We start from the raw sequence: 63,592 nt of genomic DNA, 5'->3' as shown, positions 1-63,592 counted from the left end.
AAGTGGTGTCCAAGATAGCGAGGGCTACACTGAGAAATTCCATCTCAAAAAACCGTAGAGAGAGAGAGAGAGAGAGAGAGAGAGAGAGAGAGAGAGAGAGAGAGAGAGGAGAGAGGAGAGAGAGTAGAGAAGAGCGAGAGGAGAGGAGGGAGAGAGAGAGAGAGAGAAAGAAAGAAAGAAAGAAAGAAAGAAAGAAAGAAAAAAGAAATAGTTTGTGTTAGGATGCTGGCTATATTTACTAACAGATTATCTACAGCTTTAGTGCTGTTTGGCTAATGAAATGAGTCTTTGCTGTTTTGCTAACACTACAGCTAACATAATTTTTCAAAATGACACATTTGGTAAGAGGAGATCCTAATTGAGGAATTGTCTCCATCAGTTGGGTTGTATATGGTTGTGAAACATTTTATAAATTTCTAATTGATGTAGACACTCATCCCACTATGGGATGAATCACATATATTGCTCTGTACTATTCTTCTAATTCTTGTCCTCCTCAACCATTAGTTATTTATTGTTTACATATATATATATATATATATATATATATGTACATCATTGAATATAACTTGATTAGTCCATATAATGTTAATTGTTTGTATGTTTTCAGGGCTAAACATTTGGCATTGGACAAATAATTTATTTACTCTCCTCAGGGGAAGACCACATATTTAGTTTTAATGAACTTTTTATTATGTGGTATGATGGTGGTCAATCCAAGAGCAAATGACCACTAGATAAATATCCCAGTGCCAGATATAAGAACTATGATACTTCTTTTAAAAAATGACTTAGTTTGTATTCAGTTGAAAATATTAATATAGAGATAATGTTTTTAGAGCATAGGCTTTCATGCTTGTTAAATGTTGGTGCATTTAAATACATCAGTGGGAGTCATATGTTCTTTAGTATATTCTGAGGGCTTGAGCTTATCTCTTGTGCCAAGTGAAAAAAGTAACACTGTACAACAAATTAAAAAATCTCCTGTTTCTCAGAAACCATGAACATCTAATATTCTAGACAAAAGAGTATCAAATGTTTCCATTTGTGAAATCTCCAGCCTAAATTACCATAGCATACCAAATACACAATATGAGTCTATATGTGGTATTAATTTGGGGATAAGAAAAGTCATGTCATGAATACACATGGAAAATGAAAACAATATTCTTCTTTTGATTTGATACTAAAAACTAAGTAATATTAACTGGTCAAAACCTTCAAACTAGTAGCTTATTACTCACTACTTTCAATGGTCATAAGAAAAGTAGGCTTGCCAATGTGCTACTTTCGGTGGTGGGGCAAAAAAAAAATGATAGAAAACCACTGAATTTGAGCTGATGCCACATTGCATTTCTTGTCAGATGTGGATCAATGTTTGAAGTGTTCAAATTATCACTATGTCAACTCAGAGTGAACGTACTGTATCCAAAAAGCTGTGACATTTCTGGCTTATGAAAATCCCTTGGGGATAATACTGGCTACTATGGCCATGTGCTTTTATTCACTCAAGACTCCTGTTGTGAAGGCTAATAACAGTACACTCAGCTATATGCTGCTCATCTCCCTCACCTTGTGCTTTCTTTGCTCCTTGCTCTTCATTGGTAAACCCAACACAGCAACCTGCATCCTGCAACAGACCATGTTTGGAGTTGTTTTCACAGTGGCAGTATCTACTGTACTTGCCAAAACCATTACAGTGGTAACAGCCTTCAAGGCCACAGTTCCAGGAAGAAGGATGAGGTGGCTGCTTATATCAAGAGGACTCAAATTTATCATTCCCTTCTGTATGCTTATACAAGTTATCATCTGTGGAATCTGGCTGGGACTATCTCCTCCCTTTGTGGACACAGATGCACACTCTGAACATGGTAAGATCATCATTGTGTGCAATAAGGGTTCAGTCACAGCCTTCTACTGTGTCATAGGTTTCCTGGGGGCTCTGTCCATAGGGAGATTCAATGTTGCATTTTTGGTCAGGACCCTGTGTGACACCTTTGATGAAGCCCAGTTTCTGACATTCAGCTTGCTTGTGTTCTGTAGTGTCTGGATCATTTTCCTCTCTGTCTATCACAGTAGTAAAGAGATGGTCATGGTGACTGTGGAGGTTTTACCCATCTTAGCATGCACTACAGGACTTCTAAGCTGTATCTTTATTCCCAAGTGTATTACATTATTCTCATGAGACCTGATAAGAACTCATTTAAAGTCGAGAGAGAGACAGAGACAGAGATAGAGATAGAGAGACAGAGAGACAGAGACAGACAGAGAATTAAGTGGAAACAAGCAGTTTTTATAATACCTCATGTTACATATTTTAGGGTTTTGAGTATATAAACAGAAGTTTTCAGGTACAGCTACTGCACAACATAATATAATTCTACTAGGCTGATTGACTGGTTAGATATTAAGTGTTTGTGCCACTTTGGAATGTTATATGTCTAGAACAAAGTTATCTAGGACCATCTTAGCCTTCTAATCAATGAGCTCTAACTTATCTCTGGAAGGATGTGACTTCCAGATATAAATACTTTCACAATGCACAAAAGTATCTTAGATTTCATCAAACCAAAGATCAAGATAACATAAAAAAAAAAAATCAGATGCTAGTCATAGCATAGATTCCCCAAGTTTGCTGTAACTTGACCACATGATTTTTCCAGAAATGTATTTTGAAAACATCTTGACTTATGGATTAATTCATTCTTAACTATGAAAACTACAAGAAAGTATCATCATATTGAAAAATATTACTTGATGGAACCTAGGCTCTCAGGTAATGGTCACTCATATTTAGACCCAGCATAAAATCTTTAAGATAAAAGCTATTTCTTTGTTTACTTCTTTATAATATCAGAAACTGAGAAAAATATAAGTGGATGTTTCCTTCCAATCCCAACAAGTAACTATAATCATGGGAGCTGACTACTCCAGATTGTAAATTGGCTAGAATTCAGTATCACTATGAAAATACAACTCTAATGTGTTTGTGATGGTATGGCGGACAACTTTAATTAAATTATAAGACTTCAACTTACAGTTGTTAAATACATCTCCTGGGCAATAGTCCTGAGGTAAATACAAAAAGAAAGTCACCTAAGCAACAATATTCAGGTAATCTGTTATCTAACATAGTTGCTCCATCTCCAGGTGACGCAGAATTTTGATGTTATTATATCACCACTGTAATGTCCTCCTCCCTTGAATGTAACTCAAAATAAACCTACTTCAACAAATGTTTTTGAGATTTTTTACTATAACCTTGTTAGATGTCAAGTCCTCATTATATTTTACAGTTTTGGTCTCCAGTTTTTATTACTTGATGTAACATACAAATTTATGTATAAATAAAAATATATATTTCTTAATACATAAACACAACATGATCATTCTATGTAATGTTACTTATATGTGTGTCATTACTGAAAAACACAACCATTCAAAATGTCCCTTTTTTGAGCCAAGTCCCAATAGATACATCTACAAAACAATTTGAAAACTTAAGATTCAGGGTTTGAAATTGTATCAAGATTTGAGTGAACTTTCAGGACAAAAATATGTGGCAGGATCAGATTATATGCAAGAGAACAATTAAGTTACTAATGTCAATTAGTGAAAAGAAATGTTTGGTTGCAAGAGGAATACTGACATGTGGGAGGTGCAAAACCCTCGGCAATCAACCAGGAAAAATTGTATACATAGAATTCTCTGGGCCAGAAAGAAATAGCTTGTCAGAAACAACAAAGCTATAGGGACAGAACACAGAAAATACCATCAAAAGCCTCAGACATCACAGAGATGCAACATTTATTGTTTTTCCTGTTGGTTTTAAATATTTCTTTAGTCCTATCTTTCTTTTTCTGTGGTCCAGTTTCCACCTTCTTGAGTGATGATGTTTATTTCCTTTTGGGGTAAGGGAGTAAGATTACACCTAGGGCATCGTACATGCTAGTTTTGTTGTCTATGGCTGTGGTACATCCACAGGTGGGATTAGTTATTCTATACTGGAAATGAAGATATACTTTTAAATTTTCCATGGCGTCACAGCTACGACAATACTTTGAATTTAAAAGAATTTGGACTTTAGATTTTGGAGATTTTTAAAAATATTAAAGAATGTAAGAATTTTTCCAGGTGGTGAGTGAATTTCGCATTATTATAACAAGTTTAAATTTCAGGATTTTAGAGTAGAATGTTATGATCTAAAGCTGATAGGTTTGGATGTTGCATCAATATGGAATTAAGTCGTGGCTGCTAATTTTAATTTCTAGCATTATTGTATTTAGAATACTATTAAAGTGTGGGGTTCAAGGTGCAATTTAAACTTTAGTAATGTTTCTTTTATGAGTGTGGGTGCTACTGTATTTGGGGCATATATGTTCAGAATGGAGACATAATTTGGGTTCATTTTTTCTTTGATGAGTATGATGTGTCCTTCCCCATCTCTTTTGATTAGTTTTTGTTGGAAGTCTATTTTATTAAATACTAGAATGGATAATCCAGGTTGTTTCTTTGGTCCATTTGCTTGGAATACCATTTCCTAGGCCTGTACTCTAAGGTAATGTTACCTAAGGTGTGTTTCTTGTATGTAGCAGAGTGATGGGTCCTGTTTTCATAACCATTCTGTTAGCCTGTGTCTCTTTATTGGGGAGTTGAGACTATTGATTTTGAGAAGTGTTAATGATCAGTGGTTATTGGTTTCTGTTTTTATGATGTTCCTGGTAGTAGTGTGTGTTTTTTTCTTTTTGTTTTGTTTTGTTTTTGTTTTTGCAGATGTGAAGTTATTTATTTCCTTTGTTTTCATGTGAAAACTTCCCTCCTTGGGCTGTAGTTTTCTTTCTGGTATCTTCTGTAGTGCGATATTTGTGGTTAGGTACTGTTTGAACTTGGTTTTGTCATGGAATATCTTGTTTTTTCCATCTATGGCATAGTAGTCTGGGTTGGCATCTGTGGTCTCTTTGTGTCTGCATGACTTCTCTCTGAGCTCTTCTGGCTTTCATAGTCTCTGTTGAGAAGTCAGGTGTAATTCTTATAGGTTTGCCTTTATATGTGTCTTGACCTTTTTCTCTTGCAGTTTTTAATATTCTTTCTTTGTTCTGTACATTTGGTGTTTTGATTATTATGTGGTGGGAGAATTTTCTCTTCTGGTCCAATCTATTTGGAGTTCTGTAGGCTTCTTATATATGTATAGACATTATTTCTGTAGGTTGTAGAAGTTTACTTCCATGATTTGGTTGAAAATATTTTCTGGGCTTTGCATTTGGGAGTCTTCTTTTTCTTCGATCCCTATGATTCTTAGGTTTGATGTTCTCATAGTGTCCCAGATTTCTTGGCTATTCTGTGTCAGGAGCTTTTGAGATTTAAGATTTTCTTTGTCTTCTGTATCCATTTCTTCAGTCATATCTTCTGTCCCTGATATTCTTTGTTCCATCTCTTGAATTCTGTTGCTAATTCTTGTGTCTGTAGATCCTGTTCTCCTCTCTCATGTTTCCATTTTCTGGATTATCTCAGTTTGAGTTTTCTTCATAGGTTGTATCTCCATGTTTAGGTCTTGAAACCTTTTATTCATTTCCTTCTCCTGTTTGATTGTAGTTTATTCAAGTGATTTGCTCAATTCTTTCATCTCTTTCTTTGTGTATTTCAGATCTAGTTTGAGGGATTTATGTTCTTCCTTTAAGGCCTCTAATATTTTCAAAACCTCAGATTTTAAATCCATCTCTTATGTGTTGGCTGAGATAGTATCTCCCAGGCTTGTGGTGGTGGTGGGACTGCTGGTTTCTGGTGGTATTAAATGGTCATGGGGATTGTTGCTTATGTTCTTACACTGACCCACTGTGATGTCTCTGGTTGGAGAGTATGTATGTCCAGTGCCTGCTTGGACCTCAGAACTATCTGTGGATTTGCTGCCTGACCTGAGGTCAGACCCACTAATGTTTCCAATTGTGGAATTTTGTAGGTGCCAGAACCACAGACACTGGTGAGTTTTCAGTCCCCATCTAGTTCTGTGTCCCAGGGAGATCACATCTGCCCACCAGATATGCATGTGGTGCTAGCATTAAGAGGCTCTGCACTTGTTTCTGTGGGGACCAGGGACTTTGTGGTTTTTCTGGGTGGCCAGAGGCTGGACCCAACATTGCTCTACAAAATTTTGACCCCTCTCACCTGTGTGTCACCATTGCTGGTGTTTTGTAGTTCTCAGATAAGTCCCTAGGTTAATGAAAAGTGACTGCTCTCCTACTGACCAAACAAGGTGTTTGTTAGGTGCTGCCATCTTGGATCCTCCAACAAACCATTTTTAAGGGCAGGCCCCATGATCTGCTATGGATGCTGAACAAGAGGCAAATTCAGCATCATGTTGGAAGGTTCTTTGCCTCATAATGCAGTGTCAGACATTTATTCATTCATTTATTTTATTTTCAAAATACTTTAATTGATTTATTTCTTTTATTGAAAATAAGTTTTCCATACAATATATTCTGATTATGGTTTCCTGTTCCTTTTCTGTCTTTCACAAAAAAAAACCAGACATCTATAAAATCATAATAAAGTAAAATATAGCAAACAAATTGTAATATTACAAAAAAAATAGAACAAAAAGAGTCAAAGAACACACAGACATACATCTTCATAAATCGCAGTCACAGAAATTACAAAACAGAAGCCATAATACAAGAACAAATGATTGATAAGTTAGAGAAAGAGAATGCCTTGACTCAACATTATGAGACAAAGTACCTCCAGTGATGCCATTGCGTTCATTTTGTGTTGACTATCTACTGGTAGCATGAGACCTACCATAAACAGTGGTTTGTTTCCCCAGTGAAACTCTCTTGAAAAAAATTTTTTCATCTTCAAATGGCTATCAGTTTTATCTAGTTTCTCTTAGAAATAAGGCAAGTATCCAGTTCTCCTTTCCACTCTAGGACCTATCTGATATCGACATGTGTAGGCCCTGTGCATGCTGCTGTGGTATCTGTGAGTTCATATGTGTTCCAATCTTGTGCCTAGAAGGACCTGATTTCTTCATGTCTTCCATCTCCTCTGGATCCTAGACTTTTTCTGCCTCCTTTTTCTCAGAGTTCTCTGAGCCTTGTAGGGACAGATTGTAACAAAAACAGTAGCATTTGGTTTTATCCTAGGGCCATGAGTTATCTAATCTCAGGTTCTTGGCTACCTATGCAACATTGGTATGGGGTCTATCTCACAGAGTGGGCCATAATTCAACTTGGATATTTATTGTTTACTCTCATAAACATTGTGATACCATTGCCCTAGTATATTTTTCAGGCAGGTCACCATTGTAAACCAAAAGTATTGTTTCTGGCTTGGTGTTTATTTTTTGTTTGTTTGTTTGGAAGCATGCAAGTAACCTTCTGCTTCAAAGATGCCACCAGTATGTAAATATGAAAGCTCTATGTGTGCACCAGCTCAACTTCTTCATTTTCAGTTTTTTAAAATACATTTATTTTGTTACACATCTATAAAACAAACTACATACAGCAGGGAGAATGGTGTGACAATCATGAGTTCTATAAATGTTATGTTCATGGTGATTTGACTCTTTGTATTTGTCCAGCTTGAAGTAAATGTCTTTCCTGTCTTGTTGGGTCTAAATTTCTGAATGAAATTCAATATCTATCTTATCTCAACTCTAGTAACTTAACTTCTTTATCTTGATCTAAAAAGATCTTATCCCCTAAACAACTAAACTTGATTGCAAAACTATACTATCTCTCCTTCAATGCCCCTCAGAGACTTAAGAAGGAATAAAACTTAAATTCCTGAGTGAACCAGCAGTGCACTTCCAAAATGTGCAAATTGATTTAGATGGTTTACTGCCTAAACAGTCATCCAAATTTCTCTATAACATTGAAGCCTCATCTTTGGCTTTATGGCCCAATATCTCTACCAGACTTATTCACAAGACAGGAAATATTGAGGACTTGCTTCCCCTGTCTTGTCAGAGTGCAGCCATCAACTCTGCATGCATCTAAGCTGCCCATTTTTAGGCAGAATTCTGTTTGTGGCAGGAACGAAGACATTTTACCCAGTGGCTTGTTTGCTGGCACGGACCACCGAGGGGGCTTCTAGCCGTGGAGAACAAAGGTCCGAGGATATCAGGTGGGGATGGATTCAGTGCGACAGACACGAACACAAGGGAGGTTCAATGCTGCTGCCAAAATCTTTACTTGAGCACGGTGGTTTATACAGTCATGACAGGAACTTCTGCTAGCTACAAACCACAGTTTAAGAGATACAGATCAGGTTCCAAAGTGTAAAGTACAGCAATAATCAGAAACTAAAAGTACAACAAGGTCCTCTGGCTATGCACAAGGGCCAGAGACAGACTGCGGTTAATTACCTCAGAAGGTGGCATGAGCTTTTCTTAGAATTCCCAGTCAGCCAGGCTAAGCTGGCTCCTTTCTCAGGCATGTTATTATTAACAGCTTTTACCCATGAGAGAAGTACAAGTCTGCATGTCTGCAGCCCATACTTAGATAAAGTTGTTATATTCCTTTACACATCTTAATATTTCTGATAGTCCCATACATTGTAAACCAAACAATCCCACGGGGTGCCATACTTTACTACCACCTTGGTGAGTTGTGCAATTACGTCTTTTTTCTCTGCTGCAGTTAAAGTGCACCATGGAGGTCTGGCCCTCAAGATTCTTTCCCAGGGACTCAGGTCCTAATATCTTATCTTTTTATCATCCTTAGTAACCCATCGTGTTAAATCCTCATCATACACTCCTATATATGGTAATAGAGGGTAGGGAGTGGTTCTTAGAGCATATGGTCCTCTGTATTTGGGTCTCTGCCACCATTTCCCTTCAATCTAGTCCTAAATTGTCCCATTTTCTGTTTTACTGGGAACTCCCAGGACTGCTTCATTCTCCTCGCTATCCTCACATTCCTGGATATTCCTTCTTTTCCTAGAATTCTTTAGCCTATACTCCAGCTGATGCCATTTGTCAAGTGCCTCCTGTACAGTCGCATTTTTTTTTTCTGTGTCAACTGCACAAACACCTTCACCCCAAGGTGTAGTTCCATTTACAGTCATGTTTCTGGTACTGTTTAATATGAGACGTTCAGCTTTCTGTGGAACTACTTCATCCACGGCCACCATTGGTTCATTTCCCGATGGGCTCACATCAGGTTTCTCAGTTACTGAGATGTTCAGAGGGTAAGAACAGCCTTGCCCTGGAGGTGGACTTAATAAGAATGCGTGAGTGATTATAGAGCAAGGAAGGAGGAAAAGCAGAAGTAGGCCAATAACTAGGCTCTGTATACCCAATACTCAGGATGCTCGTCTCAACAAATACCTGGGCTTCTGCCAGGGACCCTCGCGAATCTGGTTGCCCATCACCTGATCGATGTTCAAGCATCCTCCAAGCCAATAAGGTTGCATGTCACACAGACTCTAGCGGAGTGGGTGTGGCAGTTTGCCACATTTGAAGTCATCTCCCTAGGGAGGCTCTTTGATGCTTATCATCTTCTTCAAGGTAAGTTGGGTGTTGGCAGGAGTTAACTTGTTTTGTTGTCAAAGAAATTTAAGATTACAAAAACGTCTTTAAATGCCACATTCTGTGTGTTTCTGGGGGTTTTGAAGACCTTATTTAACTATTTTACCTAATATATTGATAGAGTCATATCTATCTGTTAGACCTAGATATATTCTTGTGATAAAATCTGACAAGCATTTGACATGTCCATGTTTTGTATCAATATACTAAATTCTATAGAAATGACTTAGACATAACCTTCATTATGAGTAACAATTAAGGCCTTGAGTAAAAGAATTGATTCAATCATCTAGCTTTCGTTCTATCCTCCCTCTATGTTCTTATGTCTCCCTTTCTTTCTTTTCAGAACCTATCTCCTTACCTACATAGGCAAGATAAAGGAAAAGAGAGACATCCTTGAGTTTCACCTAGTTTTTATCTGTATAAGATCAATAATGACTTATGACCACCTGCCGATGAGAATAAGCATTTGTAGACCAAGATAGCAAACAGAAACCAATACAACCCTCCTTAACGGGAATGGAGCATCATTCTCTTAAGGTTTCTTCATGGCGCCAAGTGGTGTAGACCTTGTCTAGAAGCCAGGGTAATCGAGTCAGGGAATTGAGCTGACTTCTTAACCAGAAACACGAAGATTCCCACCTGCCCCCTGCAGCTGGAGAACCCCACAGTTCAAAAGGAACAAACTACGGTAACCTGCACACCATTTTCAGTTTTCTGTCCAGATTCCTTAAACAACGGGGTCTGTCTGTCAGTTTTTGTGTTTTTTTAGAACAAAAAAAATACATTTGGAAATAGTCTGAATGTTTGTGGGTTCCAATGGGACCTCTTTGACCAAGAACTCAATTAGATGTAACTAATTCATAGTCCTGGAAGCTTCATTTGATCATGAGAGGTGTCCAATTTGGGCTCAGTCTCCCCTGTTGCTTGGCAATTTCACCTAGCTTACCTTTATATGTGTATATAACTTAGTAATCTTCTACTGTATTATGTTACCATAATGACCTCTCTAATGACCCTGAATTTTAGCTGTGCTCTTCACTATTCCCTATGTTACCCACTCTTCTTTCTCTTCTGTTTTTGACCCTCCTTTTACAGTCCCCTACCTACACCTACAGCCATCCTTGACTATTTATCCTATTCTCCTTTTATAGGAGAACTATTCATCTTCCCTGCACCTCCATTGTCATTGATTCCATACCTAACCTCTGTGGTTACATATATTGTAGCTTGCTTATCAGTGACCTAACAACTAAAATCCACATATGAGGAAATCCATAAAATATTTGTCTGGGTTTCCTCACTCTTCTAGATTTCACATAGAAATAGTAGATAAAGTTTGTTCATCTTTCCAGCTTTCCTGGTTCCAGCTTTCCACCATTTCCAACAATTCTTTATGTAGGGCCAAGGCCTTATGGGATGTCTCAAATTCACTTTAATATACCTACTGTTGTCATTCTATTTTAGCTCATATTTGGGTAGTCATGTTGGTGAGAATTTATGAGTGCAGTTCCTGATATTACCAGGAGACATATGTCAAAGCAAACATCTTGGTCCTCTGTCTTCTATGATCTTTCTTCCTTCTTTTCTAAAATGTGCCCTAAGCCTTAGGTATGGGAATGTTTTGTAGATATATCTATCATTGGAATTTGGGCTCCATAACTCTGCATTTTGATTGGCTGTGTTTTTTTTTATAGTGGAATCTATCTATTTGCAAGAGGTTTTTTTTTTTTTTATGAAGGGTGAAACATACAATTTTCTGTGGGCATCAGCACATTTTTAATATATTGTTTTTAAGGATTATATTGGTTTATTAAATTATCAGTTGTAGGTTCTCATCCATAGCCATAATTTCACTAGCACTGAGTTGTTAGCTAGATTTCAAATACCAGGCATAGTATGTGGCTTTTTATGCATGTAACCATCACCCTAAGATAAATACTTTTTTAGAAGTTTAAAAAAGGGATTGTGCTTCTGAGATTTTCTTGGACTTCATAAAATGGCTTTTGAAGACGTTCCTTCCATTCCACTACTCAGCACAGATACTCCCAAACTTCCTTATCTTACTTACCCAACATTTTCCTCTTCCTCACTCCCTCTCTTTCTCCCTTACACCATCTCTCCATTCCCCTGTTCTTACAAAGTTCAATTTATGTCAACTACTTATGGCTATAAAGCTTTGTTTTGAATGTGTTAGATAAGCAAAAAGTCACACGATTAAAGAAAACTGACTGTACTTTTCCCAATAGAGTCATTACCAATAACGTCTCAGATGAGGGTGGGCCTATATATCCATTTCCTTTACCATATCCAAGCTGAGATTTTGCCTGGTTTGAGTTTAAAGTCGTATGTGTACTGGCCCTGTGATTTTTCAGAAAACATTGTTTCCTTGAAGTCCACCACCATCTTACAATCTTCCCACCTCCTCTTTCATGAATAATCCAGAACCTTCAAGGAAGATATGTGAATAGACATTCCATTTAGGGTAAAGCACCTCTCAGTTTCTCCCTTCCATACACAACGGCCAAATGTGCGTTTCACTTGCTTTTCTTGTGGTGCAAAAAAAGAAGCTTCTCAGAGGTATGCTGAGTGAATCTCTAATCATGAATATTTCAATAAGTCACTAAGAATTATTTTAATGCTGTATCTATTAAAAAGAATAAGAATTTTAGGCTCTTCCTAGTGTTTGTAGCCAATATGGACACAGGATCTTGACGTGTTTAACAGTTCCAAGTATCAGTACTATTTCATTTAGGTGGTCTTAAACCTCATCAGAAATTGACTGCTTATCCTGTAATATTAATGCAACTCCCAAACCAGCGTGCACATCCTCCTAGGCAGATTGCTTCTTGTAGCTCGCAAGGTTCACAGCTGGATGAGAGCGATGGTTGCACATCGTCTCCACCTTTAAAGTCCACTTATAAGTCTACTTAATGTTCCCTAAATGTACCTCGTCATAGCATCATCCATTAGAGCATTGATGGCTTCTCAGAAGCTACATGTTCAAAGAAAACTGACTCCCTGTTTAGTTTAATTCCAATTGCTATTCCTGAAGGGATCAGCCTTCACGATCTTATAGCTCATCCATAACGGGAGTTGGATGGGATTGAACTTTTGTGTGTCCTGTGCGTGAAGGCACATCTTTGAGTGTATGTACACAACACCACTATCACATCTGGAAACTAGGAGTTTTTTTGCCATGATAAAGGAATCAAACATAAATTCCCCCTTTGTGCTATAGGCTTTCAATATCATGAGAAAATGGTTAGTTACTCCCATAACTACTGTATACAAATAAGCATATATTTCTAAGACAGCCATTATTCTACAGCCAATGAGTCAAATATAGGTAAGTGTTTATAACAATATCATGATATACATGGTCTGTGTGAGAGACCCAAAATTTTGGGTTAACCAGCTAGCAAATAGCCATAAAAGGCTTTATTGTCAAGAAAAAAGAAGTCAACATGTTCATTGTAAATGTTTCTTTGAGCACAAATGAAAAATGCTAAAATGTCAATGTCACAGCTGCAGTAGTTAAATGAGTGAGGTTTTCTGTGGGTTTATAAGTGTTGAAGACAGAGGATTCCACTACCTATTCATTCCAAGTCAGCTTCCTCAAATCCCCTCAAGAAACCTTCAAAAATATTTTACCCTCAAGCTTCAGAGATGAGGGTCTCTGTACAAATGACAAATATATGCTAGATAAATATGTTTGAATGATGACCATCCTCTATGCCTTTTCTTCTATTATGTCATCCAAGTCCAAAAATAGGAAAGTCATAGGGACCAACAGAAATGGGTATTATTGTCAATAAGTCATTGGCACAGGAACCATTTGATATGATGCAAGTGGGTTGTTTCTGAGGGTCAAACATAACTCTGAATGGCCTCATTGTGAAAGGTTTCCTGTCTGTACATAGAGAACAATACCCCCAGTGTCCAACATAGTGAGGGTCAGAGCATATATACAGTGTCCATTGGAGTCATGTGGCATTCACTGTTATGCTAATTGGTATCTGTACATACCTCATTGATGAATATTTGCATTGTCTGGTGATTCAAAAATGCAATAATGTCATGAATCATATGAGCATAAGCAACCAATTTTTTTTTTAAGCAACCAATTTTTGATTGAAGCTGATCCTACCACACATTAAGACTGCGATTCCTAGGACTGTGTGCCTGGTCAAAGGCTTGTGGCTATGGAGGTTGCAGGTGCTGGTGGTAGAATCCAGTAATGAGTTTTTTTTTAAACAGGTACGCACTGGACCAATATTATTATAATTAGGTACTGAAAATGCAAACCCTTACCTAACCCTTCAAAGGTATGGTTAAAAAAAAAAAGCAATATTTTAAATTAATTACTATCATAAGCAGTGACTTAAGTTAATACAAAATGTAAAGGAATTACAGGTTATATACGAACCGTTGGTTGAATTGCTTTATTCAGCACTCTTCAATATGTTAACCTTCCTCATTTTTCTGTTTTTTAACAACAAACACAGGGGAATTCCATGGGCTGGTAGATTCTTCTGTATGTTGCACTTGGAGCTGTTCTTGTACCAGCTGCTCAAATGCCTGTAATTTTTCTTTTCATAATCAGGGAATATTTCTCTACCTATATAGGCTTGTTAGTCAACCATTTTAAGGGTAGGGCAATTATATTTTAGCAGTGGTCTCTCATCAGTTTGGAAACCTAATCCTTGTGATGTCTTATGTTTGGACAATGGGCACAGCCTATAGTAGTTTTTTTTTATGATACATTATTGTTTTTAATTTACGGGTATTGTTAGTATTATTAGTATGCTGGGCTAGCAATCAATTAAGACACTGACACTTGTTATATTTTAAAACAGCCTTAGTTAACTTGGGGCAGGGGAAACACTAATCCCCTAAACTACATCCCATAGTGGGGCAGGTATGTGATACCTGCCTCAATCCCATGCTATCAGCTTCCAATAACTTTTCTCAATCTACCTTCCATCCATAACACCAAATACTAATGTTCTTCAGTTGTGCCGGATTCTCCATCCACACCTGCCATGTGTTTCTCTTCCATCTAAACCATAGCATCCTTCCTCTCTTTGAGTATTTCTCCTTCCTCCTTATGGCAATCTTTTTTCTTCTTCCCGGGATTCCTCTCTCTCCCAAGCCCCACTTATCTCCTTTGCCATGCCCAGGTGGGATGGCTTTTTATTAACCAAAAGGTGGGTTACAGAGACAGCAAGCAATAATGAACATCAAAATACATCAGACCATCCTCTAACATTACATGTTAATACCTTCCACAGGATCATTTATCCTATCCCACCTAATTTCATCATGAGCTGTCTCTAGGATTTCAGGAATATTGTGAGTACCCCATTGTAAGAAATCCCTCCCCATAAATTCATGGGTATGTCAGCTACATAAGGTCTTAATTTGTCTCTTTGAGAGTCTTGTCCCACAGATTTTTTATTTGAGATAATTTGCAATATCTATAAACTATCTATAAACCCTCTAAATTGTTCATTAACACTTCCAAGATTGTTTGGAAATGATGTTCATGTCACCTCCTGTATCCCCAAAACCTTCGATTTCTCCACAGTTCACCTGAAATTTGAATTTTGGTCTCTGTTTACCACTGTTTGCCAGAACACACATTTTCTATTACTTGTTAACCCTCCAGTTCTTTCTACTTGTGTGGCTTTGCTCTTATTGTAGGGAAACAATAGCAACTGAACAAGTCTATCCTGTGCAGTAATTTGCATTTCTTTTTTTTTTTTACATAGCCCATAGTTTCAATTTCCTCTTTTAAATACCCATTTTACACTACCTGGATGTGCAACGAATCCTTGAAAAATCAATCCACTTCTTCCCAAGATTATCTCTACTCCCCATGAAGGCAAAGGACCATAAATACCAGTGGTAAATTTGTAACATGGAATAATTGATGATAGAACAAGAGTTTTATCTGTGGCTCAACCTAGGGCAGTGCTCACTTCAGTAGCATACATAAGATCAGCAATACTCACTTGCAGTTTTTAATATTCTTATTACCTCTTGAATGACCATATAAAAATGAAGAGTATTTTTTTTCTGCAGGACTTTGACCTAACAGCCACCTCCACCTCATTTCCTGACAGCAAAAAAAAAAAAAAAAAAAAAAAAAGAAACGCCTTGATCACTTGTACTTTGTTTTGTGGCAGGAAGTACCATATTTCTCACAGTTAATACATTGGATGTTTTGAGATCTGAGACATTTAGTGGCTTGGTCACATTTTTTTTAATGGCTGAAACTGCCAAAAGTAAAGCACGAATGTCTTTTGATATCTGAAGCCTCTACCTCTAGTTTGTACTATAATATTGGCATAATATTTGTGAGAGACAATATCAGGTGTGTCTCTTATCTACTCCTCCATTGGAAATGCCTATGCCTTTAATAATCCAATAACTCTTTTACATCCAGCGTTTATATCTGAAATTTAAAATCTCTATCAACAACTGTCACACATCAGGGTCTGATATGGCTTTGTTGATAAGTGAAATACATCTATGCAAGAAATCTGTGAAGGTTCCCAAGAGTATTGTACAGTCTTAGTAAACAAGGTAGATCTTCTCCTGGGCTCCTCAATTTTGTCCCAAAGTCTTAAAGCCATCAAGTTATATTGTTTTCTAATGACATTAGCAGGCATGTGCTGTATATTTACTTGGAAGACAGATGGTGATTTTGTAATCCCAGACAACCCTCCTCTGGCAGGGCAGTTGTCTTAATATTACCCGCTTGTCTCTAAACAGGCTGTTATTTACAGCCCTGTCATTCTCCTCCTCATCCTCCTCTTTCCTGTAGCACAACCAACTCCTGCTCCACTTGGAGATACCAAGATTTGTAACTGAAAGTGTGTGGTGCTGGTCAGGCCTGCTCTCTGCCTTCTACCCTCGTTTGCTTCCCTCTTTTGTTCTGCTCAGTCATTGGTTCCGAACCTTTTACTTCTTCCTCATCCAGTGCTACTCACTCCACAAGTGCTTCCATTTCTACCTACAATTTTTCCAGTTGCATAGTCAGCTCTTCAAATCTTTCAAAAATGAACAAATATAGTGATACTTTTTGCCTTTTCATTTTGCCCACTTTTTTGTTTCTTATATTTTTCATTTCTACCTGAAACATGTTTAACTGCTTAGCCATGCTCCCAACTAATTTTTTGAGACAGAATATTGGAAAGAAGAAGAAGAAGAAGAAGAAGAAGAAGAAGAAGAAGAAGAAGAAGAAGAAGAAGAAGAAGAAGAAGAGAAAGAAGAAATCTGAGTATAAGGAGAAAGAGGAAGCGAAGGAAGAAAGGAAGGATGTGGGTTAGTCCTGTGTGTTTACTATTTTTGGACTGGGATGATGACACAAGGATACCAGGAACTTAAGAATATGATCTTCAGATATATGTGTTTTTCCCTTGGATAGAAAACCTCAGGTGTAAAGCCTGAGGGTAGAAAGTGATGAAGATTTCTCCAGGGGACTAAGCAAGATGACCTGGAATGAATAGGGAGTAGAGTGGCCTCCACTGTCTGCAATGATTATAAACCCACAGACAGGCATAAATATTCACCTACTGTAGCTTGGCACCTGGCATCAGTGCAAGTTCTATTTGTGCTCAAAGGAACACGCACAATGCCCACTTTGATTTTATTCTTCTTGACTCTTAATTTTTCTTTGCTCCTATGCAATTTAGTTATGCCAGACTGTTTCACCTCTTTGGGAGACAATGTATACCAGGATGGAGACGTGGTGATAAGTGTGTTCCTACCTCTTTATACCTATCAAACCTCCCCACACATTAAAGGGTCAGAGAACACAGAAATTTTTCCAAGGTAAGTGTTTCCTTCTTTCTCTTTCTAGCCCAAATTTCCAAGGTGAACCCCTAATGTAGCTCATCTTTTCATTCTCCGTAGTGCTCCTCCCTAACATTTGCAAGAGTTTTTCAGCTTCATCTATTGTCTTCTATATTCATGGGTAAAGTCTGAACACAAACCTCTCCAGCCAGTTCCAACACACACACAACTCTCTGACATCTGCCATGCAGGAGGCAAATGATGTAACTTAGAAACATAACTTGAGGCATATTTAGAGTTAGTTCATTACTGAAATAAGATAACACAGTGTATCTTCTACAAAAGAGGGTACTCTGGAGGCTTCTTTTGTGCACTTCCTAATGTCTGTAGTGACTGGATTTGACTGATTGTGCCACATTCCTTGAAAGACTACTTACAGTATTTACTTATACAAACTCTTTGGAAATCACTTTTTACTACACTATGGACCTCTTCCCTTTTGGGCCATAAGCTAGGCCAGGGACTGCTGTGTCATTTCCATTCAGTCCAATAATATGATTGATTCAGGTGCAGGGACGTCCTTTTGATTGTAAAAATGTCACCACAGTAATAACAAAACTGATTAATAAAAGGATGAAACAGACTTGTACAGAGCTTGAACAGAGATGATGCCATTGAAAGCAGATATTGCAGCTCCTGTTAGACACTGGTGTTACAGGTGTCTGCTGTACACAGTGGGGAAGAGAGGAGGCAGGAAGTAATGGCAAGCATCCCTGCTTAGAAGCTACCTCATCTTCCCCCAGCACCTGGTTTTTTTTGTTTTTTGTTTTTGTTTTTGTTTTTCATCTTTACATTCTCTTTGGCTTTCTCCTGTTTGTCTCCGTTTCACTTTCTGTAACTCTGTCAGTCACACATGCATGCTTCTGTCATGCATTACCCTGCTGTTTTGACTCCCAAGGCTGCTGCTCCTTGACTTAGGGAGATACAATTATATCAGATTTTCAGGTTGATTTTTGGAATTTCTGACACAGATGCCCTAGGCACCTTAATACAGCACTCATTATTGGCACATGTTGAATTTGTTAATAATTTCTCTTTCCAGCATGGAGGGCAAACTAATTACTTAAAAATCTGACATGTAATAAACTCAGGTGTAATGTTTTAATCCTTTGCCTAGTTTTGTGTATGGACCGATTATAATTTTATATTTTCATGGAGTGCAATGTGATAGCTGTGTGAACAACAGGTATGACATCAAACCGCATAAAATGCATCACCTTTAGCAATGAGCCTTTTGGCAAACTCTACAATTGCAAATCATATCAGCCGTGCTTTTTCTATCTCCATGGCATACCCTTAGTGAAGGCATTATTAACCATGTAAGGCATTTTTCCTTCATAGTGTGTCTACAATAATTTTCATAATTTAAAGTAAAGACATGTCATTGCTTACTTACTATGCCTACAAATTTTTGTTGATGCTTTGAGTGGTTATATATGTACACACTATATTGAGAATATATTCTTTCAGGAACTGCTATTTATCATACCTCTTTAATCTGTCATTTTTAAGTGAAATATTGCACATTTGTTTACAATGTCTATAAAAGGACTGTATCTACTGTGTGTTTTACACGCTTTTGAGTGTGGTTTGTTTAAGCATGAGAAAAGCATATGTAGTTAAAGATTTTTTTTGTTTAGTAAAGTGGTGGTTGTAGTCTAAGATGTAGACTTTCATTAAGCTTGGGGAATTGACTCAGTTTCCATACCAGGCATAGCTTACCTCTTGTTGAAAATGTATTAAGTCCAATTAGATCTCTATCTGCTTTTATGCAGCTTACCCAACTGATTGTTTAACAAACAATTGTGCCTTAATTTTGTCATTTCATCATAAATTAATTAGAAATGCTTGTATTTATTTTATGTGGAATATTAGTATATACACTGAGCTTTATAAAAAAGAGGTCATTCATTTTTAGCCTAAGTGAGTAATGTTTTATCTTCTTCACTGTATTTTAAATATGTATGTGAGCATGTGTGTGTGTGTTTTTTTCTTTGTGTCTGTGTGTGTATGTGTATGTTTTCTCTTTGTCTTTGTGTTTGTGTGTGTCAGTAAGGACACACATATGAGGACAATCATATGCATTTCATTGACCTGTACTTTCTTTAAGACATGTTTGTTTCATATTCTGCTGTGTATGCCAGGCAATCTAGACAATGATGTTCTCATGTGTCCCCCATCAATGTACTGTTGCAAGGCTTGATTTTACAAGCCAGCTTCAATATACAGGTTTTTGTTGGTTTCAGGGATTCAAACACAGACCCTCACAGTTGTGCTGTAAGGATGTTACCCACTGAGTTATGTCACCTGACCTTTATTAATTTTAATTCATATTAGTGTCTAATACCTTCCATATGCCATTCTCATTAAATTGTGACTTATTATATATTTAAAATTTATCTCTTTCTCTATATATTTATCTATAACTATCTATATCTAATCCACTCAGTATATACAAATTTACTTTTAGGTATGTTTTCAGGGATGACCCTTACATAAACAACTGATGTCCCCTCACTTGTGTAAGAATATTTCTCTCACTCTCATCATTTCTTAGTTGCCTGCAGTTTTTAGTCTACAGTTTCTCAGTAGAAGATGACATATTTCTGTTTAGTCATATATATTTCTGTTTGCTAAATATTTCCTATGGTCTGTGTGTAGACTGTCCTCCCATGGCCCAGATACACAGTGATGTCTGCTCTTCTTTGGTTCTAGAAGTTGCTGAAAATAAATTGACCCGACCTGCGGGGTTTGACTAAAACTCAGGAGGGAGGTCATCTGTTGAGAATGCAAGACATAAGAAAGGAGAGCAAGTCTGATTGATCAAACTCTCAATCTTTATTAGTCAGGCAGCAGCTTTTATAGTTCAGAAGGCAGGGAAGCATATTGCTATAGCAACCCAGCTGCAGGCTTTTCTCAAAACATCGGGAATTCCAGGCAGGGTCATAATGTCTTGCCACACAGGGTATCTTGCCCTGTCTTCATCTAGCTTTAGTCTAACTGTTGACTCACAAAAGGGTTGCTCCATCCCTATCTGTCTTTAGCTGCTGACTCACAGCACGGTCGCTCCATCCCTATCTGTCTTTAGCCGCTGACTCACAACAGGGTCAGCTAGTTTCTGGTGAAAGGTAAGCTCTGGAAAAGACAGAGACTTAAAGGTGCACACTTGGACAAGATGGCTGAACATTGGCCATATGGCCTATCGTCCCCAACAATAAATAAGAACTAGCCAGCAGTTTTAGGACATCCAGGGCACACCCATAAAAAGGAGTGGGACACTCTTAATTTTTTTCTCTTTCACATCCCACTCATGAGGAAAAATCTGGGTCACTTTTCATATATCCTTGAATTCCAGTGCCTTCAAATGCCTAACAGAAAATAGAACAATGAGGCATGGACTGAGTTTGCAAACTTGTGTGCTGAAAAAAAAAAATTTAGCTTGTCAAGATAATTATGTGCATTAACAATAATTAAATGTTGTTAACGTGACATGAGTTCTATATTTAATGGTAGATTATTATGGTCACTGCTCTAAATGGTTCCACTAGAAACCTGCTCTGTTCACAAACTTCAGACTTTGCTTATTGCTCTTACCATAGCTGAGTCTGGTCATTTTAGGTAGATTTTGATAAAGCCTTTATTTTACATATGACACTATATTGATGCTGTTTTAGCTTCTTCATTTTGATTTCTTTAAAACATTTGGCTGGACTTTCACCCATACTTCCACAATGTTCCTAAAGACTTGGGAGAAGGAAAGGGGTGACATGCTGGGGCAGTAACACTCATTTTACTTTGGATGTGGATCTTGGCAGGTTAGCTAAAATTTATTGGATGGCCCAGTGTCCATGCACAAATGGACAATACTAAATGGACTTAATTTTTTTAAGTAAGAGTTCTTAAAATTGTCAGGAAGATATGGTGAGGTACCTAGTACTAAAAGGAAGGCAGTACAGATCAAAGCACATGATATACTTCTTTTTAACTATTTCCAAACTAAACAAAAAGCATTTTTGGCCTGAGACCTACCTATCTGCATATTCAGAGGAATATTTCATATTTATCAGTTTGGCTAATTTTGTGAACAAATATTTATGCACTCAACAAAAATACCATCTGATGTTAAGTTGGCATGTGAATTCATCATCCATGTTGCTTCATAAAGATGCTTACATTCAAGTATGTGATTTCTTTGACCATATGTAGTCATTAGTTTGATGTCCACTTGACACAAGCTAGAATCATTTGGAAAGATGGAGCTTCTTCTGGTAAAATGTCACTTCTACAATAGCCTGTGAGCAAGCCTTTCCTGCACTTTTTAAATTGATGAGTAATATAGGGCATCAATATTCAGTATGTGGTGCCCCTATGGGGCTAATGTTCTGTGTGACATAACAAATAGGTGGAACAAGGCATTGGTAACAAGCCAAAGAAGTAAACAACATTGCCCCATGGCCTCTGTTTTAATATCTACTTTGAATTTCCCCCAGAAGTAGTGTGTGAAATAATGATGTTAATAAGGAGAAAACCCTTCATCCCCAAGTTTATTTTTGGTCATTGTGTTCATCACAACAGTAGAGAAGTAGCACAGATCCCATTCTCACCCATTTATACTCTCCTCTCTTACCCTACACACAGCTCCTGTTCTGCCCTTCTACCAATACTCACTCTTATATCCAGCTTACTTTTAAAAGTAGATAACATTATATACAGTAGTATATACATACAATCTGCTTGTTTGAAAAAATATTATATTTGTTTTTTGTATTCTCTGTGCTGTTGGTATGCCAATTAGACTGCATTGGTGGACTGCATTGTCTCCCTTGGTTTTTTTTTCTCCTTCTTCTTCTTCTTCTTCTTCTTCTTCTTCTTCTTCTTCTTCTTCTTCTTCTTCTTCTTCATCAATTTTTCTTGGTATAATTTGAACACTGTTGCTAGAAGAAGGTGTTAGATTCCATGAAGTAAAGTTACAGTCATAAGCCATCATGAAACTCTTGAGAACTACATCATGTCTTCTACAAGACTTGACAGTGCTTTTAACTGCTGAACCATATTGGCAGTACGCATATGAACTTTTTCTTCCAGAGAATTTCACAGGCTCTTTCCCCACTAAGGTAATTTGTAGTCTAAAGATTGTATACCACAGAGTAAAACTCTATACATATTGTGCTAGAAGTTTCCAAATTTTTTTAGCTTCATTGATGCCATCACTTTTCTGAGACAATGGATTTAAAGTTGGCCATGTATTACTGGAGCCAAGGACACATCTAGAAGGGGCAGAGTAACTGTGATGGCCACACCCTGACTTTCTGATTTTGTTGAGCCTGTTTGGTGCCATCTCTAGTCCTTACCACTTATATTTATCACTTCACAGCTGTGAGATCCTACAGGTTTTTATATATTGATATTTTCAAAGTTGAAGATTTGGCCTTATAAAACCAACAGATGTGCCTTTACTTGGGATGACTATTTCACCTTCTCTCAGCATTCCTCGCTTACCTCTGGTTCTTTGTATGCTGCTCGTGCATCTTGGGATTTTCCCTGTCCACATTAGCATGTTTATTGTTGGCCTTGACAAGGAACCACACATACATTGAGTCCCTAAAAGATTGGTAGAAAAAAGAAAAGAGGAAGTTGTTGTAATTATATTAAAAATTCAAAAATAAAATTAAAATATTCCAATGTTATATTATATAAGAAGGAAATACTAATATCTAAAGTCTGGTAGAGAGGAAACAGAGATCTGGAACATTAAAACTAGGGCACAATAAAGTGAAGATAAATAAAAAGGAGAGAATGAGAAACTTAAAATGATATATGAGACAAGAAATTTAAATAAATATTTTGAAGATGGATAACATTCAAGCAATCATTAACTGTGTAACAGATTCTGTCCTTTGTTTTAGAGTGGCAGTGTGGTCTCATGTGCATGCCGCAGCTCTACAGAAGCTGCACTACAAAGGGCTTTGGGAGCAGGCTCTTATTCCAACACCTGTTTTACACCTTGGGCTTGAGTTCAGACCCTCGGCACTTATGTAAAACTTTGTTGTAGCTGAATATGCACCTGCAACTTCAGCATTGTGACAGGGAGACAGGAAATACTAGGCTCTCTAGTTGTCAGAGGAGTTACAGATTCAGTGAGAGACCCTGTGTCAGGGTAAAGTAATACAGCAGGGCATTGAAGACCTTCCTCCAGCCTCTTCATGAACATTCACAGGTGCACATCGAATATTTATATGGGCATACATTATATTGAACATGAACACATATAATAATAATATTAAATATAATTCTATGTATATTCAATGATATTCAATGTATACAAAACCTCAAAGTAAAATCTGATTGATAAAATTAAACAAGTACTTTCAAAATCACAATTAATATGAATAAGTCCCTTGGCTACCTATAGTCTCTAAAATTTCAATGGAGAAAGTAAGATGTTAGGTTATATGGATTATATGGAATAATCAGATAATATGCAATTCAAATAAATGAAACACATGTGGGCAAAAGCATACATGAATTTTATAATATAGATAGAAGTTTATAATTATGAAACAAATTATTCACATTTTTAAAACAAAGCAGAAATCTAAACATACTTCCAATTTAAATGTTATGCCATAACATAAATAGAAAACAGAAAAGTTGAGTGACAAGAGGAGTAAGAGAAAGAAAATTTGTATTTCCCTTTATTATTATTATGAAAGACATGTGATCCAGAACTCACTAAAATGACACAAATTTGACTGTTAGTTCATCCTGAAAAAGATCCTTGTCTTTGGCTTAGGAAGAGGGATCCATGGAGGAAAGCACTTTGGTACAAACATGACAGCCTCAGTTAGAAACTCTAATACCTACATTAAAACAGGATATGGCTGCATGAACCTATAACCCCAGTGTTCAAGAGCACAGACAAGTTTCCAGGAAATTACTAGGCAGTCAGCTGAGCTGAAAATACATGCTTTAATTTCATTGAAAATTCTTGTCTTTAGGGACTAAAAAAACTGATAAAAGAAGATATCTGGCATCTTGCTATGTCTTCTGTTTCTGCACAAATCTGGTTACACCACACACATGCCAAACACTTACATACTACATATAGATACATGCAACCTATGCACATGTACACACCACATATATACATATGCATATACGACACTGGTGAACACAGATACATTGATATGTATCTAGCTATGTATGTATGAAAGTCTTGGTTAAATCTGGCTCTGTACAATATAAATACATACATACACATATATATTATATATACAGATATATGTAAAATGATTATAATACATTTAAACACATAATAAAAATACATGCAAAATCTCAAAGTAAAATATGATTAATAAAAGTTTAAAGAGTACTATATATAATTTATGTGTCTATAATATAGCATAAAACATATTGACTCAATTACACACATGACATATTGTCCTACACAGCAGGAATAATGGTTCCAAATGTCAAGGTATCAAGTAGGAGGAGAATGAGGACTAAAGATGATAAAAGCATTAACTAGGACCAGAAAGTCTGGCATAAATTTAATGACTTTCACCAACCAAGTTTATAAAGAACAGCATCCTATACACTATCTGCGGTGGGAAAATGGCCAAGGCCAGCAGATAGCTAAGTCTGATAATATTGGCAGAGAGAACACATAATATCTCATAACCAGCTGCCATAGGACTGATAATGAGAACCCAATGAGTAGATTCAGGTCAGAAACCTTAGCTCTGACTCCTTTTCTATACTGATTCCAGGACTAGAAATGCCATGAAAAGTGAGAAATTTCAAATAATTAAATTTCCCTTTGTCCTTTCATTTGGGCCTCTTAGAGAGACTTGGCTCATTCTAGCTATCCACAACATATATACTCACCTACCCAAAACCACACAAATTATGCTTTTCATTTTAATGAAGGATAGGTATTTCAATTTGTGGTTTTATGAATGATAATCCCATATTTTTCAATTTTGTCAATGAATACTCTAGAACCAGATGCTGGGGTGAAAACTTTCTTTCTTAGAGAGGCAGAGAAAACATCTAGATGAACTTCCTGCTCCGCTCACATGCCAGAAGAAAAGGTCAAATATCAAAAGGTACAAAGCTTGCTAGCTTAGTTGATAGGCCAGAAGAAATAGGTCGGCTAGCACACCCAGCAGCCCAGGAGAAGAAAGCCAATTACTAAAAGCCAAAGACCTAAAGAGCTAAGAGCTAAAGAGCTAAAGAACCCCTTCCTCTCTATGATGTCTTGAATGCCCCCCTTTCTCAAGGTCCCTCCTATCTTCTTGATCCCTGTCAGCTGGTTTCTTGCTCTGCCTCTTGACCTAGGTTAAATTTATTAATTCTGTGTACAGAAAGATCTTGAATTATAGGTGTATGCTAAGGCTGGCTGAGCTGCACCATAGTATTCTGGAGTCAGGTCCTGGGGAGTGGTCAGGGCCTGAAGAAGGGTGGATGCAAGAGCATCAGTGGAGGAGAAGGAGGAATGAGTTGGTCATGGGGATCAAGAGGAGTTTTGCATCCTGACTGACTGGCAGTCAGAGTGATTATTTATACAGAACTAACTCATTAGGCAGGGATAGATGCATGATGTCCCAAAATATAGACCATATCATTTTTTGTGCCCAGATATGTTTTAATTTCTGCTTGGTCATAAGTATAGTCATCATTGATAAACTAAGAACAGAGTTCTTTTACAATAATTATTTTCTCATCAACCCCACCACCCAAATTTTAACAATATTGAGGTTTAAAGTGAATATTTTGCCAAAGCCTGATAGCCTGTTCTCAGGATGTCAACTCTTGAGGTTTTCAGGGCACTGGATAGAATGAAAATCTTCAAGTCAGCCTGGTTGTCATGTCCCAATCAGTGTACATTCAACCTTTAATAGTCAGAGTGCTAATTGACATTAGACCCAAGAACCATTTTCAGGCCAAAGATGCTGCATTATTATTCAAACATTACTCAGTATAAATCTTATATATATGTAGAATTTATTTATATATCTAATCTTGGTATTTTTTTGTTCCTTGGTTATATGACACTATAGTGGCCATATATATGTTCACTTTTTCTAAGGGAGTTCTTAATATTTTATTCTTTCATCATTTATCCATGCCATTCTTTGTCCATCGGCAGAAGGAAGAGGCTTTTAATTTGATCTTCTGTCAACATCCTACCAAATACTGTTTACCTTTTTAAGTTTACTTTGTTTTGATTATATCATTTCTGAGTAAGCAACATCCAGTAGGAAGATGTGCCAGGAGGATTATTTGAGTCACAACATCCAGAGCATAAGGAAGACCTTTCAGTAGGGTCAGATAATGATATCTCCCTGAAAGTGAAGAGATAGCTTAGAAGCTTAGAAGTGTCCCTGAGAAAGGGCGTAAGTGATTCTTAAGAAGCTTTCTATCAGTCCAACACCCACAAGTTTTAGAAATAATAAAAGCCCCCTAAGCATATGACACATAGAGATCAAGGCCAAAAAGTGGGGGACAGTACCAAAATGATTGCATCATTAGGTTCAGCTGTACTGGATCCTTGTCAAACAGCTGTGCTGGCTTTACGACTATCACTGTTTCAATTAGATATGACCCTCTCAATCATCACCTATTTACAACAAACAGAATGTTATTGGATTAAAGGTATTGTTAGGCCTGGATGAGTCACACTATAATCACCTGTTTACAACAAACAGGAAGTTCTTTGATTAAAAGTGTGTGGTAGGGCTGAACCACATGAAACAATGAACAGGTTTTTACAGTTCACAGTCACAGGGCTCACAAGGGGAACAAATATTCTAGACCACCAACTTAAAGGCATGAGATTATTGTGTATTAACTACCAGCTTCATGAATAGAAAATAGATTTCTTCCTGTGTCCTCAGACAGGAAATAGATGAAGGAAGTGGTGTAATTCTTTAAAGGCATTAGTCAATGTATAAGCTCTTAAACATGAGGAAAAAGAGCCCTACTGGACTCCAAAAAAATCTCATGTTGTTACTCCATCAAAAAACAAGGTATGATTTGAACATGGAAGCTGTGAGAGGAAGCTTTCGTTTAGTGCATGACAGTTCTGTATTCAGATGTAAAACAATGGTGATTGAAGATTGTTATGAATTGATTCTCTTGTTCTCTACACAGGATTAGTCTCAACAGCTACCAATTCGTGGTTGCTCTAAAATTTGCTATTGAGGAGATCAACAGGAATGCCCTTCTTTTACCTAACATGTCTCTGGGATATGGCATTTACACTGCTGGGCCAACTCAAGAAGAAACAGTGTACAATTTGTTTATTTGGCTCTCAGGGCAGAAGAAAATCTTCCCAAACTACAGCTGCAGAAGAGAGGAAAAATCTGTGGCCGCAATCACAGGAACAACGTTTGAAATTTCTTCCCTAATTGGCACATTTCTGGAACTTTATAAATATCCACAGGTGAGATTATATGAATGGAAATTAATTAAAGCACCCCCTTTTATGTCAACATTTGAATACAAAGAAAAATGATAAAATGAAAGACTTTGATGTGCAAGATTCAAATTACTTAGTCTTGGGCTGGATGATTATCCCATAGTCAAGAATGTTTTTTGTGAAATCATAAAAACAGGAGTTTTCCTGCCAACACCACCCATGTACTCACAATAGCACAGCAGATACAGGGTGATACCTGTGGCTTCCTGTATTCTACCCAGACCAGAAAACTCTTTGAATCAAGAGGTGTTAGGGACAGTTTGCCTCAAGAAAAATGAGTGACAAAAAGTAGAGTGTTAAAATTATTTTTATAGAACAATGTTTTTCCTGTTTCTCTCTTAACCTAGCTATCACTCAAAACAATTGAGACTCTTTCATATTTGTTTAATAGGAAGTTTGACAGCACAAGAACTGAGCAGTTATTATTCTAAGCGTAAGCTTATATGCTAATCTGTCTCCTCTCAGTGTACATCCCAGAGTTACTTGTACTTTGTAACTTTCCCCATTCCAGGTGTATCTTCTTCCTCTCTCCTGATATTGCCAGGAATTCTCCCACAGCTGAATCTCCTACTTCCTCTTCTAACATCTCACCCCCTGGCTAGCAGTGAGTTAGCTCTATTTTTTCCTCTGCTCAGAGATTGGTTGTAAGCTGCTTTATTGGCCTATCAGGGGACTGTTGGAAAGCAGTGTTTACACAACATTGAGACAGGAGATTCTTTTTTTTTTTTGAGAGAGAAACATTTGTCTGCGGTATAATAATAATAATAATAATAATAATAATAATAATAATAATAATAATAATAAATGTTGGGTGCTCCCTATGTTCTTTGTGAAATTGTGAAGTGAAGGGTAATGTTTCTGGCTGAAATCCAGACCACTGTACATTGAAAACGAAATATAGTCAATTTTCTGTTGAAAGGCTCATGATAAACTTTAAAATTAATATTAGGATTTTGAAGAAATATTATTAAAATTTAATCAAATGCTCAGGACAATGAGACAGGAGATTCTTAAAACATAGATTGCAACCAACATGAAGGGTCCCAAAATTTGAATAACACAAAAACATCATGCCTACAGTAGAGGACACCCAAAGCTCTCTTTTAGCCTTCATGTGCACATGTCTGTGTACCTGTAGAAACATCGGTACACAGACTTGTATGGACACACAACCACCCAAACAAACTACCCAATCTTTTTAAATATATAGTTGTTAAGGCTATATACTCTGAAAATGTCAGTATATCTGCATTTCTGTTGTTTGAAAGGCATGAGATATACACTGTTAATAATAGAAGGGAATATTTCAAATCATTTTCTGAAATAGGGTCCCAATTTTGGAACTAACTTTAAATATAAATTTGCTTTTCTGAAATTTGAAGTTCTTGTTTCAGCCTCATTGAACCTATGATTTCTGGAACCTCCATCTTCATGTCACTCCCTATTCTCTTTTCTTAGCTGACCATTGGACCTTTTGAAATAAATATGAATGACTCTGAGAAGTTTTCCTCTCTGTATCAGATGGCCTCCAAGGAGTCTTCTCTGGCCTTAGGCATGGTCACATTGATTGTCCATTTCAGATGGAATTGGGTGGGGCTGGTCATTTCAGATGATGAGAAAAGTGTTCACTTTGTCTCAGACTTGATACCAGAGATGGAAAAAAAGAGAGTCTGTTTAGCCTTCATGCAAATGATCCCAGCAAATCAGATGTTCCAAATGCAAAATGATGATGTCTACAATAGCCCAATTGTGAGCAACTCAGTAAAAGTTATTATCATTTATGGTACCACTGACTCTACTTTAGGTGTGCTCTTTAGAAGATGGGAGCATATACTTCCATGGAAAATCTGGGTTACCACATCAGAATGGGAAGTCATTACTTCCATGCGACATTTCATTCTTGACTCATTTCATGGAACTCTCATCTTTTCACAACATCATGGTGAGATTTCTCCTTTTAAAGAATTTGTAAAGACAGTAACCCCTTCCAAATACCCAGAAGACATTTTCCTGGCAAGACTGTGGGAGAATTATTCTAATTGCTCAATATCTAAGGTTTCCTGTAAATCATTAAAAAATTGTTCATCTAGAGGTTTCTTGGAATGGTTACCTTGGTACCAATTTGACATGACAATGAGTCAAGGGAGTTACCATATATACAATGCTGTGTATGCTGTGGCTCATACCCTTCACAAGATGGTTATGCACAAAGTAGACAAGCAAAGAGTTAAAAATGGAGGAAGAATGAAATTTCCCCCATGGCAGGTAATAGTCTTTCCTTTGGAACCTGCAAGGTGTCACCAAGGTGTAAAAGGAACTTTTGTTCACCTATTTCAATTATTGTCTCAGAGACTTACTGCCTCTGTCTGTTAGCCTAAGCCTACTCCTAGAAGCTTCTAAGCTCCTTACAATAAAACCTAGTCCTAGAATATTTTCAGACTCTGTGAGTTACTGCTTCATCAGCTCATGCGTTCTTCTTCTTTCTGAGCTCATAGCTGGTTGGTTCAATTCAGGCATTCCGGCACAAAATCCTCTCGCAGATAAATTACTCATTCTGGATTTTTTCTCTCTCAGCCTTTGAATTACTTTGCTTAGCCTCAAACTAACTCCGACAATCTTTTCTAATATTCTAGCTCCTTCTCATTCTCTGGCTTGTTCTGTCTTTACCCATGTCTAGCTTGTTCTCTTATTCAACCTCTCTCTGTAAAACTCTCACAGTAAAACTGCCTCCTCACTCTCTTTCTCTGTGTGGCACCCACAAGTAGATTCTCTATCCCCTTTATTCTCAGGAGACTTGGGCATACCTTATTTGTCACTTTTTCTGCCACTCAGTTAGACAGCAATTTCAAACATAGTGCTTTCTTCTACAAACTAACTTTACCTGCACTGTTTGGGAATAGGCTTTTTTAAAACATGAAACTTGCTTTATATCAGCCTGTCTGTGAACTCAGATCTGATTGCCTCTGTCTCCAGGATTAAAGGTGTGTTTTCATTCCAGTAAGATCACACAGACCTAGAAGGTCTTTTGATGTGATCTCCAGCCAGAGCAACCAATTTCTGAAAATAAAATCACTCTACATGAGGGTAACTTTTTAAAATTGACCCACAGGTGCACTAAACAAGTACCATAGGATTCTCTTTTCAAACAAAAGTTTCCAGACTGCTTTTAGTGCTTAAAATAAAAACTTAGACATTGGTGGAACTTATATTCAAGATGCCAATATTGTAGGAGCTAATATTAAAAACCTAGGGCAAAGGATTATATTAAAGACCTATCATGATCCTACTCCACTAAGATTCTCATCTTAAAAACCCTAATCTCTTTGCAGAAAGTTCTTAAATATGAACCAGGAATGAATTGATATTTCACATTCCTAACTAGTATAGAGTATCACCAAATAAAGTAATCCTAAAGCATCTAAGGTAACTGTGTGTCTACTATGGGTGTATATATGTAGGTTTGATTCCTTTTGCTGTGATGAAATATGTGGACAAAAACCAGTGAAGTGAGAAAGGCATTATTTTACTCACAATACCAGTTTACAGTCCCTCACTAGGAGGAACTCAAAGTGTCAGGAATTGGAAGAAGTTTGCCATATCACCATCCACCATCAAGAACAAAGAGCAATGAGTATGCTATTGTTCTAGAATCTCACTCCATTTTTCAGTCCAGGATCAGCTCACAAAATGAGCCTAAAATTCAGAGTGATTCTTCAGGTCTCTGTTAAACCAATTTAGAAAATATTTCATGTACCTGACTAGAGTCCAAATTAATATATGCAGTTCTTCACTGAGACCTCATGCCCTGGTAATTCAAGATTGTGTTTGGTTCATAATTAACACTAATCATCACAAACTATTTGTATCAATGTTGAAAAACCATTAGACTGCATAAAAACTTGAGGTTCACTAGAAACACCATATTGTTCTTTTATAACTGTAATTAATGAAAATGTGAACGTGCATAATTAAGTTTTTGTTTTCACACTGAGCATGCCACAAATCATGCATTTCTCTTAGCTAAACCACATCCTGAAGAACATTCAATTCACGAATGCTGGTGGAGACTCAGTAACTTTGAAATCTTCAGAAAAAATGCATACAGATTATGACATTCTGAACTTCTGGAATTTTCCACAAGGTCTTGGATATAAAGTAAAAGTAGGAACATTTTCCTCATATTTGCCACCTGGGCAACAATTGTCACTGTCAGAGGACAGGATAGAATGGAGCACAGGCATTAGACAAGTGAGTGGGATTTCAGTTTTACTGTGCCTCCTGCCGCATCATAATTTAAGAAGATAAAAGCCTTACTGTACTTACAAACTCACTTCCCACATTCTAATATTTTCTTCATGAGTTTATTTTTTATTTTTTAATTTGTTCACTTTCATTCTGACTGTAGCCCCCTTCCTCATAGACTCCCAAACCCGCCCTTCCCCCCAAACTCTCCCTCCCTCCACTCAGCATGAGAAAGGAGTGCCCCTCCTCCCCTAACATCTGACCTCAGTGTATCAAGTCTCATCCTCGTTACCTGTATCCTCTTCCTCTGTGGCCTGGCAAGGCCATTCCACCAAGTGGAAGTGATCAATGTGTGGGACAAGAGTCAATCTAAGAAGTTGTCCTTACTCCCACATTATGGGACCCACAAGGAGACTGTGCTGCCTATCTACTACATTTGAGAAAAGGGACTAGGTCCACACCATGCATAAACCTTCATTGGTGCTCCAGTCTCTGAAGTACCTCCCTCCTCCAGGCAGATTTGTTGCCCCCATTGATCTCCTTGTAAAGATCCTGACCCTTCCAGGTCACTCTATTCCCCAACTCAGTCTTAGCTCTACTTTGAAAGTCTGGTAGAATTCTGCGCTAAAACCATCTGGCCCTGATTTTTTTGTTTGTTTGGTTTTGTTTTGTTTTTTGATTTCTTTTTTCTTGGTTGGGAGAATTTTGATGACTGTTTCTATTTCTGTAGGAAACACTACTATTTAGTTTATCTGATCTTGATTCAATTTTGGCAAGTGGAATCAATGAGTAGACTACTCCATTTCCTTTAGATTTTCAAATGTTGGCATGTATAGGCTTTTGAAGTACAACCTAATGATTTTTTTTTTAATTTCTTCAGTGTCTGTTGTTATGTCTCCCTTTTCATTTCTGATTTTGTTGATTTGGATACTGTCTCTCTGCCTTTTAGTTAGATTGGCTAATGTTTTGTCTATCTTGTTTATTTTCTCATAGAACCAGTTTTGTTGATTCTTTGAATTGTTCTCTTTGTTTTTATTGTATTGATCTCAGCACTGAGTTTGATTATTTCCACCCATCTACTTTTCTTGGGTGTTTCTGCTTTCCTTTTTTCTTGAGCTTTTAGATGTTTCATTAAGTTGCCTGTATGAGACGAGTCCAAGACCTTTATGAAGGCACTTAGTGCTGTGAACTTAGCACTGCTTACAATGTGTCCCATGAATTGAGATATGTTGTACCTTCAATTTCATTGAATTTTAAGATGTCTTTAATTTCTTTATTTCTTCCATGACTCAGTTGTCATTGAGTAGAGAGTTGTTCAGTTTCCATGTGTGTGTAGGCTTTTTGTTATTTCTGTTGTTAAACTCCAGCTTTAGTTCATGTTGGTCTGATAGGATACCAGGTATTATTTTAATCTTGTTGTATCTGTTGAGGAATGATTGGTGACCTACTATATGGTCAATTTTAGAGAAGGTTCTGTCAGGTGCTGAGGAGAAGGTACAATCTGTTGTCTTTGGGTGAAATTTTCTGTAGATAACTGTGTGATCCATTTGATTCATGACATTGGTTAGTGTTTTTTGTTTTGGTTTGGTTTTGATTTTGTTTTTTTGTTTTTTTGTTTGTTTGTTTTTTTGGCTTGGCAGGCTTTTGATGACTGATTCTATTTCCTTACAAGACATAGATCTCTTTAATTCATTTACATGATTTTGATTCTATTTTGGTAATTGGTAGCTATCAAAAATTGTTCATTTACATTTAGATTTTCAATTTTTTTGACATATAGTCTTTTGAAGTAATACCTAATGATTTTTTGGATTTTTCTCTGTGTCAGTCATTACGTCTCCTCTTTCATTTCTGATTTTGTTGATTTGCGTGCTCTCCTCCTTTTCTGTTAGTTTGACTAAGGGTTTGTCTATCTTGTTGATTTTCTTAAAAAAAAAAAAAAAAAGCTCTTGTTTCCATTGAGTCCTTAAATTGTTCTCTTTGGTTCAAATTTAATAATTTTAGCTCCTAGTTTGATCTTTTTAAGCCATCTACTCCTCTTAGGTATGTCTGATTCTTTTTGTTCTAGAGCTTTCAGATGTGCTATTAAATTGCTAATATGGTATCTCTCCAATTTTTTTCATAAATATTCTTAGTTCTATGCACTGTTTTCAGCATTTTTTTCATTATATCTGATAAGTTTTTATGAGTTGTGCCTTCGTTTTCATGGAATTCTATGAAGTTTTTAATTTCCTTTTCTTATTTCATTCCTGACTCAGAGGTCATTGAGTAGAAAGCTGTTCACTTTCCATGACTGTGTAGGGTTTTTGTTGTTTCTTTTGTTGCTATGTTCCAGTTTTAATCCATGTGGTGTGATAAGAGGCAAGGGGTTCATTTCATCTTCTTGTATCTGTTGAGGTTTGCTTTATGAACAAGTATATGGTCAGTTTTGGAGCAAGCTCTGGCTCTGTGAGTTTCATATATGACCCAGAAGCCTTTGAGTAGGGAGCTGTTTAATTTCCATAAGTTAATAGAATTTCTGTTGTTTCTGTTTTTGTTAGTTCCAATTTTAATCCATGGTGGTTTGATAAGACACAAAGGGTTATTTCAATCTTCTTGTATCTGTTAAGGTTTGCTTTATGACCAAGTATATGGTTGATTTTAGAGAAGATTCTTTGAGTTGCTGACAAGAAGATATATTCTTGTATGTTTGAGTGGAATGTTCTGTAGACATGTGTTAAATTCATTTGATTCATGACATCTATTAGTTTCATTATTTCTCCACGTAATTTCTGTCTCAGTGATCTATATTTTGGAGAGGGTGGGGTGTTCAAGTCTCCCTCTAGTAATGTGTGGGGTTTGATGTATGATTTAAGCATTAGTAATATTTCTCTTATGAATGTGGGTGCTCCTGAATTTCAGGAATAGATGAGGATTGAGGATTGAGACATCCTTTTGGTGTATTTTTCTTTTTGTAAATATGAAATGTGTGTCCTCTACCTTTTTTGATTAGTTTTGGTCAAAAGTCTATTTTATTCGATACAACAATGGTTACTCTAGCTTACTTCTAGAATTTGTTTGATTGGAATATATTTTCCAACCCTTTACTCTGAGATACTGTCTACCTCTTTGTGTTTTTTTTTTTTTTTTTTTTCTTGTTTTGTTTTTGTATACAGCAGAGTGGCGGGTCCTGTTTGTGTATCCACTCTATTGGCCTTTGTCTTTTTATTGGGGGAGTTGTGACCATTTATCTTGAGGCATATTAATGATCAGTGGTTGTTAGTTCCTGTGTTTTTCATGGTGGGGGTGGAGGAGTGAGTTTTTGCATTTTCATTCTTTTTGTTTTGCATATGTGGCATTATTTACTTCTTGTGATTTCCTGGGTATAGCTAGCACCCTTGCAATGGAATTTTCCATCTTATGTCTTCTGTAGTGTTGGATTTGGGGCTAGATACTGATTAAAATTGTTTTGTTTTGTTTTGTTTTGTTTTGTTTGTAGATTATCTTGTTTTCTCCATCTGTGGTGATGAAAGTTTTGTTGGGTATATTAGTCTGGGTTGGCATCTGTGGTCTCTTAGTGTCTGCATGACATCCATACAGGCCTTTCTGGCTTTCATAGTCTCTGTTCAGAAGTCATGTGTAATTCTCATAAGTTTGTCTTTATATGTGACTGGGCCTTTATCTCTTGCAGCTTTTAATAATCTTTCTTTGTTCTGTACATTTAATGTTTTTATTATTATGTGTCAGGAAGATTTTCTTTTCTTGTCTTATCTATTTGAGGTTTTGTAGGCTTCCTGTATGTTTATGGGCATTTCCATCTTTAGATTGTGGAAGTTCTAATCTATGATTCTATTGAAAATGTTTTCTGGCCCATGGAGCTTGAAGTCTTCTCATTCTTCTATTCTTATTATTTTTAGGTTTGGTCTTATCATAGTGTCACTGACTTCTTGTTTGTTTTTTTTTTTTTGTCAAGAAATTTTTAGTATTCACATTTTCTTTTACTGATATATTGTTAACTTCAACTGTGTCTTCTACACCCAAGATTCTGTCTTCCATCTTTTGTATTCTGTTGCTGTTGCTTGTGTCTGAAGTTTCTGTTCTCATCCTTTGATTTTCCAACTCCAAGTTTTCCTCAGATTGTGTTTTCATTGTTGTTTCCAATTTCCTTTTTATATCTTGAATACTTTTATTCATGTCTTTCTCCTGTTTAATTGAATTTTCCTGTAATTCTTTATAGGATTTATTCAATTCCTTCATCTATTTGAAGGTATTTTCCTGTATTTCTTGTAAAAATTTACTTTTCCTTCAAGGCTTTCACCATTTTCATCATCTCAAATGTAAAATCTTCCTCTTACACTACATGGATATTCATATCTCCAGGGCTTGCTGTGCTATAGTCACTTGTTAATGATGGTGTCATATAGCTCTGAGGTTTGTTGCTTGCTTCCTGACCTGGCCTCTCTCCTTTTGTTTGTCTCTGGTGTTAGCAGGCCTGGAGATTTCTTCAATGGGGTTGCTGTCTGTGTGTGTCCCACATGAGCTAGGTAGGTCAAGAGCCAGCAGCAAGACCTCTAAGTTGAAGCCTGTTTGCTAGAGTTCCCTAGAGGCTTCCTCAGGATGATGGACAATGGGTTTTGTAGCCTGTACTCAGCTCAGCTCTAGTGGGTTCCCTGTCTGTGTTCCAGTAGTGTCATGCAGGAGAGGAGAAAGATGAGGGAGATTCAAGCTTAAAGCTGCTTGGATGCCACTTAGGCCTGCTTTATATATTTGATAATGTATATTTTGACCAGATCCCCACTTAATCTGCTTTTTTGCATTCTGTGACCAAGATGGGCCAGGATGGCAAGCAGTGTGTAGAGAGAGATTCAGCCCTGCTTGCTTGAGTGTCCCATAGGCCTTTTAATGATATCAGCTAATGTGAGTTGTGGTCCATGCCTGACATACCTTTACCTGTTAGATCCCCATTTCCCAGATGGGCCAAACCAATAAGCAGTGGGTAGGCAGAGAGAGAGTTTCAAGACTAAAGGTGCTCAGGTGTCCCACAGAACTCTTCAGGATAGCATCTAATGTAGGTTGTGGTCCATGTCCTATATAGCTTTCCAAACTCAGTTTCACTGCACTGATCCTCTGTTCCTCAGGGGACTTGCTCTCTGCCTCAACTATTTGGAGGAGCACAGGGTGCTGGAAGTTTGTAACTCCTGAACTGGAAGATGTCTGACAGCAACGGATGGGGGCTGGTACTGATCTGCCCCAATTTCTTCCCTTCAGTCAGTTTTGCAGCCTCGATAAACATGGTTTACACTGGGCACTACCCCCTTGGAATCCCTCCTAATAAGTTTGTTATTGAGAAGAAGTAACATACTCCTCACCAATGTATGCACATAATTCTAACCATTCCATCATTATATATATACTTTTATATATGTATGTATATACACACATATATATGTATATATTTATGCTATTATAGTGTATATCTATTAACTTATTGCACATTTATACAACTAAATTCATCAATCACAATTCATAACATTTTACTCATAAAATTTAGTTATCAGATTAATTTTATTTATCTTTGTCTCTCTGACTTTTTCAGACCCCCATCTCTGTATGCAGTAAAAGTTGTGGTCCTGGATTCAGAAAATCTCTACAGGAAGGCAAACCTTCCTGCTGTTTTATTTGCAGCTTCTGCCCAGAAAATGAAATTTCCAACAGCACAGGCAAGTGTCTGGACAAAAAAAAAAAAAAAAAAAAAAAAGGATACCACCTCTGTTTTTAATCTATGTCCTGAAGCAGAAATCATGAGTAAGATAATTGAATAGTCTATATTCTTGAGATTTTTGTGGGCATAATTAACAGCTATAATCAACAGTATAACTCCTTGAGGTACATGACATTTGTTGCCTTTATGTGATTCTAAGCTGTCCTTTTCAAGGTAATACTTTTTGATAACATAAAAAACTCTAAGATTCACTTCTTCCAAAAACTTTTCCATGTAACCTCCGTGTGTGTGTGTGTGTGTGTGTGTGTGTGTGTGTGTGTGTGTGTGTGTGTCAAATCTTCTGGAAGCTGTATTAATATCACATTTAAACCCTCTGTTACAGTGTCATCTCCTCAGACCCCAGAATCATTCCTGAAATAGATAAAAATATTAACAGACAGTATATTTTTCTTAAGAAATGTAGTAGCTACAGAAATGGCTTTGTAGTTAAGAGCACTGCTACCCTTTTAAAAGATGTGGGTTTGGCTCACAACATGTATATGATTGCTTGTACTTGGAACTCCAGTTGCTGGCATTCTGACACCATATTCTGGCCACGTGAACAGTACACACATGTGCTGCACACACTCACAGGAAGGGAGTATTCTCAAAGCAAACACAGAAAGGATAAATAATCCATGTCTCATATCTAAAATATAGATTTTTTTCAATATGGAAATTGTTCTTGCTGCTTTTTATAGTTCACTGATGAAAGGGGAAGAAAATCTGTGGGGATTTGCATTTAAGTTTATGCCATAATCTGAAGAATTGCATGCAAAAAGTGCTGCGGCGTGACTTAAGTAATGCCACATACATCTTGAGAGTAAACTATGGATGTTTAAATAGGGTTGTACTACAACATGAGATGACAAAAAGACAGGAAAAATAGTTTTTAGGACACTTAGATGTAGCTGAATATGGGAAATTAAAACATCATGTAATATCCAGTGCATAATGAATTATAACCTCCAAAAAAAGATATGTAGTAATATCATTTTGCTAAATGATCATAGTGATATATTTCTTCCTGATTTTATCTTTCTAATCATAGTTAGTGTAGTTAATATGAGGCTTATAACAAGTCATCAAACCAAAAATAATAACCAGTAGCACAACCTGTAACCCCGTATCTCAGAGATCATTTTGAGGAGTAAGCAACTATGTTGTAGGAGCAAGAGATAAGAGAAAGCTTCAGGAAAAACTATTTGCACAAAAACAGATGTGACACTGCTACTGTACACATAGTCTCAAAGCAAAGGTGACTCCAAACACAAGGCCTATACAAAAGCAGGCCAAGCAAACACTCTGGAGAAATGAGTATTGGATCATGAAGCCACAGTCCTACATGACTATTAATTGATGGTGAAGGGGGAGTCAGTTTTCTTTGGAAATATGGGTTGTGAGGCACTAAAAATGCTACAGAAGATGATGCTCCATACAGGTACATTCAGGGAGCCTTAAGTGGGTAGACTCAGTGGATTTTATAAAACAGCACATTAAGTTGGGAAGCCAAGTTTTTGGGGAAGATAGGGAAAGAATTTGATGAGAGAAAATAGGTAGTAGGGTTGATCAAACACATACATGTGTTTATGAAATTCACCAATGAAAATAAAATATTAAAAGTACATCATATTGTGCATGGGGAGATATCTCCATTGGGGGAACACTTTATACCATTCAAGTTTGCAGCCCAGATGTGTTTCCCATAATCCACATTAAAAGCCAGGAATTACTGGATAATTATTTAACAAAAATATTGAAAGACATATCTACATCCTCACAAACAAGGAACAAACACAAACTAATATACAAACACATATTTTTATTTAATTGGATTGAATTATTATGTTTCTGATTTATTTTACTGAGTACTTTGTATATTGTAAGTATGAAATTATATAAGACACAAAATAAAATGTATATCTTACATTCTATAGAATATCTCTTCACTAAACACACTTTTGTCTTTCCTGTACACAATCTTTATACTTTTATGAAGTTCTGCTTGTTAGCCATTGGCATTACTTCCTGAGTAGTTATAGGCCTGGTTTGAAATGTCTATGCATGATTATTTGATTTTCTATTGCCTAGAATATTGGCCAAAAATACTCTTTTTCTAATCTTTTTTTTTTTCTATTCTTTATCTTTATTTTTCTGGTTTGTTGACGTAGTAAAAATGTATTTTTTTTTCACTTTTTTTAAATTAATTTATTCTTGTTACATCTCAATGTTTATCCCATCCCTTGTATCCTCCCATTCCTCCCCCCCCCCATTTTCCCATTATTCCCCTCCCCTATGACTGTTCCTGAGGGGGATTACGTCCCCCTGTATATTCTCATAGGATATCAAGTCTCTTCTTGGCTACTTGCTGTCCTTCCTCTGAGTGCCACCAGGTCTCCCCCTCCAGGGGACATGGTCAAATGTGAGGCACCAGAGTACGTGAGAAAGTCATATCACACTCTCCACTCTGATAATGGGTTAATATCTAGAATATATGAATAACTGAAAAAAGTAAACCAATTAAGCATTGCAGCAAGTTGCAAACCACGAAGTTTCTGAAAAGATGATACAAATTACTTTGGGCATCACAGAAATACAAAGTAAAACTACTTTAAGAAGTCATCTCACCAAGGCATAATGACCAAGATAAAACAACTGCAAGTATAAATGACATGGAATTCCTCTCATATAGGAAAGGAAGAAAATTTATTTACCATAGATGGGAATTAATACTGGTGCAACTATTAAGCACACCAGTAAGAACCTCTTTGCAGTATATACCCAAAGGACATGATATCTTACTAGAGAAATACTTGCTCATTCAACTTTATTGTTGTTATATTCACAATAGATAGAAAATAGGAATGACTTTTCTAGGTTCTTGTCTGCCATCATAACAGAGTAGCAATAATAATGTCAGAGGTTAGTGCTCTCTCATTCGGGTTTGGAGTTGGGGGTTAGATGGGCCAGGCATTGATTATCCTTTTTCTCAGTCTCTACTCCATTTTATCTCTACACTTCTGGTAGGCAGGAGAAATATTGGGTTTATGGTTTTATTTGTGGTTTGGTGTCACTCTTCTTCCAGTGACAGTGCCATTTAGCTACAGAAAGTTGAGACTTCAAGCATTATATCTCCAGCTGCTAGGAAACTCCGCTAGGGTCATAACTGTTGACACACAAGGTGCCCTCAGCATTGATTGCTGTTCACTCTTCCAGTCTTTCCCCTTCCACTTGCAACAGAGACACACCCCAATTCTCCTGTCCACTCCTTTTTCAGGTCACTCTATCCATCTACTTCTGTTGTCTATTTTATTTACCATTCTGGTATTTAAGTAGCTAATGGAAACAGATGCAGAGTAACACAGCCAATCAATAACTGGAGCTCTGGGAGTCTTGTGGAAGAATGGAAGTAAGGATTGAGGGAGCTGAAGGGGGTCAAGGACACCAGAAAAAGATTTTCAGAGTAAATTAACCTGGAACCATGGGGGGGACACTCAGAGACTGAACTACAAATCAAAGAGCATGCATGGGCTGGACCTAGGCGTCCTACATACACATAGAAGATGTGTGGCTTGTTCATTATGTGGTTCCACAAAAAATTGGAGTATGGACTAACTCTGATACCTGCCATTGGTTCCCTTTCACCTACCTATGCTTCTATGTCTGGCCTCAATGATAAAGGATGCCCTTTAGATCTGCTGCAACCTGATGTGCCAGTGTGAGTTGATATCCCTGGAGGCCTCCTAGTCTAATAGAAGGGTAGGGGAGAATGGACAGAGGTTTCGTGAGGCTGAAACTGGGAGAAGAGGAGGTAGCAGGCTCCAATCGGGGTGCAAAGTGACTAAATAAATAATCTAATAAAAATAAAATAGGAATAGCTTAGATATACTTCAACTAGTAAATGGAGAGTGAAAATGGGATGCGTTTACATAATGAAAAGTTATTCACCTCTTAAGAAAAATGAAGTTATGTTGCTTAAAGGAGTGGATGATACTGGGAGAAGTCATCCTAAGTGAGGTTTCAGAGACCCATAAAATTGACACCACACATGCTTTCTTATATGTGGGTGGTAGCTTTTAAGCTTTAGGTGTGTTTTTCATTTGAAATAATCACGGAGGCTGGGAAAATATTAAGGACGGGATCTACAAAGTAATGGAAAATTGAATGTAGCTCTTTAAATAGAGAAGGGGAAATTGAATAGGCTATAACAAAGTGGGTGGGAAATGGGAGGAGAAATAAAAGGAAAGACAACACAGACATAAAGCCTTTTGAAAAACATATATTGAAACCAGTAGAACTTCCTAAATTATATACTTTTTAAAATAAATAAAAACATCTCTCAGTCCTCATCAAGTAAGCTTTTCCCTGCAGTTTAAGATACATAAATGAGACCCATATCTGGCCATTGCTCAGGGAGGTGAGAGCCTAGCCTGGTGCTGCACCCTAAATAGAATGTCTATGTCACACTTCTATCTTGAAGCTTCAGGGTTCTTCATGGAAGTGGGGGTGGGAAGATTGAAAGATGGATATTTTCAAGGAAACAATGTTCTTTAGGAGCAATAGAACCAGCACAAATATGAACACAAACTCAAGCCAGGCAAAATAAAAGCATGACTATGAGAAGAGCAGTAGATACACACCCTACCCTTATTCAAGAAGTTAACTGATATTTGCTACCTACTAGTGAAACCAGAATCAGTTTTTTAAATTGTGTGATTTGAAGAGCATCCACATAATTCTACAGAATGTTCCATAACCAGGAGTAGTGGACACAAAATGAAATTGTTAGGGACAGAGCCACAGGGGGAAAGATATTTGGAGGGATGGAAGGAGGAAGGGAGGGAGAGAGGAAGAGAGGGACATAGGAAAGAAGAGCAGGAGTATTGGGTGGGTTAGATAGAGAGATAAGGGGGAATCTAAGAGGACTTGAGGAGTGAGAGTGGATGTGATCAAAATACATTACATAAAATTCTCGAAATGTAACAAAACTTTTTAGAATAGAAGAAAACCTGAAAATCACAATCCTTTATTACATGTCTAACAAATTTTTTATCTTGCAAATGCTGGCTATACCACCTAAAGCCTTAGTGTAACTTAGGCAGTGAATTTGGCTTTTGATGCTTGGTCAATATGATGGCTAAAGGAGTTTATCACCTGGACACATTTGGTAAGAGGGCACTCTATTTGAGAAATTGCCTCCATCAGCTGGCCAGTATTTGTTTCTGAAGGATCATATGGCTGGACAATTTATATAGGAACTCAGTCGTCAGAGGTGGTCCTAGGCTACATAAGAAAGTTAACTGAACAAGACAGAGAAATGAAGCCAATAGGAAGCCTCCCTCACATTCTATGCCTCAATGCTGCTTTACATTCCTTAGAGGTTGAATTATAACTCATAAGCAAAATAAACTATTTCTTCAAATATTTAAAATAAAATGACATTGTTTCTTTAATTGATATAAATGAAAATTCTAAATAAATACTCTATTAGTAATTAATATTAGTTATGTCTCACTATAAAAATAATGAACAAAATTTCCATTTATATTTGTCATGTTGTATTTTAAAAATAAGCTATATACAGTTTGGATATGGTTATGAGATAACTATAATTTTAATAATATTTTTGAAATAGTTTTGCCAAAAATTACACAAAATCACTTGGAAAGTTAAAACACTATGCAGGAAAAAGTTGAAGTATATGTAACATATATTTACATATAGTATATATTTGTACTTTATTTTCTGGTTTTATATATATTCAGAAAGTCTCTCAACTGATGGCTACGGAGATTTTTTTTGGTTGATTGTATTGACTATTCATTTACAATAGAGATCATAGCTGACTGTAACACCATCCCAAGGTGATGTATTATACTCTTTGGAATCTAATGTCATGGGTCTTATATGTGGCACGCAGACATACATACAGACAAAATACTACCATATATGACAATGATTAACAAAATTTAAAATGAAGATAGATATAGTGGAATTTTAAAAAATTATTTTCAGATTTAAATGTAATTACAACATTTCACTTCCATTTTCTCATTTTAAGCATATCATATATGCCTCAGTACTCTTCTTCTAGTTCGTGGTCTCATTTTTCACTAATTGTTTACTGCTTGCATAAATGTATATGTATATCCAAACAAATTTCTGATTTTACCTTGCTCATTCCACAAAAGGTTAATTGTATGTATGTTTTCAGGGCTAACAATTTGTCAACGGACAACTAATTGGTGTGCTCTTCCCTGGAGAGGACTACGTAAATAGTTTAATGAAATATTCTCACATGGTATGGTAGTGGTCCATTCAAGAGTCAAGGATCACCTAATAAAAACACGAATACTAGACATGGGAAGCCTTCTTTTGACTTGTTTGTCAGGGCTGCCCAAAGAACAATCAAACTATACAGCTTTTATTGTTGTCCCTTGTTTTCCCCAAAAGGTGGAAGGTAAGCCACTATTGGCAAAAGTACCATGTACTTCAGAAACAGTTCCAAGGCACAGCTGATCTGCAACTGACCTAAGTGCTGTGTCACAAAAGACTAGATTTCATAGAACCAGAAGGCATCATGGAAATTTCCACTGGAATAAGTCAATCAATAGCCCCACCCAGTAATGATATGTATGAAAACCATTATTTACCAACATGGTATGATAACCGTAAGAGTGTAGTAATAGTACACATGTCTTGGTGGATATCACCATCTTCCTATCTGAACTGAATATCTGCTCTACAAGATACATATACCTGGTATCTGAAATATAACTTACTACTCACTAGTAGTAAAGCTTTATTTATTAGATAAGAATCTGCAACCTCTAATTTAATAAACCAATATGTTTTCTAAAAACAACCTGTAACATTTGTACAATACACACATACAGCTGGATTTTCACCCCTCATTAAGGAAAATGCACTTGCCAACACATAGATTCCATTGTAGAAAATCACAACCAATGAAAACACACAGTTGTGGAACCCAATCTCGATGGTAGATATGTCTACACACATGCTAAAACTTGAGGCTCAGGGAACACTGAGAAAGAGAAAGAAGAAAGATTTCTAGTGCCAGAGGACAAAAAAGTATGCGGTGACATAGAAGTTCCCAGAGTATCAGAAGCTATACCCATCATGGACACCCAAATGTAAACTAAAATGAGATAACACGAATATATTTAAGAGAATGGGAGACTCACCGTGAGAACTCAGCCCTACCCAAAGAAAGGTTGCCAAATGTGAAAATTGGATCCAAGAAAAAAATAGAAAAGATGGCCAAGCTTTATCTACAGTTTCTATGTAACTAAAATTTTAAAAAATTAGCATTTTCTGTGATGAAAATTAAAACTTACATGTAGGAAGATCAAACTTCCAAAGAAAATTATAGTTTATATCACTTGTATTTTTTGATAGCTTGCAAATCCTAATGCTTGCAGTTTGGATAAATACATGTTATACAATGAAGCAAGAATGGTATAGACTTAACAGGTCTTATGTAGTTGCAATACAAATGTAGTTTTTATTCTCCAAAAGTTGATGTTACATTAATTCTTACACAAAAGGTGACACTTTAATTAGCTTTTCACTACTTTTATAAAGACCTTTGACCAAGAGCAACTTTGGAGATAAAGTTTAAAATCTATCATGAAGGGAGTTCGAGAAGAACCTCAAGACAGAAACTTGAATGCTGAAACTGAAAAAAAGACCATGGAGTAGCTTATTATTTTGCTTACCAAAGCTCATGTAACCTACTATGTTAATACTATTTAAGAATTACTTCCCAAGTTGGCTCTGCTCACCAATGGCTAGATCTTGTGTGTGTGTGTGTGTGTGTGTGTGTGTGTGTGTGTGTGTGCGTTTTACTTTTTTATTTTAAAAATACATTTTATTAATTTATTCATATTACATTTCAATTGTTATCCCATCCCTTGTATCCTCCCATTCCTCCCTCCCATTTGCTGCTTACTGCCCTCACCTATGACTGTGACTGAGGTGGAATTCCTCCCCCTCTATATGCTCATAGGGTATCAAGTCTCTTCTTGGTAGGCTGCTATCTTTCCTCTGAGGGCCACCAGGCCTCTCCAACCAGGGGATGTGGTCAAATACGGGGTATCAGAGTTCATGTGAAAGTCAGACCCCACTCTCCACTCTCAAGTGGGAAGGATGTCCTGTCCATTGGGTAGATCTGGGTAGGGGTTCGAAGTTTACTGCACATATTGTCCTTGGCTGGTGCCATAGTTTGAGCAGGGCTCCTGGGCCAAGATCTGTCCATCATAATGTTCTTCTTGTAGGTTCCTAGGAACCGCTGGATCCTTCTATTTCCCCATTCTCCCATGCTTCTCTCACCTAGAGTCCCAATAGGATGTCCTCCCCTCTGTTCCACTTTCCTGGTAAGTGAAGATTTTCATAAGACATGCCCCTTGGGCTAGTGTCCGGAAATAAGTGAGTATATACAGTTTGACTGTTTCTGCTCCTGGGTTAACTCACTCATTAAGATAATTTCTAATTCAATCCATTTGTCCACAAATTTCCAGAATTCCTTGTTTTTAATAGCTGAGTAATATTCCATAGTGCAAATGTATCACAGTTTCTTTATCCGTTTTTCTACTGAGGGACACTCAGGCTATTTCCATGTTCTGGCTATTATGAATAAGGCTGCTATGAACATGGTTGAGCAAATTTTCTTGGGAGCATCTTCTGGGTATATTCCAAGGAGTGGAATAGCTTGGTCTTGAGGAAGCCTTATTCCCAGTTTTCTGAGATAGTGCCAGATAGATTTCCAAAGTGGCTGTACTACTTTGCATTCCCACCAGCAATGAAAGAGTGTTCCTCTTTCTCCATGTCCTTGCCAGCATGTGGTGTCACTTGATTTTTTGATCTTAGCCATTCTGATGGGTGTAAGATGGAAACTCAGAGTTGTTTTGATTTGCATTTCCCTGATGACTAAGGAGGTTAATCATTTCTTTAAGTGTTTCTCAGGCGTTCACTATTCCTCTGTTGAGAATTCTCTGTTTAGTTCTGAACGCCATTTCTAAATTGGATTATTTGGTTTGGTGGAGTTTAATTTCTTGAGTTCTTTATATATTTTGGATATTAGACCTTTGTCAAATGTAGGGTTGGTGAAGAGCTTTTCCCAGTCTGTAGGCTGTTGCTTTGTTCTCTTGACAGTGTCTCTTGCCTTACAGAAGCTTCTCAGCCTCATGAGGTCCCATTTATTGATTGTTGCAGTTAAGGCTTGGGCCTTTGGTGTTCTGTTAAGGAAGTTGTCTCCTGTGCCAATGTGTTCATGGCTCTTCCCCACTTTTTCCCACTGATATAATGCCTCTGGTTTTATATTGATGTCTTTAATCCACTTGAACTTGAGTTATGTGCATGGTGAAAATAGGGCTCTAATTGCATTTTCCTACATGTAGACATCCAGTTAGACCAGCCCCATTTGTTGAAAATGCTATCCTTTTTCCATTGAATAGATTTGGCTTCTTTCTCAAAAATCAAGTGACCCCATGTGTGTGGATTCATATCTGGGTTTTTGATCGATTCCACTGATCAACCAGCCTATTGCTGTGCCAGTACCATGCTGTTTTAATTATTGTTTCTTTATAGTACAGCTTGAGATCACCTATAAAGATACCTCTGGAGGAACTTTTATTGTACAAGATTGTTTTAGCTGTTCTGGGTTTTTTGTTTTTCCATATGAAGTTCAGAATTGAACATTCAGTGTCTTTAAAAAATTGTGTAGGTATCTTGATAGGGATTGCACTGAATCTGTAAATTGCCTTTGGTAAGAGGGCAATTTTTACTATGTTCATTCTCCCGATCCATGAGCAAGAAAGACCATTCCATCTTCTTATGTCATCTTCAATCTCTTTCTTTAGAGTTTTAAAAGTTTTTCAAACAAGTCCTTCACTTCCTTGGTTAGAGTAACTCCTAAATATTTTATATTGCTTGTGGCTAATGTGAAGGGTGTAGTTTTCCTAATTTCTTCCTCTGCATGTTTATCATTTGCGTATCAGCTGTAGGAGTTCTCTTGTGGAATTTTGGGGGTCACTTTGTACACTATCATATCATATGCAAATAGAGATAATTTGACTTCCTCCTTTCCCATTTCGATCCCCTTGATCTCCTTTTGTTGTCTTATTGCTCTGGCTAGAACTTCCAGTACTATTTTGAAGAGATATAGAGAAAGTGGGCAGCCTTGCCTTGTTCCCGATTTTAGAGGAATTTTTTTGGGTATCTCACCATTTAATTTGATTTTGGCTGTTGGCTTGCTATATATAGCCATTATTATGTTCAGGTATGTGCCTTGTATCCCTGATCTCTCCAAAACTTTAAACATGAATGGATGTTGGATTTTATCAAATTCTTTCTCTGCATCTAAGGAGATGATCATGTGGTTTTTCTCTTTCTGTTTCTGTATATGGTGGATTACATTGACGGATTTCCATATATTAAACCATCCCTACATGCCTGGAATGAAGCCTACTTGGTCATGGTGCATGATATCTTTGATTTGTCCTTGTATTCATTTTACAAGTATTTTATTGAATATTTTTTGCATCAATGTTCATAAGAGAAATTAGTCTGAAATTCTCTTTCTTTGTTGGGTCTTTGTGAGGGTTAGGTATCAATGTGACTATGGCCCCATAGAATGAATTTGGTAATCCTCCATCCATTTCTATCTTTTGGAGTAGCTTTAAAAGTATTGGTATTAGCACATCCTTGAAGGTTTGGTAGAATTCTGCACTGAACCATCTGACCCTGGGCTTTTTTCAGTTGGGAGACGATCAAAGATTGCTTTTATTTCTGTAGGGGAAATGGGACTATTTAACTTGTTTATCTGTTCTTCACTCAATTTTGGCATGTGAAATTGATCAAGAAAATCATCCATTTCCCTTAGATTTTCAAGTTGTGTGGCATATATGCCTTTGAAGTAGGATTTTATGATTCTTTGTATTTCTTCAGTGTCTGTTGTTTTGTTTTCCTTTTCATTTCTGCTTTTGTTGATTTGGATATTGTCTCTCTGCCTTTTAGTTAGTTTGGCTAATGGTTTGTCTATGTTGTAGATTTTCTCAGAGAACCAACTCCTGGTTTTGTTGATTCTTTGAATTGTTGTCTTTGTTTCTAATTCATTGATTTCAGCCCTGAGTTTGATTATTTCCAGACATCTACTTCTCTTGGGTGTTTCTGCTTCTTTTTTTTTTTCTCTAGGTTTTCCAGCTGTGTCATTAAGTTGCTTATGTGGGATGTTTCCAATTTCTTTACAAAGGTAGTTAATGCTATGACTTTTCCTCTTAGCACTGCTTTCAATGTTTTCCACAAATTTGAGTATGCTGTTCCTTCATTTTCATTGAATTTCATGAAGTCCTTAATTTAATCCTTTATTTCTTCCCTGACCCAGGTGTCACTAAGTAGAGAGTTGTTTAATTTCCGTGTATGTGTAGGCTTTTTGTTATTGCTGTTGTTGTTGATGTGCAGACTAAGACCGTGGTGATCTGACAAGATACATGATATTATTTCAATCCTCTTGTATCTTTTGAGGCTTGCTTTGTGACCTATTATGTGATCAATTTTGGGGAAGGTTCGATGGATTGCAGAGAAGAAGGTATATTCCTTTTTCTTTGGGTGAAAGGTTCTGTAAATATATGTTAGATCCATGTGATTCATGACATTGGTTAATGATGTTATTCCTCTGCTTAGTTTCTGTTTCAATGTCCTATCCTTCAGTGAGAGTGAGGTGTTGAAGTTTCCCACTATTATTTTGTGGGGGTCGATGTGTGGTTTAAGCTTCATTAATAGATCTTTTACAAATGTGGGTGCCTTTTTATTGGGAGCATAGGTGTTCAAAATTGTGATGTTCTCTTAGTTGACTTTAACTTTGATGAGTATGAAGTGTCCTTCTTTATCTCTTTTGATTAATTTTTGTTGAATGTCTATTTTGTTAGATATTAAAATGGCTATGCCTTCTTGCTTCTTGTGACCATTTTTTGGAATATTTTTTCCAGCATTTTCCCCTTTGGTAATATCTATCTTTATGGATGACATGTGTATCTTGAAGGCAGAAGTATGTTGGATTTTGTTTATGCATCCATTCAGTTAGTCTGTGTCTTTTATTGGAGAATTGAGACTATTGATGTTGAGAGATATTAATGACCACTGACTGTTAAAAGTCTTAATTTTGATTTTGGTTCCAGTACAGCGTTTGTGTGGTTGTGTTTTTACAGTGGTGTAGTTACCTATTTCCTGTGTAGTTTTCATTGTAGCTTGTCCATTTGGGGTGGAGTTTTCCTTCTAGTACCATCTGTAAAGCTGGATTTGTGGATAGGTACTGTTTAAATGTGTTTGTGTAATGGAATATTTTGTTTTCTCCTTCAATGGTTATTGATAGTCTTGCTGGGTAAAGTAGTCTGTCCAGGCACCTGTGATCGCTTAGGATTTTCAGAATTTCTGTCCAGGCCCTTTTGGCTTTGATGGTCTCTGCTGAGACGTCAGGTGTAATTCTGACAGGTTTGCCTTTAAATGTTATTTGGCCCTTTTCCCTTGCAGCTTCTAATATTTTTCTTGGTTCTGTATAATATTTGTTTTGATTATTATGTGATGGGAAGTTTTTCATTTCTTGTCTATTTTATTTGTTGTTCTGTAGGCCTCTTGTATGTTTATAGGCATCTCTTTCTTTAGCTTTGGGAAGTTTTCTTCTATGGTTTTGTTGAGAATATTTTCTGGGCCTTGGAGTCTGGCATCTTCTCTTTCCTCAATGCCTATTATCCTCATATTTCTTCTTTTCATGGTGTCCTTGATTTCTTGGGTGTTTTGTGTCAGGATTTTTCCAGATTTAGCATTTTCTTTAATGGTTGCTTCAAGATCTATGACTGTATCTTCTAGACCTGAGATTCGTTCCTCCATCTATTGGATTCTCTTGGACAGGCTCACCTCTGTGTTGTTCACCTTCCTCTCTGAGCTCTCATGTTCCAATTTCTCTTCTGTCTGTTTTTATCATTGAATCCATTTTCAACTTCAGATCTTGAACTTTTTTACTGATTTTTTTCACCTGATTTTTTTGTAGATTCCTGAGTTTCTTCCATTGCCTCTTTATAGACCTTTAGTGCTTGAACAGTTTTATTGATTTCCTTCATCTTGTTGTTTGCATTTTCCTGAATTTTTCCCAGTGCCTCTCTATAGACCTCTTTTATGTCTTCCACCTGTTTTGCTGCATCTTCCTGCATTTGATTATGAATTTTATTTGTTTCCTCCACTATCATCTTCATTTTATAAGTATTTGAGGTCATTTTCTAGTAATTCTGTTGTGTTTGAATTCTCTGGGTAGAATAGCTGGGATCTGGAGGAGCCTTTTTTTTTTTTTTTTTTTTTTTTTTTTTTTTTTTTTTTTTTTTTGCGTATGAGTTTATACTGTCCTTTAGTCATTTTGCCATCTCTGTTTTGGGAGATAGCTTCCAGAGTTGGGTAGAGGGAGTCTGAGAATAGATTCTTATTATTTCCCTAGGCTGGAAGCTAGGGGTCTCTCACAGCCAGTGATGCCCAGCTCCCTTGTACTGTTGGTCCTTCATTCGTCCTGGGTGTCCAAATGTGTGCTGTGCAAGGCCAAAGTGTTCACAGCCTTCTGTGTCCCCTTACAGGTTGGGTGGAGGGGGTCTGATGGACACTCTACTCTCTGTCTCCTCAAGATATCCTTAGCCCTGGAGCTTTGATCCTTCACTGGTCTGTGATTTACGGTAGAGTTTTGGCACCCAAACCTCTTGCAGAGTCGAGGTTAATGTCACAGGGCCCAAACCGGACACACACTGAGTCCAGTTCATGTCTCTGAACCCACTGGTCTTGTATCCTAAACCATACACTTAGTCAAGTTAATGCTGAGCCCAACCAAGGTCACTGGCCCAGACCACACACTGAACATGCTGAGTTCAGCTAGAGTCTCAGGGCATGGGACTGTTTGCCTAGCTCAGCTAGAACCTCTGGGCCCAAACTGCCTGCCAAGTTCAGCCAGGGACTCTGGGCCAAAACTGCATGCTGTGCTCAGCTATAGTCTCAGGGCTCGAACCACTCACCAAGTTTAGCTAGGTTCTCTGTGCCCAAAGTGCCCATCAAGTTCATCCATGGACGCTGGGCCTAAACCACATGCCAAATTCAGCTAGGGTCGCAGGGCCCAAATCTTGCACGGAATTCCCTCTTCTGCAGCAATTGCCACAGGTCACCACACTGATCTCCTCTGCCAGAGGGTTCCGCAGCTGCAAATTTCAGCTGCCACTGCTGTTACTCTGGTCAGAGGACATCTGCTCTCCTCCTGTGTGCATGGGTACACAAGTGTTCTATATTTTGGTTTTTTCAAACTGTGTAGTACCCCTGCTATAGTGGGACAGGGAGCTTGGTGTTCCTGGTTAAGATTTCTGTGCATTCCCTGAATCATTTACTGAAGCTTCTGAACATGGTCCACGCTGCTTGCCACCATCTTGGATCTCCCTAGATCTTCTTACAATAATCATTATTTAAGAAAATGCCCCATAGACTTGCCTATTGGACAGTCTCACAGAGGTCTTTTGTCACTTGGTATTCCCTTTTCAAAGATGATATTAGTTTGTGTTAAGTTGAAAAACAAAATAATAAAGAGATAATGTTTTTTAAGCATAATCTTAGATGACTGTGAAATGGAGGTGCATTTGCACTCATTGGTGAGAGTCAAACAATTCTTAACATATTTTGTAGGCTTTAGTTTATCTCTTTGGTCATATGAAGAAAAGTAATAGTGTCCAACAGACACAAAACCTGCTGTTTCTAAGAAACTATGAGCATTCAATTTTCCAGAATTAAGAGTTTTAAATGTTTGCTTTTGTGAAACTTCCCAACTAACTTATGATAGCATACAAAATATACAATGAGAATTGATATATTGTGTTAATTTGGAGATGAGAAAAGGTGTTCAATGAATACACAGAGCACATGAAAATTATTCATGTATTCATTTGTCGCTATACAAAGTATGTAGTATTAACTTACATAAACATCAAAGCTCAATTTTCCTAATGAGCTACTTTGGGTGTGGCAGTGTAGCACATAAGAGACAACAAAAGAAGTTATGCTGATACCATGCTACATTTCTTGCCAGATGTGGATCAGTGTGTGAAGTGTCCAGATGACCAGTATCCCAACACAGAGCAAACCCACTGCCTCCAAAAAGATGTGACATTTCTGGCTTATGAAAGTCCCTTGGGGATGACATTGGCTACTCTGGCTTTGTGGTTTTCTTCACTCACCACACTTGTTCTTGTGGTTTTTGTGAAGCACCGAAAGACTCCAGTTGTGAAGGCTAATAACAGTACTCTCAGCTATATCCTGCTCATCTCCCTCAATTTCTGTTTCCTTTGCTCCTTGCTATTCATTGGTCATCCAAACTCAGCCAGCTGCATCCTGCAACAGACTGTATTTGGAGTTGTTTTCACAGTGGCAGTATCTACTATCTTGGCCAAAACCACTACAGTGGTCTTGGCTTTCAAGTCTACAGCTCCAGGAAGAAGGATGAGAAGGGCACTTATATCAGGAACACCCAAATTTATCATTCCCATTTGTACACTCATACAATTTATCATCTGTGGAGTCTGGCTGGGAACATCTCCTCCCTTTGTTGAAACAGATGCACACACTGAACATGGTCAGATCATCATTGTGTGCAATAAGGGCTCAGTCACAGCCTTCTATTGTGTCTTGGGATACCTGGGGGCTCTGTCAGTTGGAAGCTTCACTGTAGCTTTTTTGGCCAGGAATCTGCCTGACACCTTCAATGAAGCCAAGTTCCTGACATTCAGCATGCTGGTGTTCTGCAGTGTTTGGATCACTTTCCTCCCTGTCTACCACAGTACTAAGGGGAAGGTCATGGTGGTTGTGGAGGTATTCTCCATCTTAGCATCCAGTGCAGGGCTGCTAAGTTGTATCTTTATCCCCAAGTGTTATATTATTCTTATGAGACCTCATAAGAACTCATTGAAAGCCATAAGAAATAGAGATAGATGGAAATAAGCTTTCTTGAGAATAACTCATGTTACATTTTTGGGTTTCAAATGTGTCAATAGAAGTTCTCAGATGAAATTGTTATACAACATAATATATCCCACTATTCAGATTATTTAGATATTTGGTGTTGTAAGATTGAAATGTTGTGTCCAAGACCAAATTGTTGCAAGATATCTTATCGTTCTTGTCAACCAGCTATAATTTGTCTCATTATGTGACTTCCAGATAAATACATTTACAATGTACAAAATGATCTTACCTTTCATGAAACCAATCATCAAGATGGTATAAGATACTGTCCCACATAATCATAGCCTAGAACTACCAGGTTAGCTGTAATTTGACCACATGAAGTTTAGAGGAATTTATTCTAACAATGTCTTGAATTTTGGATTAATGTTTATTTTACTATAAAAAAAAATACATGAAAACCTCTTCAGATTGGAACATGGTATATGACATAACCTGTGCATTTTGGTCATGGTCACTTATATTTGGCCACATCATCAAATCTCATAACACTCAATATAAAGGGTATTCGCTTTCTTTTTGCTTGTTTGTAAAAATCAGAAACTGAGGGAAAGCTAATTTTGCTTTCCATTCAATTCTTATGAATATAATCACATGTGTCAGCAACTCTGGAATGCAAATTTTATGCGAATGCAGTATAACTATAAAAACCCTACTCTGGTGTGTTTATGATATTATAGCAAACATACTAAGCTAAAATGAAAAAGATTCATCTTATGTTCGTAAAATACATCCCATGGGCAAACTTCCAGAGTGAATATAAAAATAAAGTAACCAAAGCACCAAATTCAGGAAATCTGTTTTCTAACTTAAAAGCAATGTGATCACCTACTTCGTACCCTTACTGCCATGATCACCAATGTAATGAAATGTTCATTTTATCGTGATCCAAAATAAACCTGATTTAAAAGTATTTTTTCTTCTTTTTTTCTTATTAATTTATTCTTGTTACATCTCAATGTTTATCCTGTCCCTTGTATCCTCCCATTCCTCCCTCTCCCCCCCCCCCCGTCATTTTCCCATTATTCCCCTCCCCTGTGACTGTTCCTGAGGGGGATTACCTCCCCTGTATATTCTCATAGGGTATCAAGTCTCTTCTTGGCAACCTGCTGTCCTTCCTCTGAGTGCCACCAGGTCTCCCCCTCCAGGGGACATGGTCAAATGTGAGGCACCAGAGTACATGAGAAAGTCATATCACACTCTCCACTCAACTGTGGAGAATATCCTAACCATTGGCTAGATCTGGGAAGGGGTTTAAACTTTACCTCCTGTATTGTCCTTGGCTGGTGCCTTAGTTTGAGCGGGACCCCTGGGCCCAAATCTGCCTATCCTATTGTTCTACTTGTAGGTTTCTAGGACCCTCTGTATCCTTTTGTTTTGCTATTCTCCTATGCGTCTCTCATTTAGAGTCCCAATAGGATGCCCTCCCCTCTGTCCCAGTTTCCTGGTAAGTGAAGGCTTTCGTGGGACATGCCCCTTGGGCTAGTACGCAGATATAAGTGAGTATATACCATTTGATTCTTTCTGCTTCTGGGTTAACTCACTCATTATGATTATTTCTAGCTCAATCCATTTATCCACAAATTTCGGGAATTCCTTGTTTTTAATAGCTGAGTAGTATTCCATAGTGTATATGTACCACAGTTTCTTTATCCACTCTTCTACTTAGGGACACTTAGGCTGTTTCCGTGTTCTGGCTATTATGAATAAGGCTGCTATGAACATGGTTGAGCAAAGTTTCTTGTTGTGTGCTGGAGCATCTTCTGGGTATATTCCAAGGAGTGGAATAGCTGGGTCTTGAGGAAGCCCTATTCCCATTTTTCTGAGATAGCACCAGATAGATTTCCAAAGTGGCTGTACTAGTTTGCATTCCCACCAGCAATGAAGGAGTGTTCCTCTCTCCCCACATCCTCGCCAGCATGTGGTGTCACTTGAATTTTTTATCTTAGCCATTCCACACACATATGGTCACTTGATTTTTGACAAAGAAGCCAAATCCATTCAATGGAAAAAGGATAGCATCTTCAACAAATGGTGCTGGTCTAACTGGAGGTCTATGTGTAAAAAAATGCAACTGGACCCATATTTGTCACCTTGTGTAAAACTCAAATCCAAGTGGATTAAAGACCTCAACATAAAACCAGAGACACTAAGTCACTTAGAGGAAAAAGTGGGAAGAGCCTGGAACATATTGGCACAGGAGACAACTTCCTGAACAGAACACCAACGGCCCAGGCCTTAATGTCAACCATTAATAAATGGGACCTCATGAGGCTGAGAAGCTTCTGTAAGGCAGGAGACACTGTCAAGAGAACAAAGCGACAGCCTACAGACTGGGAAAAGATCTTCACCAACCCTACATCTGACAAAGGTCTAATATCCAAAATATATAAAGAACTCAAGAAATTAAACACCACCAAACCGAATAACCCAATTGAGAAATGGGGCTCGGAACTAAACAGAGAATTGTCAACAGAGGAGTATCAAATGGCTGAGAAACACTTAAAGAAATGCTCAACCTCCTTAGTCATCCGGGAAACGCACATCAAAACAACTCTGAGATTCCATCTTATACCCATCAGAATGGCTAAGATATTTATTTTCATTTTGGAGATTTTACTATAATATTGATATACATCAAATCCTCATATTTTAAGTCATTGCCTTCCATGTTTCATTATTTGATGTAGTAAACAGATGTATCTATCTATCTCTCTATATGTATGGATAGATATACATGAGGTATATACATCAATCTTGTAAATGCATGTAAGATATATACATATTTTATATATTTATATAAATATATAAATACAACCTGTTCAATCTGTCTAATGTTCTTTGTATATATGTTATCGTTATAAAAAAAAACCCCACAATCAAACAAACAGTTCCTGCACTTAAGGCTCAGGAAACGTTGTGAAAGACAAAATGGAAATATTGGTAGAATAAGAGGATTGCGATTTTTTAAATTAATTAATTTTATTTGTTTGCATCCTTGTCATGGCCCCTCCCTCTTGTCTTCCTGTTCCCACCCTGCCTTCTATTTCCTCCATTCCACTTCCCCTCTTTCTCATAGAAGGGGAGCCCACCCCCCACTAACCCACCCAAAGTTATCATGTCAAATCAATACTGTACACAATCTCTTCCCCTGTGCTCTTGCAAGGCAACAGCAGATTTTCACTCTAAATGCCCAAGAGTCTAGTTACCACATGGATAGCTCAATTGGATTAGGACATTGTGGTAAGAATATATATTCTTGTCAAGGCAGTATTAAGCCATCCTTGTCTCACCAATACAACCACCTAAACAAGAGACGAACAAGGACAAGAGCAATAAACATTCCGAATGGATGACATAAAGTAAAGAAGCCTCAATCCTACATAATTAACTGCAGGCAGCTGAGAAATTCTGAGAATAAGAGAAATATTATTTTTCAGGAAAGAGCACATCAACTGGTTATTCAATACCAAATAATTTTCTTGAATTTACTTTTGCCACATTTACTCCCAGCAAACAGAGGAGGAAATCATAGAGAACACTGACTGTGTGTAATTTGGACTTGACGGTGATAAAGCTGAACACGTGTCTGTTAGGACTTTGGAACTGGTTTCTGAGAAGAATGTTCAAGGATTTGGAGTTTCAAAAGCAGAGGACTGAAATGGGGTCATCAGAAATTAACTGAGTATTTAGGCAATGTTTGAAAAGTTAGAATGCCAAAAAAGTAAACCCAGGAGAAGTTCTAAGATGGCAGCACTAATTATACACTGTGTCTATCGGTAGGACAGCAGCGCAGCACAGTGAGCAGTAGACCAAATTGTAAGTACCCAAATAGATGCTGTCATGTTTCACAGGTCAGACGTGACCTCATGGTGAGGAAAACTAATGAATGGGTCTGACCTCAGATCACCAAGCTAATTCTCAGAAAAGTTCCTGGGTCTCTGTAGATAAACAAGGTCTCACTAACTAGCCATCTGCTTGCATGCCTTTGCTCTGCAGTCATCAACACAGACTGAACTGTGGGCCCCCAACACCAGTGTCTGGGTCTTCTGGTGGAGAGGAGACCCCACGAAGAGGGACACAATTGGGTCGAACCTCAGGTCATAACACTAATCCATGGAAAATTTCCTGAGTCTCCACAGGAGTGCTTGGTCTCAGTGTACAGTTATTCAACTGTGTGCTGCTTTCACTGGGCAGTGAAGGGCACCAGAAACTACAAGCCAACAGCAGAGACAGCCAGATGGCTAAAAGCTCACATAAAAACACAATCCACAAAATCCAAAGCAATATGGCATCTCCAGACCTCAGTAATCCCAAGGCAAACATCCCTGGACACAAAAAACAACTGAGTAAGAAGAAAATTACCTGAAATCTATGCTATGAAGATGATAACTGAGGACACAAATAAAATCTGTAAAGAAATACAGAAATACACAGTCAAACAGATTGAGCCTTTTAGAGAGACCTGTAGAGAGGAAATGAATAAATCACTCAAAGAAATACAGGAAATCACAAACAAGTGAATGAATTTAACAAATTATTTAAAGAAATGCAGGAAAACACAAACATGCAGATTTAGGAAATCAATAAAATGATTCAAGATCTGAAGACAGAAATGGAAATAATAAATAAAGCACAAACTGGGGAAATCCTTGGAAGAGAGAACTTAGAGAAGAAAATGGGAACTAAACAGGTAAGCATTGTGAACCAAATAAAGGAGATGGAAAAAAATCTCAAGTGTAGAAGACACAATAGAAACATTTGATGCAACCATCAAAGAAAAAGCTAAAATTAAAGATTTCTTGACACAAAATATCCACAAAATCAAGGACACCATGAAAAGAGGAAACCAAGAATAACAGGAACTGAGGAAACAGAAGATGCCTGGCTCCAAGGCAAGAAAATATTTCCAAGAAAATCAAAAAAAATCCCCCAATTTAAAGAAATGGATTCCTATAAACATACAAGAGTACTAATGAACACCAAATAGATAGGCCAGAAAAGAAAATCTTCCTACAACATAGTGTCTGGAGGGGATATACACAGCTGCTTGGTCCCCTGTGAGGGCCCTGGGTTTCTCTGTGGACTGGTAGTCTCAGATCCACGTTCCCTGTTCCCCCTGGGGCAATGGGCCCATGAATGGTCTGAGAGGAAGACAGGGGTTGCAGATGAGGCTAACACCCTCAGCTCTGGTTTTAGGTTTTGTACTCCTGCTCACCTGGACACTGGCCCCTGGGGCTTTCTAGGGACTAGTGGGTTGGTCTGGCGTCAGATCCATCCGTTGTCTTGATTTTTTCCCAGGCCAGCAGTTCCAGCCTGGAGATACACAGACCACAGTTCAGTCTCAGATACAAAGCTCCCGTTTAACAATGGCAGGCACCTGTCCCACTGCGGGGAAGAGTACACCCTTCCCCTAAATTCTTAGAACAGACCAGACAAGCTGTAAGCACAGCTTTAGCACTGCAGCAGGTGGGTGTATCCCCACCTGCCTGATCTCCTGTTGAGCTCTGAGACTCTTTGCAGACTGGTGAGCCCAGAAACACGCTCTCTGGTCCCCCTGGACTTAGTATGGTCCAGATCTTCCAGACACCATGCCAACCACACCTACAGGCCGGTCACCATGCTAATCACCTCAGTAGGCGGGGCCTTGTCTTTGCTTCTGTTTTCCCACTTGGGTGGCTGCCGACCTAGCGGCTACTCCCCAGGGCAGTCCGTGCTCTCTGCACGGGCTCTGAAACTTTCTGTGGGTTCCCAGAAATACGCTCTGTTCCCACTGGGCATAGTGTTGTCCAGATTTTCCAGGCAGCATGCCAATCACCTCAGCGGCGGGACCTTGCCTGCTCTAGGCTACCCGCTTGAGAGTCTGCAGCCGCAGCGGCTGCTCGCTGGTACTGGGTCTCACTGTGGACCGTCAGAAGCACGCTCTCTGTTACTGTCCAGATCTTCAGAGCGCCATGGTAAACACCTCGGTAGGCAGGACCTTGCCAGCTATCTCCGTTACCCATTTGAGTGTCTGTAGGTGCTGCAGCTGCTCTCTAGAGGGTCCGTGCTCCAAGCAGGTTCAGAGTCTCACTGTGGACCCCCAGAAGCACGCTCTCTGTTCTCCCTGGACCTATTTCTGTCCAGCTCTTCCAGAATCCCTGGCAATCGCCTCAGTAGGCCAGTAGGCGGGGCCTTGCCAGCCATCTGGGCTACCTGTTTGAGTATCAGCAGGCTCGGGCGGCTGCTCTCTAGGGGGTCCGTGCTCTGCACGGGTTCAGGGTCACACTGTGGACCTCCAGAAGTTTACTCTCTGATCCTCCTGGACTTGTTACTGTCCAGGTCTTCCAGACACTGCGCCAAACCCCTCTGCAGGCGGTATCTTGCCTGTATCCCCGGGGACCTGTTTGTGCGGCTGCCACAGCTGCAGCAGCTCCTTGCCAGTTGGTCCGTGCTCTCTGTGCGTTCCGAAATGTGCCTCCTTTCCGTTTTATATTCCCTTGATCTCCTTTAGTGTGTTATTGCTTTATCTAGGGCTTCAAGTACTACAGTGAAGAGATATGTAGACAGTGGACAGCCTTGCCTTGTCCCTGATTTCACTGGAACTGATTTAAATTTCTCTCTACTTAGTTTGATTTTGGCAATTGGCTTGCTATATATTGCCTTTATTATGTTTAGATATGTGCCTTGTATCCCTGATTTCTCCAAGACTTTTAACATGAATGGGCGTTGAATTTTGTCCAATTCTTTTTTTCAGCATCTAAGGAGATGATCACGTGGCTTTTTTCCTTCAGTTTACTTATATGGTGGATTACATTGATGGGTTTCCATATATTGAACCACCCCTGCATGCCTGGAATGAAGCCTACTAGGTTATGGTGAATGATATTTTTGATATTTTATTGGATTTGTTTTTTGAGTATTTTATTGAATATTTTTGCATATATGTTCATAAGAGAAATTGGTCTGAAATTCTCTTTCTTTGTTGAACCTTTGTGGGTCTTAGGTATCAAGATGTCTTTGGCCTCATAGAATGAGTTTGGTATTGTTCTTTCCAATTCTATTCTGTGGAATCATTTGGAGAGAATTGGTATTAGGTCTTCTTTGATGGTCTGGTACAATTATGCACTGAATCCATTTGGCCATTTTTGTTTTGTTTTGTTTGTTTTGTTTTGTCTTTTTGCGGGGGAGAGGGATGGTAGACTTTTGATGAATGCCTCTATTTCCTTAGGAGACATAAGACTATTTAATTAATTTACCTGGTCTTGATTCAATTGTGGTAGTTGGTAGCTATCAAGAAAATTGTGCATTTCATTTAGATTTTCATAATTTGTGGCATATAGGCCTTTGAAGTAAGACCTAATGATTCTTTGGATTTCTTCAGTGTCTGTCTTTGTATCTCCCTTTTCATTTTGGATTTTCTTGATTTGAATACTCCCCCTCTGCTTTTTTTTTTTTTTTTCCTAGTTTGGCTAAGGGTTTGTCTATCTTGTTGATTTTCTCCAAGAACTAGCTCTTGGTTTCATTGATTCTTTGACTTATTCTCTTTGTTTCTAATTTATTGATATCAGACCTCAGTTTGTTGAGCTCCAGATGTGTATGCCTCTTTGTTGTGGATGATTCTTTTTGTTCTAGAGCTTTAAGGTGTGCTGTTAAGTTCCTAGTATGCAATGTCTCTAATTTCTTCATACAAGCACTTAGTGCCACAAACTTTCCTCTTAGAATTGCTTTCATTGTGTCCCATAACTTTGTGTATGCTGTGCTTTCATTATCATTAGATTCTTAGAAGTTTTTTAAAAATCTTTTTAAAATTTCTCCCTTACCCAAAAGTCATTGAGCAGGGAATTGTTCAGTTTCCATGAGATTTTAGGCTTTCTGTTCTTTCTGTTGTTGTTGAGGTCCAGGCTTAGTCTACCATAGTCTACCATAAGACACAAGGGATTATTTCAACATTCTTATATCTGTTGAGGTTTGCTGTGTGACCAAGTATATGGTAAGTTTTTGGAGAATGTTCAGTGAGTTGCTGAGAAGAATGTGTATTCCTTTTTGTTTGGGTGGAATGTTCTGTACATATCAGTTATATCCATTTTATTCATGACATCTATTAGCTTCATTATGACCTCATTTAGTTTCTGCCTTTATGATCTGTCTGTTGGGGAAAGTGAGGCGTTGAAGCCTCTCACTATTAAGGAGTGGGGTTTAATTTGTGATTTAAGCTTTAGTTGCTTTTCTTTTACAAATATGGGTGCCCCTGTATTGGAGGCGCATATGTACAGGGTTGAGACATCCTCTTGGTGTATTTTTCCATTGATGAGTATGAAGTATCTTTTACATATCTTTTGATTAGTTTTGGTAGAAAGACTATTTTATTAGATACTAGAATGGCTGTTTCAGCTTGCTTCTTGGGTCCATTTGCGTGGAATACCACTTTCCAACCATTTACTCTAAGGTAATGTTTATATTTATTGCTGAGGCATGTTACTAGTATGCAGAAGAATGATGGTTATGTTTTCACATCTATTCTGTTAGGCTGTGTCTTTTTATTGCAGATTTGAGGTCATTGAGGTTGAGGGGCATTAATGACCAGTGGTTGTTTGTGCCTATTTTGTTAACGTTGGTAGTGGTAAAGTGTGTGTGTGTGTGCTTCTTTTATTTTGGTTTTATGGCTGTGAGGTTATTTATTTCCTTTGTTTTCCTGGGTAAAGTTACTCTCCTTGGGTTGGAATTTTCCTTCTAGTATCTTCTGTAGGGCTGAGTTTCTGGCTAGGTACTGTTTAAACTTGATTTTATCATGGAATATCTTGTTTTCTGCACTTATGGTGATTGAAAGTTTTACTGGGTATAGTAGTCTGGGTTGATATCTGTGGACTCTTAGTGTCTGCATGACCTCTGTCCATGGCTTCATTGTCTCTGTTGAGAAGTCAGGTGTAATTCTTATAGGTTTGCCTTTATATGTGACTTGGCCATTTTCTCTTGCAGCTTTTAAGTTTCTTTCTTTGTTCTGTAAATTTAGTGTTTTCGTTATTATGTGACAAGAGGATTTTCTTTTCTGGTCCCATCTTTTTGTAGTTATGTAAGCTTCTTGTATATTTATTGGCATTTATTTCTTTAGTTTAGGAATGTTATCTTCAATGATTTTGTTGAAAATATTTTCTGGACTTTGCACTTGGGAGTCTTCTTTTTCTTTTATCCCTATGATTCTTAGGCTTGGTCTTTTCATAGTGTCCCAGATTTCTTGGATGTTCTGTGTCAGGAGCTTTTTAGATTTGACATTCTCTTTGACTATTGTATCAATTTTAAGACATATCTTCTAGTCTTGATATTCCTTCTTCCATCTCTTGAATTCTGTTGGTGATGCTTGTGCTTATAGATCCTGTCCTCCTCTCTAGGTTTTTCATTTCCAGGATTATCTCAGACTGTGTTTTCTTCACTGTTTCTATCTCCACTTTTAGGTCTTGAAAACTTTTATATATTTCATTCTCCTTTATGATTGTAATTTCCTGTATTTCACTAATTTCTGTAACCATTTTGTTCAATTCTTTCATCTCTTCCTTTGTGTATTCATGTTCTAGTTTGACAGATTTATTTTCCTCCTTTAAGGCCTCTATCATTTTCTTTTTTTATTTTTATTAATTTATTCTTGTTACATCTCAATGTTTATCCCATCCCTTGTATCCTCCCATTCCCCCCCCCCCATTTTCCC

General features: G+C 37.6%; 1 protein-coding gene across 1 annotated transcript; it reads left to right on the top strand.

The window, feature by feature from the left end:
- Positions 1-17,168: 17,168 nt before the first annotated feature.
- On the top strand, positions 17,169-53,886 carry LOC127183542 (vomeronasal type-2 receptor 116-like). Its single transcript, XM_051139627.1, has 6 exons — positions 17,169-17,368; positions 27,545-27,836; positions 29,331-30,137; positions 31,893-32,120; positions 37,690-37,819; positions 52,979-53,886. The coding sequence occupies exons 1-6, from the start codon at positions 17,169-17,171 to the stop codon at positions 53,884-53,886; spliced, it is 2,565 nt and encodes an 854-aa protein (XP_050995584.1).
- The last annotated feature ends 9,706 nt before the right edge of the window (positions 53,887-63,592 follow it).

Source organism: Acomys russatus, chromosome 31 (genome assembly GCF_903995435.1).
Source record: "Acomys russatus chromosome 31, mAcoRus1.1, whole genome shotgun sequence".
NCBI classification, from domain to species: Eukaryota; Metazoa; Chordata; class Mammalia; order Rodentia; family Muridae; genus Acomys; species Acomys russatus.
This window is presented reverse-complemented; position numbering and strand designations above follow the sequence as displayed.

What these genes read in the sequence shown, in the direction of transcription:
- LOC127183542 (XM_051139627.1), top strand. Translation starts at nt 17,169, where the DNA reads ATGCCCACTTTGATTTTATTCTTCTTGACTCTTAATTTTTCTTTGCTC. An exon ending in AACTTTATAAATATCCACAG is followed by an intron (nt 27,837 to 29,330) that starts GTGAGATTATAT and finishes CTCTTTTCTTAG; the next exon opens with CTGACCATTGGACCTTTTGA. An exon ending in TGAAATTTCCCCCATGGCAG is followed by an intron (nt 30,138 to 31,892) that starts GTAATAGTCTTT and finishes CATTTCTCTTAG; the next exon opens with CTAAACCACATCCTGAAGAA.